Raw genomic sequence first — 71,655 nt, 5'->3', positions numbered from 1 at the left:
ATATATATTATAATGTAGGATCTGTAGGTGTTCTCTTTGATGTGGCATGTTCTGTTTATCCTGGTGTAGCATTCCTTTTCTTCCTCCCTCTCTCTCTCTCTATATATATATTCAGGGTGCTATAACAGGATGAAATTGTAATTATCTTTTACCTGTTTCTATTATATATACAGGGGTGAAAACTCCATACTATTAGAAACACTTCCATTCAGCACACCATCCACTGTGGCTGCCCCTTCCTATCCCCACATGACAAAAGACTGAGTTATTCTTGCTGAGTAATCTGACCAGCTGCCCTTTCAGTTCCCATCTTTCACTCTGCCAAATGTTGAGTCCCTGGGACTCCAAAGGGAAAGGATCTGAAAACAGAGAAGACACCATTTGGCAGCGACGGCACATGCCTTCTTGCAGGGTGCCAATGGAGATGCTGGGCTGCGTGGGTTTCAGATACTCCAAAAACCACACCTGCACTATCCATTGAGCACAGAACCATGCCAGTTTAACAGCCACGGCTTCCTTGCAAAGAATCCTGGGAGCTGTAGTTTGTTGAGAGTGGTTAGGAGACCCCTGTTCTGCTCAAAGAGCTGCAATTCCCAGAGTTTTCTGGGAAGAGGGATTGGTTGTTAAACACTCGGGGTTAGCTTTATCCTCCATGAATTTGTCTAAATCCTCATTTTGAAACCATCCAAGTTGGTGCCCATCACTGCCTCTTGTGAGAGAAAATCCCAGTGTTTAACTAATGCACTGCCCTTTCTTTTATCTGTCTTGATTCTTCCAACATTCAGCTTCATTTAGCCTAATGGTTGCCATCAATTTGATTTGAATTAATTTTATAGTGAAATGGTTTTAGAATGTTGTACTATTTTATTGTTGTTAGCTGCCCTGAGCCCGGCTTCAGCTGGGAGGGTGGGATATAAAAAATTATTATTAATTATTATTATTATTATTATTATTATTATTATTATTATTTATTATTATTATTCATTGGATGGTCCCGATGCAAGGGCAGGGGCTGGGAATGTTTATCCACTTTTTCCACACCATGCATTATTTTATAAACCTCTGTCATGTTATTCACTTTTCCTCTAACCAAAAAGGGACCGAATGTTGCCAGCTTTCCTCTTTAGGAGTCGCTCCATCCCCTTGATCACTTTGGTTGCCCTTTCAGAACATGTACTTGGCTAATCCCCAGCCAACCATTCGTCCTCAGCACCTGACCAATAGAGCAGAAACACATTTTCTTTAGCACTCAGCCTCCTCTTCATGCAGGAAAGGAGTAAGAAGTTTGCAACACCTTGGGATCTCAACCTCTGTGGGGCCTAAACATGACCCCATGAAGCATAGGACAGTGCCACCTACTGGTCCGGCACAGCACGAGCATGCTTTCCTTGCGCAGGAAAACTCATTCCCGCTGAGAGGGTCTAGCCTTTTCAGATCCAATTAGGAGAGAAAACAAATGAAGGGCCATAAGATGGTGGCGATGATAGGTGTGTTGTTTCTCCACCACTTTATTTCACTGCTAAGTTAATAATGGGAACTCATTGTTCAGATAACAGAGCAGGCCACAGAAGCTGTAAGATGGAGGTGGATAATAAGCATTAGCACCAGAACTGTGCAGTAAAATTATTTATGATGACACTGATTTGTCACAAAAAGTGCAGTGCTCTGGCTTTAGGTTTTAACTGGGAAAGGCTTCAGGTTCTTAAAGCATAGAATGACCTTTTCTTTCTTTCTTTGCCCAGGGTGCAAAGGCTCTGGGTGCCCATGCCATATAAGGATTTGGGCCAATTGGGTTGTACCTGCAGAGATCTGGAAAGATACAGTCCCAGAAAATGAGCCTTCAGCTTACTTTAGGGTTAAACTCTGTCAAGACTTTATTCAAGCCATTGCTAAGGAGAGGAACAGACAGGTCAGAGGAGGTTCTACTGGTCTGAAAGTCCTCTGATCACGAGCAGTTTCTTACAGGTTTATATAGTACTCTGTAGTATATAAGCATATCATCAGATAAGAAATGAGTTTGTGCCATTTTGCTATGGTTCTAGTCAATAATTGAGAGCCAGTCTGGACACATTCGAAACATACATTTAAAGCACTATGGCACCACTTTTAACAGTTGTGGTTTCCACCCAAATAATTATGGGAGCCATAATTTTCAAGGGTGCTTTTAGGAGACTCATATTCCCTTCCCAAAGCTACAATTTTCATATCAATATCAATCAAAGCCTCTTCATAGTGAACTCTGGGAACTGTAGCTCTGTGAGGGGAATAGGGTTCTCCTAAACAACTCTCAGCACCCTTAACAAGCTTTGTCTCCCAGAGTTCTTTGAGGGAAGCCATGACAGTATCATGGTGCCTTAAATGTATGGTGTGAATGTGGCCTCTGACACAGTGAGCAAAGCACTGAGCATTGAATGGGGAGGTGGAATTTTGGGCTTGGCTGGGGCTGGTCAAACTGTTTACATTCAGTTTACATTTCAAAGGCCAATCGTGTGAATTTCAGGAGTGGGGAGCACCAATGAGTTTTGTGTCCACTGTCTCATCCTTGAAATTATGGGTCTCTCCATCCCCAGCCATAACAAAATAGCCCCATTTCCCCCCCCCTCCACTTCCATGACCATTCTTGCTCAGTACCAATGCAAACCAACCTTTGCTCCTTGGAAGACATGTTAGATGCAAATGCAAACGCAAAATAAGAGAAAAAGATGGATGCTTCCACATGGGTGTTTATTGTGGGATGGGTGCTCTTGGAGCGTGCAAGTTGTTTTGTAGCATCCACATGACGGTGTTGGCATCAAAACGCCAGCCTGCATCTCTTCCCTTTAACCCAGATTTACCTTTTCCATGGAAAATCCAGTAAGTTTGTATTTTTAAAAATGTTGCCAATGCCCTACTATTATTAAGTCCCGCTCTGGAAAGCCACTGTAACTTTAGTGAATAAATTTAAATTGTGAGGTGTATTTAGGTTGCAAAATAGGCTTTTTAAAGCAGAGGTATGAACAGCCTTGCTCAGGGAAACCCCATTTCCAACCTCACCCCCTGCCCTCCAAAATACCAGTGGGCTATCCTTGGACATACTGCTGACTGCCAAACATGGCCCTGTCATGGTCTATGGATTTACTAAGCTAGACCCTCCGGAAAGTTGTGTATTCTGCATCCATCCATCCATCTTCAAGTCTTTTGTGAGCCCTCTTCCCCCAAGACCTGCTGGTAGACTACTGCTGTTGTTGTTTTTTTAATGCCCCTCACAAATGTGCGTTGCAGATGTTGGAATATGTTGGAAAAGGAACTCCCTTTCCGCAACTCTCCAAGCTCCACATCGATCTCTTTCGCCTTCCTCTGCAGCCCGATTATTTTCTCCAGGCTGCTGTCCGTTACCCCTTTTCTCACTCATCGCCCTGCGTGCTAAGGGTTCACTATCTGCAGAAGGGCATGTTGATTAGAGATAATTAGAAAAGGTTCAGAAGCCTGAAAACTTTCAGAGCTCAGCTCCTCTACCACCACCTGCCCACCCCCTGTGAGAATGTAACATGTCAGGGCCCTGATAGGAAAATTACAGCAATTGTCAAAGCCACACAGAAACCCCTGCCAATTAATCCCAACACCTAGCCACCTGGAATAATAAGGAGCCAGCAGGACTTGCCAAGCTCAAATTGACGGAGATACGAACCAGATTGGAAAACGGGGCTTCCTTTCTCACCAGGAGTTGAAGGGTTTTGTCAGTTCCCTGATATGCACCTCATTTATTTACTCCTTGAGGCTCCTAGTCATCACTGGATTATAAAACACTGAGAACTGATCCTGGACTATATTTTTGGCACGCCATATGTCTCTCTGCCTCACTTACTTCTTTGCTGCATTTTTATGCCATAGCAACACACTCAAGTCAGTTTATGATTTAAAATCCATGGCATGTGATCCAATGTGCATGGCACATAAGGAAAAGGAGATGAGGCTGGAAGAGGAAAATAAACTGATTTGGGTTCTGTTTCTTATAGAAGGTTATGCAATTGTTATAGTGCTGGATTTACTGCAGCTGATGGAGACCCTTCTGGGAGGAAAGGAGCCAAATGGCTGAGCTGATGGAGGGGGCCTCACTGTCTCATCTCTTCCTTAGATGCAGTCAAGATGACACTCTGTGCTGTATGCATGAACTCATAATGCAATGAACAGTGTCTTTTAAAAGTCTTATTTATCCCAGTATTATAAGTCTCCCCACCACCACCATTCCCCACACCTAGATCCATGAACATCTACAGGGAGGGTTCCTTCATAAGCACAACTGTAATTACAAATGATCTCTCTAAAGATCTTAATGCACAGCAGAAGGAGGAACTACAGTACTCAGTTTGCATAACGTTAAGTGTGATGTTGGCTGGCTCATGGCAATGTAGACAGCTAATATTCTCTACGCATGCCTTGAAGATTTGTGCTTACTTTCATAAATCTCTGCCATTTATCATTTTTATTTGTATCTCCCCTTAACTAAAAGTTCCCCAATGCTTTCACTTTTCCTGCTAGGGAAGGTGAGCCAACATTTGAATCATTTCTGGTGGCTCTTTTCTGCCCTTAGGAATCCTACAAGACTGCCCAACGAGGTGGTTTGTGTTTTTTTAAAGTCCATCCAAATGGTTCCAGGGCTTGTAACCAAGATGTAAACTGAATTTCCCCGACACTTCAGAAGTTTAATGTGTTTCTTCAGCTGTGCTTACCACACAGGGGCAAAAGCACTTTTCTTTGCAATCGCGTGCAACAAAGATGCGTTTTATGGAAGCTGCAACTTCAGGCCGTTGCGGGCACATCTTGAAAAAATCTCCTAGTTGCCTTTGAGCCCGTTCCACCTATTGCCAAAAGTTGGCGTTCAACAGGCCCCTCCGAGGAGTGGAGTGGGACTCTCCCCCCAAGATTCACTGCAGCAGATAAAGGAGCAAATGCACAGCAAGTAGGGCAGCTCTGAGGCAAAGCAGAGAGGCTACAATTTGGCCGCAGAGCTCTGGACAGTTGGCACATAAATTTCTCACAACGGGCAAATGTCAGGAGCATTAACACCTAGCGTGGAGTGTAATCATTTCAATCTGTTAGCCGAAGGGGGGCGGGTGGGCAGTTTAAGTTACATTAACACACACACACACACTGAAGGCAGCAAGGCATCAAAGCTTGGGAGGTCCATCTTGCAAACTGTTTCAGGAGGTTGTAAATGTTATGTAGAAAGGAAGAAGAATCCAGGATTACCAAAGTAGTGCGATATGCTTTATAGGTTCAGAACAATTGATTTAGAGATAAATATAAGCCTGCCTCTCAGGAGCAGCAAATGAGGTGGCTCAGTCTGTGCTGGGCTGAATGTCAGGTGGGGTATTGAAATGGCTGTGCATTTCTCCATAGCAAAATCATTCACTGGGCATTACAAACAAATGAGCAGATGGTAGGGAAAGTCTGGGTAGAGCATCCCAAAGGAGCATTCAACCCTTCAGTTGCAAAGCCCAGGACCAGGTTGAGCGCATCAGCTGCTTTCTAAGAACTAGACCCTAGAAAGGTTAGAAAAAGAAAAAAAAGCCGATCAACTTAATTAACTAACATAATTCTGCTGTTTTTCATGAAAAGAAATAATCCCAAGGTGGTTTGCCACAATAAAATCATAGCAATAACAATATACAAGAATAAAACAGCAAGACGTCACGATTGCAGTACTAGAGTTGTTAAAAGTTGGCATCTAAAGTCAGGAAACATTTGTGCATCTAAGGTATGCTATTGATAAATGTCAGAAGCAAGCCAGCTGTTGGCACCTTCTATGGTGCAGAGTAGAGGTTGGTGTGGAGCAAATGTACCAGCAGGAGTGCTGGATTGACTCCTAGTGGGATAACAAGGTCATTTATCTATTGAAACCCTCTAGAGTGAGCAGTGCTAAGCTAGTGAATCTGGCTAGAAAGTAGACTTCATCTGTTGCGATCACACACAGAGAAGTGCTTGTAGGTAAGAAAATAATACAGTGGCTTGTTGCAGGAAATGCATACCTTGGATAGGAAAGTTTCTCATTCTAGTCCAAGTAGTGTAGAGAAAAACAAGGCAGATATACTTGCTCCTTTCCTGAAACAAACACCAGCGGAAACCAGTTCACTCCTTGCTTCTGTGATGACACTTGTCCTCTGGCACTTTTCCTTCCCAGATCTGGGTTACAGTTTCACCAGAGAGGATAGTTAAAGATGGCATATGGAGGTCCGAGAGAGAAGTGTGAGGAGGAGGGAGTTGTAAACAGGATGCAACCTTAGACTTATCAGCCTAAACAATAAGGAGATAGAGAAGGAAGCTGAAAATTCAGCTCATGCTGCTTTTGCAGACCTGGAACCCCATCATGATGGGGGAAAGCTCTGTTGGTTTGATTTCTGCAGATGCCAACTGCATAAAACAACTTGCTGTGCATGAGCCCTTGACTATTACTTAAAAAATAATAATAATCTACAGGGACCCTGTACATGGCATGCCCAGCACACCTCTGGCTTGTGTCCTAAGTCTTTTGCTTTACTGCTCAAGGCTTGAACATTGCAGACATATGATGTCACTCTTTCTCAGCAACACGGGCTCTGCAGAAGCAGAAATGGAGCTGTTGCTAATGGTTGAGGGGGGGGAATGTCCTCAATGTGCCAGGCCACCAAGATGTCCTGCTTTGCCTCCTATCACCTGGGAGCTGATCCAGATTACCCAGGGTGATTCCAGCAGAGACAAAAATCATCAGTCTGTTGGAGGTTAAGGGCGGGTGAGAAATCCGATTCAGTCTCCATTTATAGTCACATCTATAAAATTTGTGTTTTCTGAAACTGCGCAAACCGAAACAAAGCCATCCTTTGGGATTCTTTTGAGTTACTTGAATTTTGCAATAAGTTCTCCCTCCTGAAATGGGAGGAGCTGCTTCCCCCTCCTACTAGATCACTGCAATGCACTCTATGTGCAGCTGCCCTTGAAGATGACTTGGCAACTTCTACCAGTCCAAAATGCAGTGGTCAGATAACTGGTTGGGGTCCTGTTTAGATCTCACAAAATCTCTGCTTGAAAACAGCTGCCCCCGTTGCTTGGTTCATTTCAAGGCCCCAAATACCTGAAACACTGCCTCCTTCCCTACAAGCCCACTTGGATGTAAAGATTAGTAGAGGGGGCCCGCTTACTAGTTCCACTGCCCCCGGAGATTTGGGGTGTGGCAGCCCAGAAAACCCCTTCATGGATCACTGCCTTGCCGTGGCGAAGGGGCTTGAATAACTCAGAGAAGCATGAGCTATGCCGTGCAGGGCCACCCAAGATGGACAGGTCATAGTGGAGAGTTTTGACCAAACATGACCCACCTGGAGCAGGAACCGGCAAGCCACTCCAGTATCCCTGCCATGAAAACTCCATGGACAAAGACAACAGGCATATGAGTGCCTGGCATGCTCTGGTCCATGGGGTCACAAAGAGTCGGACACGACTAAACAACAACAACAAGCCCAGAAAAGGGCATTCTCTGTGGCAGCTCCTAGGCTGTGGAATTCTCTCCCCACTACAGGGATAATCACCCATCTAATGTGAAATGTTTTAACCGAATTAATATTGTGGACAGATCCCCACTATACATCAAGAGCATATTCAGCACACGTTTCAAGCACATGACTTTACCCAAAGTACCCTGGGACCCATGGTTTCCCCTTCACAGAGATACCATTCCCAGCACCAGGATCCTTTAGGGAAACCATGTGCTTGAGGTTACTACCAGTGTTACAAAGCCAGATCAGAGTGAGGGCGATGCTTCTTGTTCTCGCCCTGAATAGGCAAACATTTCCCCTCCATTTCTCTGCCCTCTCCCAGACTGAAATGACTGTGTGTGTGTTTGGCAGGGGTCACATTTCTCATACAACCAGCCCTTCTGTTTCAGCTTAGCCCTGAAGTTTGTGAGATGGTAAATAATAATCCCCACTTGCCCCTGATTAAAGACATTACTCCCTCACTTGCCCTGCACAAGAGAAACTGTGTTGCTGGGTTCCTTTTATGTGAAACATAAAAACGCAAAGAAGATGACATCACCACAGGCCAATTGCTCTTTATCGTACAACAGATGCATAATGACTTTTTAAGGCTCCCTCCAGACCTCAGCCGGGCTCTGTTGTACATGTTGACAAGTTTCATATAAAGCTGGAACTCGTCAGTCCCGGCCTCAAATTCCCACCATGGCCATTGAAATCCGTGATTAATAACACTGCCTATCTTATCTGCTTCAAAAAATGAAAATAAAAGGAGGGCGGGTTGTTTCCCTTTGATTACGGCCTATGGTTTAACAACAGGAAAATCACCCACTGAGTTCACGATTGCTTTTACAGCGTTTAAAAAAGCAAGGGGAGGGGATAGCAACTTTTATATATGTATATATATCACATTTCTCATCATCAGGCAAATAAGATAGCTGGTCAACTGCAGTGAAAAATTGCAGTTTCAGCAGCAAAACAACAGCTATGCTTTTTGCAAAACAAGAAATATGGAAATAGCTATAAGTGGAGAAGATGGTGAATATGAGAACAAAATACTAATGGACCGATAAATCCTCCTTCCTAAAAAAAATTAAAGTCTGAGACTATTTCCTGGGTGGTTTTTCACAGCCTACTGAGAGAAACAGAATATTGAGAGTAAGGGAATGACAGTTATCCGATGCCAGAAAAGCCATATTTGGAGCTGATTGACTGTGGCCACAATCCAAAATTCTAGGCGGCGGGGGGGGGGGGGAGGCAGAGGGAAGCCTCAACAATAGCTGACTTTGTTTGAAAGCCTTTAAATATTTTCCAAATCAGGATCCTTCCCTAGGTCTTCCGATGTATATCTACTGCCTCTGAATTCAAAGACGTTTACTCTTCCAAGTAAAATGGACTAGGACTAAATTGGAATACATGGGGGCAAAAAAGAAAAAAAAATCTCTCTGTAAGGCCTTTGATACTCTCCGCAAGCCACCCTCCTCACTGGCTCTGTGTCACCCCTGAAGTGTTTTTGCCTGGCTGGAATGTTCCCTTCAACTCTGATGGTGCCTCTTGCTTGGCTGGGTGGAGGATGGTTGTGTGGATGTGCATAGAAACCAGCTTTATATACAAAGATAAAATCTGCATTCGTTGCGCTCCTCTCTTTCACCTCTAGCCCTGCCCACCACTGGCATGCAGCCCCTGGGAGGCTGCCCAGAGCAGAAGGTGGCCCTTAGGCTGAATAAGGTGGTCCTTGCCCAAGGGGTTGGGGATATAGGCAGGATGGCTTGGCCAACTCTGGACTACCGAAGCCTGTACAGTATTCAATTTCCTGGTGAGTTTCACATGCAAAAAAATGCAACAAACATACACTTTCTTTCTCTCCCAGCCTAACCTGCTTCACAAGATTGATGGAGAAAATGGGATTTAAAAAGCCAAGCACACCACCAGCCTGAGTTCCTCAGAAGGCTAACGGAGAAACACATAGGACAAAATGAATATCAGGCTGGCAACCCTGTGCCCATTTGCCTCTGAGGAAGCCTCAGTGAATGCAGCAAGACTGATTTCTGAGCAAACAGGCATAGGATTGTGCTGAGCATCTCAGAGCTGAACTCCAGGCAACAGTCAAGAATCAGAACCAAGGAATCATATAAGGTCTCATTGTAGAGAGATAGGGTGGGATCCAATGCTGGTTCTACTCAAGAGTAGGCCCATTCAAGTTGATGGATAAATTTGGTCCATTAATTTAAATGAGTCTACTGTGTGTGGTTTATGGACCACAGTAAAGTCCTGAATTAGGCAGAATTGCATACAAAGGAAGTTCGTATTAGGAGAAATGTGCATTCCAGTGCTGATAAATTTTCATGAGGACTTCTCTTTTTTTAAGTCAAACTGATTTGAAAATAAAGAGAACTAAATTTAAGACTGGAAAAGTGAGAAACTGAGAGAAACCAGAATCAACAGATTTGTCTATCCCTTATTCTATTGCAGTCAATAGGTACTGCTCAACTGTGGATTTTGGGGTTTTCCATGGGGCTGTGCACATCTGGATGCATGATGGGGAGAATGGGGAAAGATGGCTGCCTCCTTGGTCCAGTTATGAGCATCACAGAAGCAACTTGGAAGGGCCGCTGCCAGAAACAGAATGATGGACTAGATGGGCTTTTGATCTGACCTAGAGGGATTTGTGCTCTTCCGTTCTTACAGTGCCCACCATAACAGAATGTTTGAAGGCTCAAGCAGACAACTTGGAAGGCTGCTCCTCTGCCTTGTCAATGTCGCTGATCCAATGAAAACACCATCCGGACCATCTTGGAACTGAAATGCATTTGCAAAGAAACATTTCCATGAAAATAACAAGAGATGGTTCTACTCTGGCCATAACTTGGCTCCTTTGGCTCTACCTGTGGATCCATGTTCATGAATTCCTCGCCTGGAGGAACTAAACAAAACACAAGAGTGATTGGGTTCCCCCTCCCCTTTCCTTTTTATTTTTACAGCTTCGAAGCACAGAAGGGATCATGGTTAGGAGAGCATATACCCGAGTCTCAAGTTTATCGCAATTATCCAAACAAACGCAGTTTCTTTAAAGCCCAGGACCAGAAATTCCAATTCAAAATGTTACCCCACCCCAAATTCAAATAAATATATGATTTATGTTCTCATCTCCTCACAGCAAGGGACAGCCTTTGAGCTGAGCCCAAAACTCAGCAAACTCCAACATTATCTCTTCAAGAAAGGGAAAGACAATTTCAAAGGCAAAAGTCCATTGAAAACATGTTACCGGCGGCCCCTGGATATACAGCTAGGCCGCTCCTGCAATCATATATGATTCTCAGCAGAATATGGGATGAGGCGGTGGATGAGATGGCAAAGATGAAAGCCCAAGCCCTTGAATGGAGCCCAAAGCCAACAAAGGAGCAGTGGGGAATGGTCCCTCTGAGATGGACACACATCTCCTGGCTTCAGCTTTGCATTATTCCTTTCATTATAGCCCAGCAGGGGTGACTGGCCAATCTGCCTGACTTGCACTGAGGCACCATATCCAGCAAGATATTCAGACGGCTCCCCCACTGGCTGGCACGAGGCTAGCAAATTGCAGGGCTGATAACAAGGCCTGAAAGAAAGAATTGAGCGCTGGGCTTTGTGTAGGTTTAAGTTGAAAGTTGGGTGCATCCCTATCAGAATGGCACAGATCAAGGAAAATGGATTTCCTAAGAAATGTGCGTAGCAATCTTTTTCCTTAATGGTGTCTAAGGCAAGGGTGAATCAGCAACACCTTGGAATGTTTAAGGCATTAGGTATCATGTCCCACCATGGGACTTTGAACTTTACAGGGAAGGGCCATAGCCGGGTATCTCCAGGGAAGCTGTGGCAAAACTGCGGGAGAGCTGCTGCCTGTCAGTGTAGACAATGCTGAGCTAGATGAACCAATCGTCTGAGTCGTACAAGGCAGTTTCCTATGTTCCTCCTGGGCTAGGTTCTTCTCCCAGCTCTATGAAACAGCACCATCTTTTGGCAGGATGAGAAACTGTCATGTTAGACTTGCTGAAGAGCAAATCAGAGGGATATCAAAATACTTGGCCGTTCCCCTTAGTACCCCCATCGTTAGTCAGCCTTAGAATAGCCAGGGGTTGAACCTGGGACATTCTGCATGCAACGCAGATGCTCTACAACAGGCCTTTGCTAAGTCCTCACCCCATCCATCAGGGGACCCTCTTGCCACGGTTGCAACTCAGGGCAGATGGCATCCACTGAAATTGCCAAAATAATTCCATGTTCCATTATTCTGGCAGAACTGTCTTTGAAAGGCCTTAGCTAACTACCAAGAAAATTTAACCTCTCCCTTAAGCATAGGGAAAAGAGCATTTGTCAACAAAGTGTACTTTTAAAAAAAGAATAAAAATGAAAGAAAAATCCCCTTGTAAACTGAGCAAAGCACTTTCCTTGTCCTGCCATCATTTACAACTGGATTTTAAACGTTTGTTACATAAATGGCTCCCTTGGGGAAACAGCTCCGGTAAGGGAGCCTGACAGTTTCAGAGCTTTGCTGCCGGTTTAGCTCTTCCTGCTCCTCATGATTTAATGTACATCGTGAAACTTTACGGCTGTATTAGAATGAACTTCAGTTGCACTGGATTTGTGCAGGCTGCTTTCCCCCTTGAAAATATGTTGGAAATGACACTGTAAATAAAAAAAATAAATGGAGGGAACCAAAAAGAATTTATTTCCTAAATTTGGAGCATCAAAACACCTCTTTTTAGTGTTAACAGCTGGTGGCAAAGCACTCCCTATCCTTTGCAATGGTTACATCCTACCCATTTAAAAGAAAACAAAATAAACCAAGTGGAAGGGATGGGTAGCATGTTGGTTGGAGAAAAATGAAGTAAAAGAACTCATTACTGCCACAACTTTTTTGATACATCTATCATAAGTTAGAAAATGATCTAGGGGTCTTAGTAGACCGCCAGCTTAACAGGAATCAACAGTGTGGTGCAACAGCAAAGAAAGCTAATGCAATTCTAGGCTGCATCAACAGAAGTATAGTGTCCAGATCAAGGGAAGTAATAGTACTCTGTCTTGGGCAGATGCCATCTGAAGTACTGTGTCCAGTTCAGGGCACTATCATTCAGTATGAGCTGAAGTGTGTACAGAGGAGGGTTACCAAAATGATTAAGGGTCTGGAAAGCAAGACTTATGAGGAACAGTTGAGGGAACTGAGTATGTTTAGCCTGGAAAAGACAAGACTGAGAAGTGATATGATATCCATCTTCAAATACAGTGGTACCTCGGGTTACAAACACCTCAGGTTACAAACACTTCGGGTTACAGACTCCACTAACCCGGAAGTAGTACCTAGGGTTAAGAACTATACCTCAGGATGTGAACAGAAATCACATGGCGGTGGCACGGCGGCAGCTTTCCCCAATCTGCCGACCTTGAGATTTTGGCGCTGTGCAACTCTCATCAATCCCAACTAGCAATGTCAATGGTCAGTAATGATGGGAGTTTTAGTCCAAAGGCACCAGGGTTGGTGGAAAGGGTGCACTAGATTTCATCCGGAAGAGTGGGGGAAAGAAATATGGAGCTGCATCAACTCTTTCAGGGCATCAAGACATCCCGTTCTTAGTTCTGGTCGTTTGTACACCTTCAATTTTGTTTTTTGAGGGGAATAACATTTATGTTGCTTTCAGCCACTAGAGGTCACTCTGAATCTTCCTAAAAGGATAACCTATTATTTAAGAATGAGCTTCCTTCAAATAAGTACTGTATGTTTTCAAATTAGGTGGGGGCCGCGTGCTGAGATTGCAGGGAGTTGAACTTCACTAGATGATCCTCAGGACCCCTCCCAAACTCTGCAATGCTATGCTTCTATAATTCTATAAATGAAAATGGAACCCACAAATGATTGTGTCTGAAAGCTAATAGGCTTTGTACAAATTACTGTATTTTTCGCTCTATAAGACGCACCAGACCACAAGACGCACCTAGTTTTTGGAGGAGGAAAACAAGGGAAAAAATATATTCTGAATCTCAGAAGCCAGAACAGCAAGAGGGATCGCTACGCAGTGAAAGCAGCAATCTCTCTTGCTGTTCTGGCTTCTGGGATAGCCGCGCAGCCTGCATTCGCTCCATAAGACGCACACACATTTCCCCTTACTTTTTAGGAGGGAAAAAGTGAGTCTTACAGAGCAAAAAATACGGTATTCAGATTACAAAACTGGCTTTTCCCAGAATAGAATCTTGATTATTAAAAGGCAGCCAGTTTGATTCTCAGCCACTCAAAGGCTGCATGAGGTTCCCAAAGCAGCTCTATTCTAAACCAGCCTTCTTCCACCTTGGATGCCCAGGAGCTGTTGGACTAACAACTTCCATCATCGCTGACCATTGGCTAAGCTGGATAATGGGATAATTGGATAACTGGGTGTCCATCACCTGGACACCCAAATTTGAATAACTTTGTCGTAACTCCATAAATTAGGGTGGCCTCTAAGACTTTGTTTAGACTCCAACTCTCATCAGCCCCAACAAGTGTGCCTAATGGTCAGGGATGATAGGAGTTGGAGTCTAGCGACATCTGGAGGACCACATGTTCCCCATTGCTAGTGTAAACCATGCTTAGCTATTGAGCAAGAGAGACTGTGAATGTTGAAATTGTTCTGCAGTGGATTTCATACCCTTAGGCATCTACCAGCCTCCAGTTCTCTACATTGCTGCCCTCCAGTCTCTTCTGTACCTTCCCTAAATAAATGACCCCATGGCTAAGAGTTTGTGCTGCATGCCCAGCTCTTTAAATCTTATAATCTGCTCTCCCTAACTCGCTTGACAATCAAGATACTCCTTCATCACTACACTACTGGCAAAAACTAAGGAGATGGTAGCAAGGCCCTGGGTTCTGGAGCCACCTGCCTCATGTGTCAAGCATGTGGAAGACCACTTGGCTACTGGCCAAAGGGAGATGCCCTTCTACCCACCAAGCACTGTGAATAATAGCTGCAGCAACGGAGAGCAATTATTGGGTAGCCATCTGCAATGTAGAGGGCAAGGCCAGAAATGGAAATATCCTGTTTCAAATATTTTTGTGGCCTCAGTAAAGACACACACTGTCTCTCTCACTCTCAGTCCATCATTGGCAACATGGGTCAGTACTTGCTACCAGGGCTGTTGTGAGTCTTGTTGGAAAAATACAATGAAAACATTTTGAATGCTTGAAAGGTTATAGATGGTTGAGTCTACCTGGGCTCCACCATAACCTGCAAATGGTCTGACTCAGTCTAAAGCAGCTTCCTATGTAAGTAAGGTTGCAATAATCTTTGGAATTTGTCCCAAAGTTGCCGCCACAGTGTAGTCACGTAAGCATACAAGGGAATGCTGCTGGGCTGGAAGTCTGTTTTCAAAGCATTCTGTGCCACTGCAAGCACAACCTGGGCTTTTCTACAGTTTCAATGCATTTTCTTGCTCTAAAAATGGCCAACAAGCCCATATGTGCTGCAGGATCAGAAGAACCATATTTATATAAAAAACCAAAAAAAAAAACCAACCCACCCACTTCCCAATAGTGTGGAAAGTCACTTGCAAATCTACTCACAGCTTACAACAAAAGAGCAATTATTGAGTAGCTCCAGGAGACACCCATCTGGAAGGAGTCAGAGATTTCTTTATTTTTGTGCTCTTTAATTTCCTCAATGATTCCTGCCCATATATTTATATTTTAAAATCACCACTTTGGGAGGGAATGGGTGAAAGAGTGTGAGAGTGAGAAGCAGGATGAGAAGATTGTTTTCATTTATATTCTCTTGCCAGGCAAAGGAAGGCCAATCTGAAAGCAGCAGATGTAAAGATATTCAGGAACATCTGGATCCCAGCTGAGCCATGCAGCTGTGCTCCATCAGACACAAATGACCAAGTTTTACAAATGTTGTTAGAAGGAAAGCAATGAATAAGTTATCCATCCTGGAAATATGACTGTCCGAATACCATCCCACAATAATTCCTCTTTACGCTGCCACTGAGGAGCTACTGCCTAGTGGCTGCATCCACCTTCCATTTTAAGCCCTGTTCCAACAGAGAGTCAGTGCAGCATGGTGGTTATAGTGTCAGACTAGGACCTGGGAGACAAGGGTTCAAATCCTCAGTCTGTCATGAAACTCACTAGGTGACCTTGGACCAGTCTGAATCAGCTCCCAGAGGGCTGAAATAACACACTGGAATATCTGAAATAACACTTTTCCAGCACCAGCCTTTGAATTAAATGCACCACCTGGTGGCCAAATAGAGATCAATGGATTATGGGGAAAATAGAACCAGGAAATTATTTCAGCCTGCAGTCCTATGGTTATTTACCTGGAAATAAAGCCCTTTGAATACAGTGGGACTTATTGTCAAGTAAACCTGCATGGGGATGAGATACTGCAGTGAGGAGCTTGGAAAATGGACATCAGGCTTCTGTCTTTTTTTGCACTGAAATGAAATGCCAAGGCCCTTTCTTGATATGTGTTATAGAAAGGTTTTCTCATTCCTTGGCTATTCTTTATTTTTTGACAGCCAGCTGAGTAGAGAGCCAGTGTGGGTGTTATGGTTGTTAAGCTATCAGAACAGCTGCATGGAAACCCAGGTTTAAATCTCCTCTCAGCCATGATGTTCACAGGCTGACCTTGAGGCAGGTATTTACCACAGCTTATCCTACCTCACAAGGCTGTTGTGTGTACATTGCTTTGGGCTCCCACTAAATTCAGATGAGGCTATCTTGGGACTTTTACAGGTTTGCCCTATATATGCTCAGATCCAACCCTACGTCCAATTTGGCTCTTTTAATCTCAGCTTTTTGAGCCACTTGGAGATCAAGGTATTTGCAAGAAAATTATTGTAGGACGCTCTGGGAATAGATTGTGTCATTTCATTCCGTTTTATCTAATATTGCTTAATTGGTTTAGTACTTGTTTTGATTTTGCAGCTCTTTTTAGATTCATTTTCAGAAAAAAATGGCAACAAAAGCAGGGAATTTATTCCAGTCTGTATCTATATTACATATGAACCTCTAAAAATACAAATGAAAGTGTTTTTAAATGGTTTTAATGTTTCTGATTGCTTTTATCTATGAAGCTGTGCAATTTTTATTAATGTTTTAATGTGAAATCACTTCGAGATTATTTTATGGGAAAGGAGTCATAAATAGCACGTGTGTGTGTGTGTGTGTGTGTGTGTGTGAATGAATGAATGCACATCAAACTGTATTAAAGAAATTATTTAATTTAATTGTAATTAAATAAAGTTGCAATCCTATCCTTCCTGAATTTGGGGAGGATTTCTCCAGGGATGAAGCCTGGCCTAGAGAAGCAGGCTTTGGAAGTGAAGCTGAGCCCCCGGATTCTAATGAATCCCGGTCGCAGCAATTAATTACAATCACGGCAAAGGTCACAGGTCAAAAACTTCCCAGGAGAAAACATTAAAAAACAGGAGCAGAGGAGGCACGTTTTATGCACTGCGCAAGCGCAACGAGAAATCCGGGACTTTCCAGGAGCCCTGACCATCACCCCTCACTTCGAGTTTCCATTCGACAGCTGCCATTTGCGGGGCAGCGACGTAATCCCGATTGAGAGCAAAACAAAATGAGATGTCCTGTACAGTGTGCTCCGCAGCTCCCGCGCTGTTACTTCTGCTTCCTTCCCCGGCATTTTCGATTAATGGGAGAACAGGAAAAGAGGCTTGCTTACATGACTTCCAGAGTCGCTGCATTGCCCAATTTTTTTCTGCTTCTTTCTCTTGTGCCCTTTGGAACCCATCGCTCTACGCATGCGCAAAGCCATCTTTCCTCCCCACCCCTCAGGGGCTGGGCCTAAGCCGCGCGACGAGGCGCCTGCGCAGTGGGCCGGGCTGGCTTTCCAAGCTCGCGCTCGCCCTGCTCCCCTCACAGCAGCGGCAGCGGCCGTTACACACACGGCCTGCCAACCTCCCTTCGGCTGGCCGCGAGCGGAGGGGCTCCTCTCTCCCTGGGATGGGCCAGGCCTTGGAATGCGAGGCTGCCGCTGCCGCTGCCGCCGCCGCCGCCCTCATCTTCCTGGGTTGTCGTCGGCAAAGCCCTGAAGGGACCGAAGCGACGGTGAGTCTGTGAGGGAGGGGCAGGGAGAAAGAGAGATAAGCAAGCCACGCCCTTGTTCTAAGCCACGCCTATTCGGGTGTCGCCACGCCTCGGTTATCCCAAGCCACGCCCTTTTCGACCCCTCCTTCCTCTTTAGACCACGCCTACCAAGCATGTCACCAGTTCTCTCCCCCCCACCCATGTTCCTCTGCCCCACAAACTGTACCTCCCCCCCAACCGGGCTTCTCATGGCTGTGTGATGTAGATTTGGTTTATTTATTTGGAATATTTATTTATTTGGCCTGTGCTGCCATCGCTAAAGCGACCCTATGGAGGGGAATGCAAGCAAAACTAAAACTATATTGAACAAATAGCAATTTAAACTTGCAGCCAGCGTGGGCAGAGGAACACCACAACACCCAGCGTCAGTGCTTATTCCCAACAAATGCCAGGGCAGGCAAGGTAAGGCCTTTGGTTGGTGCCAAAAAAACCAATCAATAGTTCACACTACCAGTATTTCAGAAAAGAAGTTTATTAAGGTGGTGCTGCCACTGGGAAGGCCTACACCTGTGCTGCCATATAGCACATTTAAGCTGGAGCAGCGTTCCCCAAGGTGGCATCCTCCAGATGTTGGGCTTTTAACTCCCATCCCTGACCATTGACCACACTGATTGGAACTGACAGTGTTGGAGTTCAGCAACATCTAGTAGTCACCATCTTGGGGAAAGTGGTGAGAGGTGGTTTGTGCCACCTGATGAGCTCCTGTGAGAAACAGTGGGGTCAGTGTTCTGTAGTGGTCAGTGTTAGACTAGGATCTAGGAAATCAGCCATGAAGCTCATTGGGTGACCTTGGGCCACCTCACAGAGTTGTAGGGATTAAATGAGGAGGTGGAGAACCATATAAGCCACCTTTAGATCATTGGAGAAAAGATGTGATAGAAATGCAATAAATATAATAAAATAGATGTTTAAAATATATACTAAAATAAGTACAGTGGTACCTCCGGTTATGAACTTAATTCGTTCCGGTGGTCCGTTCTTAACCCAAAACCGTTCTTAGCCTGAGGCGCGCTTTCAATAACGAGACCTCCCACTGCCGGCGTGCAACTTCCACTTGCATCCCAGGGCAAAGTTCACTACCAGGAGCACCTACTTCCGGGTTAACGGAGCTCGTTACCTGAAGTGTTCATAAGGAGGACGGTACGTAACCCGAGGTTCCACTGTACTTAATTAGTTTGCTTGACTATTTATGCTTATTTACCTAAATCACATCTTTCTGCCATTCTCTTTACCATTCTTATCCTCACTAACCCTTGAGGTAGATTAGGCTGAGGTCATGGCTGGCACTTGTTGAGTTGTACGTCTGAATGGGAATTTGAACCTGGGTCTCTCCAGTCCTAAACCAACAGCGCTGACATTTTTCTCTCTCTTCCAGCTGGTTAATTGTAAACCCCTCCCAGTCTTATTTGTGCATTTGAAAACGACCTCTACTTGACCACACTTTTCATCGCCATCTGATAACTGATAGCCTGTATTTCACCCCCACCCCTACAAACTATCATGGATAAAATCAGCGGTTATTGCCTTCTACTCTTCAATACTTTGTTACTTTGTGTTTATCCCAGTTAATGTGTACGAGATTGCAGCCCTTGGATAACTGTTCCATCCTACAGCAAAAGCTGTACCATGCTTCATCTAGGGCTCACTGAGCATATGCTTGCCTGAACTGCGTTGCCTCAGGGGGGATGCACTTGATTGAATGTTCCTCTCTCGCTCTCTCTCTCTCGCTCTCCATATATATATATATGTTTTCTATGTGGATATATATATATATATCTCCATCCACATAGAAAACCAGGAAATCAGGAACCCTGCTGTCTCCCTGACATAGTTGCTTTTTTTTTTAAGCTCATGATTTGATGGTTTGCTTTCAAGTCACCACTTACAAGCTGATGTAGTGTAGTCTAGACACTGGCTTGCCATCTCTATGAGAAATTGGTCCTGGTTTCCCTGTTGATCAGGATTTTCCCATCATGCTGTTATCTTTGTTCTTGTCTCAGCACAGTTTAATTCAGAGGCTTACATTTTTCCTCCTGGCATAAAGGTGAAATCCTCAACCATTAGCATTCATTTTCCAGGACTGCCAGTGACCTAGTCCTGTAAATGAGAATAAGTTTTCTCCTTTTTTCCCAGCCATGGCTTTGTGTTCCTCCATGATTGTAGGACCAAGTTTGAGGGGAAATGTTTTTAATCAGCCCAGTGTTTGGGATAATTGGCTTTCTGTTCTGATATGTCTGCTAAAAAAAATTCATTCACCTTGTACAGAAAAACTCACATTGAGAGCCAGATGCTGATGCTTTTGTTGGCTGCTGTCTTTGCAGCAAAGAAATCAAGGAACATTGTCGTTGATTTAATTCATTATCCTTGGCTTTAAGAGACACTGCTCATTAGGTTTCTTTATATTGAGTCAGACCGATGGTCCATCTACACCAGCATTCTCTACTGTGGCTAGCATTGGCTTTCAAGAGTCTCTGGTAGAGAGATGATATTTCCATCTCAGCAGTCTTTGGTTCTCCTCACTCCTTTTTTTCCTTTTCTGTGACAAGGGATTGAACTAGGTAGGACATACTGCCAGGAAACTGCATGTACTCCACCTAACTCCTCAGTTGGCTCCCCACAACCATCATTGCTCAATACAACCTCTCTGTTTAAGGTCCTCACATTTCAGATGATTTAAGCAAATTGTAAAACAAGTAAGAACCTAAAACTGTGATAATCATTTTGAAGTAGGCACACACAACTTGTGTTGTTGTTATTTTGATTTCTTACCTGGCCTTCACCATGCGATCCCAGGGCAAGTTATAGCATTATAAAAATACAATATTAAAATAGTTTAAAGCCAATCACAATCACCAAAGTAGAGAGAGGGTCCCTATTGTACTACAAGAATTTGTAGTCCCTACTGTATCTCTGTGCAGCTTTTAGGATCATAAGAAGCTGTCTTACACTGTGTCATACCATTGGTCCACCTAGCAGGAGGTTCTGTGTTAAAGTGGGTCCACTCCTACCTGCAGAGTTGCTACAAGGAAGTAGTACTAGCAGATTGTCTCTTGGCTCTGTGGTTTTTGGACTATGGGTCCCACAAGGGCCCTTTTCGTCCCGTTGCTATTTTAACATTTGTATAAAACTGTTGGGAGCTGTCATCTGGGGATTTGGAATACTCTTTACGAAAATTATGGACGCGTTTGCCACCCTAGGCTCCTTTGGGAGGAAGGACGGGATATAAATTCAATAAGTAAATAATAGCTCAATATTGTATACAGTGACAGGCAGAAACACACCAGGGTTCCAGCCAGGGGTCTCTCCAGTTCTACCAGGAGATGCCAGGAATTGAACCTGGGACCTTCTGCATGCAAAGCAGGTGCTGCACCACTGAGCAGTGGTATTGTGATATTGTTACCTATTATTCAAATATGATTCTAGTCCTTTTGGTTGTTAGGAGTCTGAAAACATGATGGCAGTGAAACAAAATCATGGTAGTTTCCCCATGCATATTTGTTGTTACCGTGCAGTGCAGTAGGACACTTTGTTGAAATGATTTGCCGAAAACCAAATGGTGTAAAGCAGTCGCCCTCTACCTGGTACAATAAGGTTCTTTACATGTATAATTTATTAGAAGAGAACAGCCTTTGGCTTCTTATTTTGCTTACCGAAAACTGACTTGGGTGACATAATTTGTTCTTGAATTTTTAACGTGATGAATGTGAGCATGATGAATTTTTGTGGGGAAGGGAACCTTCGTCAGTAAAGTTCGTTAACCAAAAATAGGAGTCGGTAGTTTAGTAAGTAGTTGTGATAAGTGCTGTTTCTTGGACTTTGATGTCAAATACTTTAGCTGTGTACCTGCGTACTTCCAAGCTCTCTAGTGTTTTAATAAAGGCGTCGGTAGCGGTACTCGAGACAAATCATGTGAAGCAGCTCTATGTGGAACTGAGTTAGACTATTGGTTCATCTAGCTGAATTGTTTCTCTTCTGATTGGACTGACCCTTCAAGGTCTCGGGCAGAGGTTATTTCAAGCACTTGGACCTGAAGTCCTTTTAACTGGAGAAGGCAGTGACTGTACCTGCATGCAAAGTGGGCACTTCATTACTGAAAGCTATGGTCCTTCTCTACTGGATTAAGCAATCCAGTAACTGGCATGCAAAAGAATAGGTAGATTTTTGTATGTACAGTCATACCTCAGGTTGAATATGCTTCATGTTGAGCGTGTTTGAGTTGCTCTCCGCAGCAACCCGGAAGTAACGGACCGTGTTACTTCTGGGTTTCACCGCTCAAAATGACGCTCAAAATGACATCACGCGGATATGCAGAAGCAGCGAAAAGCGACAGCGCGTGCGCAGACATGCCGTCACTAGTTACATTTGCTTCTGGATGCGAATGGGGCTCCGGAATGGATCCCGTTCGTATCCAGAGGTACCACTGTACTTGGAAAGCTCTTCAAATGAAAGTGGTTGGATGTGTATACAGTTCAATGGAACATACATCGCACTGCTTTGTATTAACCTCATAAGCATTGAGAAAGCTCCAGAAGACTGCCTTTCAAAACCTGGATTGGGTTTTGTGTGTGTGTGTAACTGTAATGGGGGGTAGTGTCTGTGGGCTTGCTTATATAATCCTAACCAAACCCAGGGTTCAGTAAATCTCAACTATGTAGGAAGAAGGACTAGTTTCAGATTTGTGTGTATGTTCCTATCTTGCCATTTTAAACTTCAGGCCCTTCTAGGTGTGTCTGTGTCCAACTCTCAAATTGGACTCCTCTCAACCAGCCTGTTGCTGAATAAGTGAGTCTGCCCTCCTTCCCTGCCCTCCTCACAAGCAGAGTGGAGATGGCTGGGCTCTGTGACATCACGGTTTCACACAGTATGGCTGAGACTTGCTGCTGATGGGGGCTATGGACTTGTGACTGGCCCTCAAGGTTGAACAGGGTCTGCCCGCTTTCCATGATGGGATGACATCATGCAGCACCGTGTGGGTCGGGCAGCGCCTGCGAGGCCTGCAGAATTCCCAAGCCCCTTCACCCTTTCAGCTAGAACAGTTCACCTTACTTACTTAGTAAGTAAAGTCATCTTAAAGGACTGATTATGGATTACTCAGTGGGTGGAAGGAGAGGGTGCAAGACACAAGCATATACAAACTGTGAAGGTCAGAGACTTGGGAGATACAAAAAGTGAAAGGTAGCCTAGCATAATTGAAAATAATTCCCTGACTTTCCTAACATACAGCTGGTCGTGTACAAAGACAGCTTCCAGGGAAAATATCTTACTTCAAGATCATTTTGCGTATCCAATTGCAGAAAATCTACCATTAGCTGGAGTAGAGCAACTGTGACCTTGAGCATGGAATACTTGGACAAAATAATCAAGAGGGGGTTAATTGGGCACTTATAGGTAGATTGAGTCTCCTGCAGCTGCTGCTTTCCTGCAGAAGGGCTTCCCCTGGGCTACAGACCTGTATAATGAAAGAGTGGCCAGCCTGCCTTCTGAGAGAGGAGATGCTGACTCTGTAGTTAGCAGAGCCAGTTTGCTGTGAGATTTTCATTTTTCGTTTTTGAAACCATGCCTTAACTGTGTGTGACAGCTTTGCTTACATTGTCAATGCGGATATTCTCGCTAATATTGTCACTGGTGCCCACGTTTAGGGCCCTGTAGATTTTTCTTTTCTGCCAACAGAAATCTTTTTGGGGGAAGGGGGAGCTAATCTGACTGCAGAGCTAATTTTTCCCAGTTGAATTCATGATCATGGAACCTCAAGCACTGTGTCTGGGGATATGTTCATACGTGAGATAATAGGTGAAGGTGCCTCTATATATGATGCTTCAATGTCCATACAGTGGTACCTTGGTTCTCAAACTTTATCCGTTTCGGAAGTCTGTTCCAAAACCAAGGCATTGCAAAACCAAGGCGCGCTTTCCCATAGAAAGTAAAGAAAAATTTATTAATCCGTTCCAGACTTTTAGAAACAGCCCCTAAAATAGCAATTTAACATGAATTTTACTATCTAACGAGACAATTGATCCATAAAATGAAAGCAGTAAACATTGTACTGCAGTCACACAATCAATCAATCAATCAGTAGCTGAACTAGGTTCCACACAGTCATAAAAACAAAACAAAAAAGCCGCAAAAACAGAAATGTAAAATAAATAGCAAAAACAGACAGACCTCAGCGTAACACTCAAAATGGAAGTGTGGCACTCAAATCGGAAGCGTAACACTCAAAACAGAACATGTTCGTCTTCTGAAAAAAGTTCACAAACCAGAACACTTACTTCCGGGTTTGCAGTGTTTGGGTTCCAAGTTGTTCGAGTACCAAGGTACCACTGTACACTGGTTTACTGTCCCAGGTAGTCTACAATATTCCATTCTATTCCCCACCTACCTGCTTTTCTGTTTACTCCCTCCCCAAATCATTAGTCAGCATTCTGTGACCACTAAGTGTGGCCAGTGCTCAGTGGTTTGTTTTGGGATCCCGCCTTTTTTATTATTGTTTTTAACTTCAGCAAATTCTGGTGGTTCCGCAAACTTGCTGATACTTCTCTTGTGAGTGTGCGCTGTTTTGGCTATGCAAGTTCTGTCACCTACCTCTGAACTTCATAAATAGAGGGAATGATATCCCACCTTTCAGTTTGCTAAAATTTCCAAGGCAAGTTCCCAGTTAAGGTTAATATAAAAATAAACATAATTAAGACCTTCCCCAAGGCATTGCCTGTATAAATAGCAAAGGGGCGGCATAAATAGACAGCAAACAGACAAACAAAAATCCACTCAGAAGTAGTAAAATTAAATCATAATTCAGTAAAAGAAAAAAAAAAACAAATGGCAGATAACATCATTATTAACTGGCACCTAAAGCTTCATGATGTTGGTGTCAGGTAAGCATCCCTAGGGGGGGAGTTCAGCCATGGAGGAAGAGACAATGCCCAGATATTTGGAAAAGGACTTCCGATGAAGTTAATCATGGCTGGACTGGTTCATGTAAGAGCAGATGGCTTCTTAGGTATTTACTGACCTTAAAAGTCTACACTAGCATTTTAAAATTGTGCCCAGAAAGAAACCACATGATACAATCCAAGTCAGTAATTTAGCAACTGTGTTGTGCACCAGGTAGAAGTTCTCAGATAGATAGTCTTCTACAGCACATATTGGTGTTTCCCAGTTGTGAAATCTCTTTCTGGAAGAACATGGAGGTGAAAGGATCAGACAGCTGGACAGCAACGTGGAGCAGCTGGGCAGGGCAAATGGTTTGAGTCTGAGATTTCCTGAACAGCTGATGGTAGATAATGCCTATCATTAACATTATCCTCTCTTCAGAAAAATGAAAAGCCCCTCCCCCCACTTTTTTTCCTAGAGATTCAGTGTTTATCCAAGGACAGAGGAGAAAAGCAGCCTTTTTAACTTGATAAGTGAATCAGAGGTCAGAATGGAAGTTTTCCTCCACGTTAGTGCAGGTTTTTTGCTTCTACAGATGTGTTGTAATTCCATCACAGAAGACACCTCATGCTTTGTTATAACCTTGCTGCTGTGCTTGTAACTAATGAGTGGCTTTATTATGTCTGTGCAGGTTACATCAACTATGACTACATGCATCTTAGAAGCCCAAAGGAACAGCAAGATGTCAGACTAACACTCACACTCCTAGTCAGGTATGTGTTCATTCTGGATTTATTGCCCAGCCTGTCCCCAGAGGCTCAAGGTGGGTTGCAAATAGAAATACAAATGGTTAGATGCCGTTAAGTCCTTAATTGTGAGCCTGTAGCCCAGAATAAGCTTTCTTCAGATTTGTAAAAATAGAGCAATAGACATAAGTATGATGCCTTGGAACAAGCTACAACAGCTCACCTTAAAAATGCCAAAGCAGGGAGGCTCCTCCACTCTTCAAGCAACTTTTGTGCAGCAGCTCAGCAAGCAGAAGTGGCATTTGTCTGTGCTATTTCAAATGCTGTATATGCCAGACCAAAAAAAAAAAGGCGAGGGGAGGGCCATAGCTGAGTGGTAAATCACCAGCTTTGCATGCAGAATGTCCCAGGTTCCGTCTCCAGGTGGGGCTGCGAAAAACTCCCTGTCAGCGTAGACAAGACTGAGCAAGGTGGACCAATGGTCTGACTCAGTATTATGTTCCTTTGAACTGGCGGCACCCCTGGATTGGCATAGCAACCTGCCACACATAAATGGCAGATCATTTGTATGTGTTCATTAGGTCTTTGTCTTCAAGATAAACTTTCAGCATGCTTCCATTCAAAGTTCATGCTGTTCCTGGGACGTTACCTTAATAGGCCTTTTTGTACTTGCATCCTGATCATAGTAAGTTGAGCAATTTATGCAGCTACCCTCCCCCTCCGCAGTTCAACTTGCTTATTTGCTCAACAGGCTTTAGTGACTTAAAGCAGCATGTTGCATAGAGGTGATGTGCTGTAATGCGACTGAGGCTGAAGTCTCTACTTCAAATCTTGCTTCCCCTCCAAGTGTTCCTGGACTACAACTCCCATTGTTTATGAATACCCTTTGACAAGGGGTGGGGTGGGGTCTGCCTTATATGGTTCAGAAACACCAAAAGTTCTTACTATGATCAAACTGGATGGTGCAAGTTTCATGTTTCGGAGAGAATCAGTAATGACACAAATTGATAAGCATGTGCTTTAAACTACATTGAAGCTGGCTTGCTATAGGGAAGGGGACCTAGCATAAGCTGGAAAGCGGTGAGGCATCTGCTCAGATATCACAAATCAATGCAGTGCTTTCAGGTTGCTCTCCAACATGGTCCTTAATAGCAGTGAATCAATAGGGATTTCAGTGATGAAAGTGCTTCTAGGGTTTCTTGCTATTTCTGGCACTTTTGGGGTTATGCTGCAATCTGGTCATAATACTTTGATTTTCTATATAGATAGTTGGAGGCTCTCTGGGGCCTCCTTTCTGTTCCTGGTGCGATGAGGCAATGTGCAAATAAATGAAGCTCATTATAGTTCCACTCCAGACACCAAGTGCAGTTCAGTGAACACCTAGTCCCACCAGCAAAACAAAAACCCTCCATCTGCTGGGAGAGAGCATTATTGCAAAATGAAACCAATAGGGTAGCTAAAAAGTCGGAATGTTATTTAGTATTTAAAGATGCTGAGTTGTATCCAAGTAAAGTAGTATTAATGGGTCTAACATTGGATATAACCCTCAATTTTATTTTTTAAGTAAATAATACTGTTTCTCTTTCAAAAATATGCCAAATTTAAAAGGAACAATGTTAATGCATGCACTTGACATTATTGTGAGCATCTATCAAAATTACTCTTATTTACAACACGCCATTCATCGTTATGGTGCTTTACTAAGTACAGTACAAAGACACGGCACTCACTCTCATTTCACTGAAATCACTTAGAAGATAGCAGCACATTTTGCCCCATTTCTTTCTAGAAGGGCTAGAGACTATCTATCTATTTATTTATGGCTGCATTTATATCACACCTTTATATATAGAAGGGATTTGGTCTCCCAGGTGCTCACTCGACACTGGGATACCTGCCCAGGGTCACTAATTAAAGCTTTTGTTCATGCCATGGTACCCACAAGCACTGGGCTGGCAGTTTCTGACAAGGAAGATAGCAGAAGAAGAGGAAAGGAGGAATTGAAAGCATGTGTATACAGTGGAATAATATTTCAGCAGCACAATGTTAGATTTGGTAATGTTATGAGAACTATAGGGATGCACCAAAGAACATGTGGCTTTTCAAGGAAGGATTTGAAGAAAGTAAGACAAATGAGCTCAAAGTTGTATTCTTGGAGGAAGTTTCAGTCATTAGACTGGGAGCCAGGAGATGGCATCCTTTATCTTACTAGTTCATATGTGTGATTTTATACCTTTTATTTTATGTCCTACAACAATCTGAGCTCTGCAAAGTGTTCTGTTTCCAAATTATGAATAGTTATAATTCCCAATAACCAAACAGCATAGGCATTTTCCATCTCATATTTTTCCCACTTAAGACCAACCTTTATTTCTGTAATGTTTTGAACATCAGATCATATACAAGTTTATTGTATTTGTATTGTATTGTATTTCAACTTGGTTCAGTAGGCGTTACTTTCACATAAATGTGCATATTCTACAGGAAGGCAGTCTCACTTAATATCCATGCATATGTGTGCAGAAGGCCAAAGATAAATTTATCTCTTGTCTGTATTGTAGACTGCAGCTCCCTTGAGCACAACAAGCCAGGCCTGATGATGTTTTGCTCTGTGGAAGTTGGGAGTCCAAAACATCTGGAGGATTCCACCTCAGCTACCTTCATGTAAACAGTACTGTGCTAAATGGACCACTGGCTTGAATCTGTAGGACTATAGTCTGTATAAGGCAGCTTCCTACATTTGTTGGTTGTAGAACAACTCAGCTTAGTTGCAACCAATTTGCTTCACAACAGGAATCAGTGAATATAACACTTGTTCACAAAATATATCAATTTTAAAATGGGGAAACTTGATTTAAAGACAGCGATTTAAATAACTTTACTATTTTTAACTGATTTTAAATTGACTTGATTTAGATTGTTCTATCCTGGGAATGAGTATATAAGCCAGTGTGTAAAAATAAGGTGTTCTCACGGAAAGCAGTCTTATTTCATAAGGGTGGAACCTATTTCACCACTTAACCACTTTTGAATGAACAGAATGTGTGGGCAGCAGAAAGAGCATCTGTTCCCAAGATTAAATTGCTAGCTGAAAGTGCAAAGCACAACCCCTTCCAGAGATCTTGCTGCTGCAGTGCGTTGAGTAGCCTCTGCCCTGTTTCTTTTCTTTTCTTTTTTCGCTGAGTCATTGTATAAATTGAGACATACATCTTTTTTGCTGTGTGTGTGCTTTAGCTATTGTCTCTGCTTTAGCAATTGTCTCTGCTTGCCAGCACCATATGGGATCAATTGTTTGATCTCCCTGCTATTCCATCTACACAGAAGTGTATATTTTTAGTTTGTGATGTGAACATAATCATGTACGTGATTTCCAAATGTCCAGGACCCCTGGTCATTAGGCATGCTGGATGAGGCTGATGGGAATTAGTAGTGCAGCAGCATATAGAGAGCTGCAAAGTTTCCATCCCTGCTTCACAACAACCCTGAAAGGTACCCAAGTCTGATAAGCCTCAAATTGCAGAGATTAAGAGCAAGAGTGGCTTGCCTTAGGCCATCTAATCTATGGTAGAATGAAAATCATATCGGGTTTCCTGCCTCATTTAATCTCTTTGCCACCTTGCTGTACCAATTGTAGTGTGCTCTCATCATATGCTAATGGTTCTGCCTAAATTACTTATAACTTGTGGTGGCGGTGGGGGGGGGGCAGAATCCTTTTTTTTTTGGCCCCTGGGATCAAAAAAATGATGCTAGTTCCCAGGGAAATGTTAATATGAGCCTCAGTTGAATTCAGTAGATCCTGCTTCAGAGTAAACATTAATTAGCTAGAGCAGTTAAGGCCATTTCTTCATACTTTCAAATGAGACTTAGAATTAACTGTTGTAAGTGAGGAATCTGTCCTGGATGTAATATAAACTATTTTTAACTCTGTAGAAACGTATAAATGTTCTCCCTCATTGAATTAAAAACCTATCTTGCATAGGCTTCATTTTCTTGTCTTATGTGAATGTTGTAAAGAGCATTCATGTAATGTTAGGCACATGAGCCAGTTGTACTCCTCCTTTCCTGTTTGGGGAATTCCAAATGCCCACATCTTACAGTCATCTCCCACCTCTTTGAAAATGACTAAGCCTGCTTCTCCTTCCTGTTAAAGGCAGAGATGAGGGAGGGAGAATGTCTACAGCACAATATCTTCATTGCTCCTCTCCCTGTATGCTGAGGCAGCCAGTGGAGCTGGCACCAGTATTTTTAGCTATTTTGCTGCATGCTCCATTTGAATGTAGTAACATAATCATAAACTTGCTTACTCTAAAGGAAATTCCATGTTATCCATTGGGGCTTACTCCCTAGTAAGTGAGCTGGTGATTGCAATTGAAGACTCCTTAGTGGGGTTAATGGTTGGGGTAGCAAACATTTGGTTTGCTGTTGCCACCAATTTCAGGCAGTGGTTGTAGAAGTAAGGTGATTGTGAGGAAGGGAGTGCACAACAGCAACAAAATGAGCAAAAATTAGAGCCTGGAAGGGGTGGGGATAATAATGAGGGACAATGATGCACAGAGAAAAAAGGGGTGACATGGAGTGCAAAGTGATTTGGAGGGTGAGGAAGAGAAAAAATAAGTACCTATGAAGTGAGGGTGCTGAGAAATCTGCAGATAGAGATGCAAAAAGGCAGCAATTTCCATTCATCACAGTCGGCACTGTTTCCATTCCGCTGCAGTTTAGTTTCCACCATACAAGGTGTCATTTGTGTTCTGTCTGCTGTTTAACATAAGTTAAATAACTATTTACTTAAGGTATGTAACTTACATTCATTTCAGTCTAAAGCAAATGTCAAAACAATGGTTTTAAAAAGTCATCTGCAGACTCAAAGAAAACAACAGTGATGTTTTTGCTTGATTAATTTATGCTCCTGACCACAGATGCACCTTTAACTGCAGCAATCTCTGCTTCCACTTGCTTTTCTGTTTTTGGCTTAATTCCCTCACACTACTCATGAGTGATGGAAAAGAGGGATAATGGATGGAGTGCAGAAAGAGAAAAAATGGTGTGCTGTGAAATGCAGAAAATACCACAGGTTTGGGATTAGAATAGATGATAATACATACAGAGAGCTCTGAAGGAGGGACAAAAAAACTTCAGTTAATTTTTAAAACAAAATTCTTTCCTGCAGTTGACATAAGAATTCAGACTTTGTAAAAAAATATAAATGGCTCTTGAAGTGGTGTGAGATGTATCTTACTGAGTTGTGCATGTTCTTACAACCACAACAAATCTGTCTGCTAGAGAGAAGTGGGAGATGCAAAATATTCAGGTAACTTGGCAGAAGACTTGCACTTTCTCTCGCTAAAGTACTGTTCCTTGAACAAAATTGTTATGGCGAGGTAACCTCTACCATCAGACCTGCTACTGCCCCATGGTAATAGAACCTGACATCTGCTGTCAAAACGCCTTGGTTCATGGCTGCCCTCTTGTTATTTTTCTGCAGGGCCAGTCCAGAAAATCATGCAGTCATCTGGGCACAGGTTCCGCGACGTCGAGCATCACCCGCTGCTTGCCGAAAATGACAGCTATGATTCATCATCGTCGGAGTCTGACATGGCCGACCGGGTCTGGTTCATCCGTGACGGCTGTGGGATGGTCTGTGCAGTGATGACTTGGCTTCTCGTTATCTATGCGGATTTTGTAGTGACATTTGTCATGCTGCTGCCTTCCAAAGACTTTTGGTACTCCCTCATCAATGGGGTCCTCTTCAACTGCTTGGCGGTGCTCGCCTTGTCCTCGCACCTGAGAACAATGCTGACTGATCCCGTGAGTAGACATGTTCCTCACAGTTGGGTTTAACCATTTTGTGTGCATGGAACAGTGATACACAGGGAATCTTTTCTGGGCAGAACTTTTGGCACTTGCATAGCACCACAAACGTGTTCGGGAAGAAACAGAACCTACAGTCAAATTAAAATGCCCCAAACAGGAAACACAACTAGCATTATACACATCATGCTTGAACAGTCAACACTTCTTACTGTGTGTGAAGCCTTTCCTAGTAATTTATTCTATTGGCATGCACTTGTGCATTGCCTACCACAGGGTTGGGAAATCTTTTTATGCTAAAGACTGTGCTCCTTTAGGGATAATCTCTTGAGGACCACATACTGCTAAAGCCAAAATCAGGCAGGGCCATACCAATTGTCGTACTCAGGTTTAGGAGCAAGAGTATACTTTAATTCAAATCATCAGTCCCTTTTGGTGAATGTTCTCTCAAGCCCCTGGACTCCTATTTGCCTTATCAGGTTTCCAGATCTGGAATTCCAGTACCTCAAGCAATCCTCTAACCACTGGTATTCTGCTCCTGCCATCTAGACAATAATATCTCTGACCGACTTTGTCACAGCCTTGATGGCTTGGCCAAATATGAGGTGTTTGAATGAACAAATATTTATTATATTAAAAGCAGTCATTAACAGGTACGATTTGCTTTCAACAATAGCATTAGAAACTTCATAGCATGTGCTTATAACTCTTTTCCTAATACAAATACAAATCCTATCCTGCCCACTCTGCCCCCTGCTCCTCAGCACCCACACCAATCACCCTTCTCCAGAACGCAGCTGTATTTTTCTGTATACACACACACACTGTCATACTCCACCCTCAGCCAATCAGGACATGACACACCACACCATTCTGTCCCATTCTCACTCGCACCCCCTTGCACTCATCTTACCTTACAACTTACAAATATCTCCCTAAATAACATTTTACTATATATCTCTTTAATATCAAACCTGTACAAGTCAGTTACAGTGACAAACACCACAGCCAACTCATCTTTACAATACATGATTTCCCCTCTTTTTTTATTTATCACACACACACACACACACACACACACACACACCCTCTTCTTCTTTGCACTTCTTTCCACGCTGAAAATCAGCCCTACACAATAACTAGAAAGAAAAGCTTCCATTGACACCAGTGGAAGCTTTTGGTTCTAAACTCAGTTGCTACACAGGAGGGCTTTTTGGGGGGTGGGGTCATGTCAGGGAGGGTTTAACCTTAACTCTTCGGCTGCCACCTCTTAAGAATTTCCAAGTACAGTAATTGGGATTAGAGAAAAAACTCCCATTAGCACCAATGGAAGCTTTCCCAACTAAATCTAATTTATTTATCAGAGGGTGAGATCTTGGACAGGAGACTATGGGCTGGTTCCAAAGAAACTAGCAGTTCCCCATTCTAGGCTCAGTGTTGAGAATGGTAGGAGTATCCATAACTCAGAAGTTAAAAACACACTGCGCATGCAGAAGGTCCCAGACTTATTTCCCATACCTCCAGTTAAATGAAACATGGGTAGCAGGACTGGGGGAAACCTTGAAGAGTCACCACCGGTCAGAGTGGCCAGTATGGTATTTTTGTACATCACTTAAGAGATTTCATAGTACGTCATTTAGAAAGGCTTTTAAATACAGAGCCAGATACATTGAGTTAAACCACAGTCAGTGAACTGCAGGTTCACTGACCGAAGGGCAGTTAGGAGGCTCACCTTAAATGACGCGAGGGGAAATTGAAGGGCAAGAATAGGTCAGCTGCCCCCATTAGCCTCCTCTTTGACACATATCATGCTCAACCTTGCCTCTAGACTGCTGCATCTGCTTTGTTATCATGTAAGAATTCCCCATCCCTATAGCCTCACCCTCTGCAGTTCTCCCTAGCTACCACACTGAAACTTGGGGCAGTACTCCCTCCAGGCCCTAGTGCCTGCTTGTTTCTTTTAATTGTCCATTACTGTTAAGACCTTTGCTTCAGTAACTGCTATCAGTTTTGTGTTGCTGCCTTTCTCTCTCTTTCATGGAAAGCGGCCTTTAGAATTGAGAGAGGTGATTTGCACATGCACGCGCACCCCACAGAACTTTGTGCTGGAAAATAAGAAAACAGTCCAGTTGCCCATAGAATACATATGCACTCCTCTGGCTTGGATCACAGTGAACATTCAGTTGCCAAAGCTTAAACCATCATGAATAGTCAAATGGGAAATTGTAGCCAGAAATCAAAGAAATTGCTCCAGTGTCTGCCGCATTATGGTCTTGCTACTACAAAACCCTTAATACATCTTCCTTCCTACAGACCTTCCTCATAGACATAGTGTGTTTTTCCTTGGTGTATTCCCAAGATTAAATCTTACATGTCTATAATATCACTTGCTAAAGAAATGGAGGAATAGGATCCTTTTTTATCTACCTAAACTAGGATTGTAAATTAAAATACAAGCAATTTTTGTCTGAACATGATACTGCTCAGTTTGGTTGCTTATTGAGAAGGCCCAGTGTCTGAGGAAATACGGCAGTTTCCCTCTAACTTTCTAAAATGTTATTTCTATGTATATAGGCTCCGTATTGAGGGCAGTTAGTCCTTACCACCAAAGATCTCCCAGATCCTTGTCCCATCTTGTTACTCTGCCCTCCTGTCCTGCTACACCTCTGCTTGCAACCTTCATAGTTCTGCCACCCTCATCTGCCCAAATGTTTCCAGGTCCTCTAAATTACTCTGCCTTTTCTTCCTTTTTGCTGAGAACTCCCTCAAAAACGTGGCGGTGCTCTGTTTCTTTCTATCCAAATCCCTGCTTGGAGCATACCTTTTGCATGAAACTTGTGGACCTCAGCCCCTATAGAAGTAACATTAAAGTTGTGTGCAGCTGCATTCGTATCCATTCCTATTCTCAGCTGTGCCTTCAGGTTGCCTTTTAGATCACTCTCAAAAACGCCACTGGCACTCTTCAGATATATACTAGTAACAGGGCCTTGTGTTCCTTTCCATCTGTAATGCCTTAGGGGGCTGTTCCGAAAGGAAATGCCACGAAAGAGTACATGGAGAGTTTGCAGTTGAAACCAGGCGAAGTAATCTACAAGTGTCCAAAGTGCTGCAGCATTAAACCGGAACGTGCCCACCATTGCAGGTATGTCCCATTGCTGCTTCTGTACTGTTCTCAGCCTGGAATCCAAGGCCCAAACTATAAGTGATGTTAAAAACGTCTTTGCATATTGCAATTATGCAGGTGGAAGGAAGTTGACCCCTGTCCTCCTTTCCACAGCCCCAATGAAAATCATCCTCCACCACCACTTTCCCTCCTGGGGAAAAGAGTAAGGCCATTTTACCTGTGACTTCACTTGGGGAAATGAGTTAGCCTCACGGTCTCTGCAGAATACTTCCAATAAGGATTGAAGCTGTGGTTTGTTTGTTTTTTTAAAAAATCACATAAACAATGGCAGTCTCAGTGTAATGTATAGTTTGACTCTTGCGTGGTTTCTCAGACCTCAGAGATGCCTTTTTCAGCACATTTCCCTAAAAGTATTCTTTGCTTTCATGTGTGTTCTATTTGCAGCTTTCTCGGAACAGAGCATTGCTGTGTGACTTTTAAGTTGCCTGCAATTCACTATAGCTTGTGCAAAAGTGACAGACAAGGTCAATTCTTTCAAGATTCCTTTCAGATTCCCTTTTGTCTGAACAAGCTAAGCAGGAACATGGAGGGTTGTTGTTCTCCACAAGTTGCCTGCAGCTGCTTCCCCACTTTGTCCAACCATCTCTTTGTGCCTCGCTCTTCTAAGCATTAAGTTGAATGCTTAAAAGCTTGCTGTGGCTTTGTGATAGCAAAGCACTTGAATTTGGCCATTCCTGGAAGATCTGGCAGAGCTCATCTGCGCTAAAAATTGCTAGCTTTAGATGTATTTCCTGAAAAATGTGGTGCTTGAGAGCCTTCATTTCAAGGTAAGGGAAGGTCCCAGCACTCCATGTAGAATGAAATGTGGAACTGTGCAGTGTTGTTATGTATTGAAGATTATTATAATTAGTAGCATTAGTATTGTTGGTGGGGCAAGGAACAACATGTATATACTCACATTCAAACCTGAGTGCTGCTCAGAGAGCCACCCATCCAGTTGTACCCTCCTCCATTATCCCACCCCAATTTTCCTTTTTTCTTTTCCAGCTAATACTCAATATTCCAAGACTTCTAAGTATATTCAGTTTTCATTGAACTGTTTTTATTGGGGCGGGAGCAAGGTGTGCCCCCTGAGGTGTGTTTGTGTGTATTTTAATCACGTTTATTCACTTTGACATGCAGAAAACAAACAATATTAAGTCGCACAATGTTTGAATGTCCTACAGCATCTGTTAATGTAGAGCGGCTGCATTGAACGAGCTGCAGTTTGAAATCATCCTCCATTTGGCCTCCTGTACCATGCATGCCAGCATCTTAGATTTCCAGAGAGATGGCCTCTTTGCAGTCACCAAGGGCAAAATATCCGTAACACATACCACAGCATAACTTTCAGTGTTTTTCCCCCCTCCTTCCACTAGCATTTGCAAGCGATGCATTCGGAAGATGGATCATCACTGCCCCTGGGTCAATAACTGTGTGGGGGAAAGAAACCAGAGGTTTTTTGTGCTGTTTACTGTGAGTATGGTTATTTGTTTGTTTGTTTAGTTGTTTACCATTTGTTTGTTTGTGTTGGTTTGTTGGTTGGTTTGTTGCCAATATAAAACTCCCTGCCCTGGCTATCCTAATTTGGGGGTTGAATCTTCAAGTTGGAACCTCTACACTCAGAGGCACAACGTGCTTCTGAATATCAGTTGGTGGGGCAGATGCCAAAACCACAGGAGAGAGCTGTTGACTTCATGGCTTTCTTGTGAGTTTCCTGGATCCGTCTGACTAGTTGTTGTTGGAAAACATTGATGGGCTAGATCACAGATAGTCAGCGTGTTGATCCCCAGCCTTCAGTGCCCAGCCTTCATGGCCGTTGGTTTGAGATGGGGGGGGGCAACTCCCATCTTTTGCAGGGGCACAATTAATGCTAGCACCATCCGTTAAGAGTTTGGGTGTAATCTTCGACACCTCCCTTTCCATGGATGCGCAGATTGCAGCTATAACAAAGACTGCATTTTTTCATCTCCACCAAGCTAAGCAGTTGTCTCCTTACCTCTCTCGCTCTGACCTAGCCACTGTGATCCACGTGACAGTCACCTCCAGACTTGATTATTGTAACTCACTCTATGTGGGGCTGCCCTTGAGACTAACCCAGAAACTCCAGCGGGTGCAGAATGCCACGGCGAGACTCCTTATGGTGTCCTCGCCACGGGGTCACATTCACCCGGTGCTATACCAGCTGCACTGGCTCCCGGTGGAGTACAGGATCAGGTTTAAGTTACTGGTTTTAACCTTTAAAGCCCTATACGGCCTAGGACCCTTGTACCTACGGGACTGCTTCTCCTGGTATGTTCCACGGAGGACCTTACGGTCTTCAAACAAAAACATATTGGAGGTCCTAGGCCACAGGGAGGTTAGGCTGGCCTCAACCAGAGCCAGGGCTTTTTCGGCTGTGGCCCCGATCTGGTGGAACACTCTGTCACAAGAGACTAGGGCCCTGCGGGACTTGACATCTTTCTGCAGGGCCTGCAAGACAGAGCTGTTCCACCAGGCCTTTGGCCAAAGCACAGTCTGACCCCCTCCTTTGGTAATCCTCACAGAACTCCAGCCCAATGGTTGCCAGTAATTTGATTTTGAATTAATTTTGAATTGATTTTAGAATGCTGTATTACTTTTATTGTTATTAGCTGCTCTGAGCCCTGCTTCGGCTGGGGCAGGTGGGATATAAATTATCATCATCATCATTATCATCATGGGGGTTGCAGTCCAGCAACATCTGGGTGGAGGCATGGTGGGAAAGGTTTGCTATCCCTGCGCTAGATGAAACCTTGAGCTAATGCAGCAAATTCCCTTCCCAGCCTCAAAAAAAAAGAGAGAATTTTGAAAGCACTGCACAGTGTAGCATGGTCCTCTTACAAGTTGTAAAAGAATTTAAATATTGACTGCCTGCCTAATGGTTGCATGGTTTTCAGAGCTGATTTGCAAATCTTTTTCTCACTTCCAGATGTACATAGCTCTAATTTCAGCTCATGCTCTCATCCTGTGTGGGTTTCAGTTCTTCTCCTGCGTCAGAGGACAGTGGATTGGTAAGCACACACTTCAGTTGCTTTTGTAATATGGCGTTTTACTTATTTATTTTTGGTATATCTAAGTCACTTTTCTACCAGAAGTGTCATAAAAGAAACTACCATGTAAAAATCAAACAATTGAAAAGTTAACAGCATTATCTAAAAAAAAATCAGCGACAGTTTTTTTTTTTAAGCAGATAAACCTCAAGAACCACTAAAACAGTAAAAACAGCAGAACAGTCATTCAAACACCTTGGTTAATAAAGAAAAGCTTTCACTCACCACATAAGTATTATTTTAAAAAATGCTTCCCAGATTTGTTTGGGGATTGTACAGTGTTACCTCAGAAGTCAAATGGAATCCGTTCTGGAAGTCTGTTAGACTTCCAAAACGTTCAGAAACCAAGGCACGGTTTCCAATTGGATGCAGGAAGCTCCTGCAGCCAATCAGAAACCACGTCGGACAGTCAGGTTCTAAAGAACATTCGCAAACCGGAACATTCGTTCCCAGGTATGCAGCGTTCAGGAGCCAGAACGTTCAAGTTGCAAGGTATTTGTCAACCAAGGTACAACGGTATAGAGGCCACCACTGAAAAGTTCTTCGCTGGCAACCATCCTCCTTACCTCTGAAGATGGGGGTACCTTGAAGGGGTCAGACAGATCCATAGGGGAGAAGGCAGTCCTCTGGCAGCTCAGGATGTATAGGGCTTTCAAGATTAAAAACAGCCCTTTGAAATTTTGGCCTAAAAACTGGTCATCCATGTAAATCTACGATTGAGAAGCCCTGCAGTATTTGCTAAGGTGGTTTTTGCCATTTCCATCACAAAGATGAACAGGCATCATCCTTCCTTATTAAGGAAGTCCTTGGAGCTTGACAATGGTGGGACACATTCCAATAGACCATGCCTTTACCTTTGCTTTTAAAATAATTGCCTTTTTAAATTGTGCATGTGGGCGCAGGTCATGCACACCTACCTAGCATGGTGAATCAGTGATGAGGGTGGCCTGCGTATATCATGTTTTATAATTTGCCATATAAATACAACTGGGTATTTAGATCTATACAAATTCTGGTGGCATCTGAGCCTGAAGCACCTGGAATGCACTTTCCATTTGAGCACACAGTGTCCCACTACCATTTGTGTACAGTGGCAGCTCCATGCAGGAACAAACTCCCATTCTAAGTGTCACTGGGCCCTTGCAGGCCAACAGTCTGGCTACTGATGTGTATGCATGTGATCCCTCAGCCTGGGCTTTGTGTTGTAGATTGCACCTAACTTCCTGTTACATTCTCAGATTTGCTAATCCTTTTGAAGTTAACTCTTGTTGGCGTGCTTGTTGCAGTTTGTTTTTTCATTGAAGTTCATCCGCTCTCTTTCAGAATGCAGCGACTTTTCACCACCTGTGACTGTGATCCTGTTGATCTTCTTGTGCCTTGAGGGTTTTCTGTTTCTGACGTTTACCGCAGTAATGTTCGGCACCCAGATCCACTCGATATGCAACGATGAAACGGTGAGAATTGAGGGTTTTTCTTGGGGTCTGGTTTCAGGACTGGATAGGGATTTGAACCTGCTTCTCCTATGCCCTTGTTCTGCCCCTTTCCATATCCTCTGTTGAGACAGATGTTCAGTCTTGGCTAGAGTTTGGCATGCTTTCCAAGTTTATTAACATCAATTTTTAACATATTTACTTGCAGGAGATTGAAAGACTGAAGAGTGAGAAGCCTACATGGGAACGGAGGTTGCGCTGGGAAGGAATGAAATCTGTCTTTGGGGGCCAGCCTTCTCTGCTATGGATAAATCCGTTTGCTGGATTTCGAATCAGACGGCTTATGCTAAGAGCCAAGAAAGGAGGTCCTGAGTTTTCTGTTTGAGTCTGTCTAATCATGCTGGAACTCACAAAAAGTAGTATATTGTATTTATTGGGCACCAGGAAAAAAGAAAAAAGCTGCCCACAAGTAACCTGTGACCAATGAAGATTTGACACACATGAAACATTTTGCTTGTAGCAAGCAGAATTTTATACATTTATAGTCACAGACATCTCATTAACTCTCAGAAGTGTAAACTGGATACTACCACACATGGCTTTCAAGCAAGATGACAAAACAATCAGAATCAACCAAGAAAGGTGGACAGTCACACTATGAAGCCAAAATATTGTCTTTACTACTGTAACTTATTATTTTAGAGGACTAATTATGCATTTATTTTTGTCAAACCCCTTTTATTTGATATGTGTCTTTTTTTTTTTTTTAAGGAGTTGACCTCTGCTGTTTTTATATGACTTTGTGGCAAGGCACAGTTGTCAATCATGTTATTATACAAGTACAAATGCTGGAAATCACGAGCCAAAAGAAACCATTTTTGACCTGATAGTTTTTAGGCAATGCTCAGCTCCATTACGTAACTTTTCTGTTTGTCCCCAAAGACCCCCTCAGCTGTATTTCTGCATGTGGGTATCTGAACAGATCTGTAATCCATTACCTTGTAGCCAAAACATACAAGGCCAGTCAGTGTCCAAAATTTCCATAGGCTCAGAAAAGTATTCCTTTTTTGGGATTCAGTTTTAAGTGGTAAGTGTGCAGAAATCATATTGCAGGGTTTTGTTCTACCCTGAGGTATTTACACCAATTTCCTGTTCATTATAATTTCTAAGGGAACTCATCATTAGGTGTATTGAAGGATTACTTTTTGTCCTTCCAAAAGGGGGGGCGGGAGTGGAACCATAAACTTCTGGTGGCATGAAACAATGCATATTGGAAGTCTCTTAACTGAACCAACAGCTTCAATTGCTTCTTGCATTTCATTATATAAATTTGTCAGAATGCAAGCCAGGCCTCTCAAAAGCTATGGGTAAGAACTAGTGAACTTGCACATAGGGGGTGGGAAGATGTAAGCTGCAATAGATCTGAAGAGCAGGCATGTCTTTAAACATGCTGGCCTGCAGCCAGATTCTAAACATGCTCTGTGGAAGTCAGACTTGCTGGTTCCAGATGGCCTTAATTGCTGAGTTCACTAATGCACCATTGTGCATGCACCACTGCCACATAACACCAGTTTTCATGTTCATTGCAGTGGGAGAGGCGCCTCCTGATTCCGCAAAGGGATTATTGTAGTAGCATTGTCCTGTTAAAGCTATTGGCACTACTGTTGTGAGAGCGCTGAGTACTCGTCAGCACTCCTACACAAATACGGGGCTCTCATGATGAATCTTGAATGCGTTTGGGAATGTTGCCAATTGTTCAGATAGTCTCCTTGCAGCCATGCCAACCGTGTGACTCATAGCTACACTAGCTTACCATTGTCGGCAAAGGAGATGGGCAGATTTCTTCAGAAACAAGTGCAGTACTTGACTGTGACGATTCCATGTAATGATTTTATTTTTTTAAAAAATCCTTGGCAGCAAAAGGAAATACAGCATGCAACCATATTCCAAACAAAACCACTTCTGAACTGGAGAAATCAGTGGTATCCAACTAGCTTTTACCATCCCTTGTAGAGTGAAACCACTACATGGTCTGAATGTGCTGTTACATCTGCAAGTAATGAAACATTGTCTGAAGGGAGTGATATGTGTGCTCAGCAACAGAAGCTGATCCTTTCCCCCCCCCTTTCTTTTAATGCCATTTAAACAGGAGACTTCACATCTTGAGCATGCATGTATAGAAAGGAGAAATGTTTTTTGAGGGGGCGGGGGAAGCCTTTCTAAATTGAAACCTGCCTTTAAACATATCGAGGCTGAGCTTTCGCTTAGCCATTGGTATCGCAGTACCAGCATGCTCAAGAATCTGGAGGCTGGCACACCCCACAGATGACAGAGTATGCATGTGCCTGGGAAGCTGGGACTTGGCTGATATTACCCCAGCACTTCCCACTGCTGAAGAGAAGTGGCTTAGAGTGTGGATTGCGACTTCTGTTATTACAAAAGCAAGCAAACAGCAAGCATACTTCTGTCTCATGCAGAATTCCCTCTTCTGAATGACTTGTAGGCTATAAGTTTAGTGTGAGTTTTCCAGTAGGATCTTTAATTCCTGGAGGTTCACTCGCCTATTTCTCTATGTCTCTGCAGCGTCTTAACTATAATGACCTGAATTGTGTTTTATAGCAGGGTGGCAATGATGCTCAAGCGTGTGTCCCCATGAAGGGGGCTTCCTGCATGACCATTTTGGTCTTTGGCATTAAATGAAAACTGTGTGATCTGGAGGAATGGAAGTACGGAAGGAGAAACAAGAGATACAATGGAAGGGTCTGTTTCATACCAGTTCACTGACCCTCCTAATGTAGGTGATGAATTTGTTACAGGCTCCCCCTCTTCACACACACATAGTGTAAGCTGTGGGGCAAGCACACTGTACATACACCCATGTAAACAATCCTCCCTTGGAGGAGGGGAATTGGGCCTCCATCAGGAGAGGCTTCTTACAAAATCACAGTATTTATATGGTGATGAAGGGGTCCTCTTTGCTCTCCCACCATGCAGGGCATAAACTGGAACCATGGTGATGTGTGCACTACCTGCCATACAGAAAAATGGGCTCACAGCAAGCAGGTGGTGACTTGTAGCGAAGCCAGGCACACACAGCTGGTGAACTAAGCAACCTGTAAGAATCAAAAAAATGCTCAGACAATGCCTCAAGGGATCTTTGCAGTCCATTCTCGGCCCATGAACAAAAGCCTGCAGTTTGTTCTTATGTACATATTCACAGTTCCGTCAAGTCTGTGCACGTATTACTAGGGAAGCAGAACTTGCAAGCAGATAAATAACATTAGATACGGATCACCAAAGCAAGGGGTTAAAAATGCAGCAAGCCCAGGAAGATCTTGCCCATTTCCATTTTGTACCTTCACCTCGTTTGGGAATTGGTTATATCTGCTTTAACACAAGACTTCATACATACACTTTGATGGACTGTATACTGCTGGAACTCAGCAAATCCCTTTTAAAGCAGCTGAACCTGTGTGTGACTTAGCAAGTGTGTGTGTGTGCGTGTGTGTATGAAAATGGAGTTTCTTGGCTTTTCGAATCCTTGTTCTGTTGTAATTTTTTTAATGTAAAATAAAGTAACTAATTGAGGGCTTTGTGTTGGATATTTAATTTCGTTTTTATATATTGACAGCAGAGCTCATGTTTTGCGTACATAGAAGTCCGGGCATCCTTTTTGAATTTGGGAAGAATACCTAAAGAATTTCAGGAACTCTGAAACCAAACAGAGGAGGCAATAGAGGGACAGTTGACCTAATGTCTTTTCCCCCCTATGCATTTGTCTTTTAAGAACTTCCTTACCTTCAAGGACTATGTCCTCCTGACATTTTTTTCAGCTGTTCAAAGAGAGGAAAGAACTGTTAACATATGCTTTGGTTAAGCCTGGTATCTGGTCGTATTAGGACTATAGGAAGGTACCTTACACTGAGCCAGAGCATTGGTCCATCTAGCTCACAGACTGGCTGGGAAAAACTCTTTCCAGTTTTTCAGTTGTGAGTCTCTCCCAGCCCTACATGGAGATGCCAGAGATTGAACATGGGACCTTCTGGGTGCAAAGTAAATACTCTACCACAGAGCTCCGACCAATCTCCTGTTTGTAGAAATACATTACATCTCTACATAGTGAGGAAAGCTAGGTTTCCTGTGTACTCACTCAATTTCCTGCCTTAATTTCTTCACTCTTAAGTGTTGGCTATTTGTAGACTAGACTTGGACCAGATAGCTCTGCAACAGAGGACTCCTTCAAACAGATGGATGTGCTTTGTAAAAGATGGCATGTGGCCACCCTGGAAGATTCACCTTGGTTCAACAGAGGTGTAGTTACATATGCCTCTGTTATACTTGATATCAAACACAGGAGTTTTACCAGGAAGGAGCAATCAACAGGATCTGCATGTATTCATAGCAACCATTCCTACCCATGACATTGTTGCACTGTCCTAGCATAAGTCATAGTATGGTATCATTTTGAATGAAACGTTTGTTACAGCCCTGTGTGCTGCCCAGTGGCTTTCTCATAGCATGTAAACTAGTAAACTAGCTTCCCCTGCTAGGGCTAGAATATAATATATCATGTTTTTCTGTGCATAAGACGATGCTTTTGGCTATTAAAAAAAAAGGCAAACATTGGGTGTTGTCTTACACACGGATAGTGAATGCAGAGGGGGGACGTGTGATTAATGGCAGCAGGAGATAGGCAGCGGCGATTGGGTGGGTGATTGGTGGCCGCAGCAAGGTCTGCTGGCGATTGGCTGTGGCTGTGGCAATTGGGCAGGTGATTGGCAGCTGTGGGCAGACAATTGGCGGCTGCAGCGAGTGGGCAGGTAGGCTGTTGGTAGTGGTGAGCGGGCAGACAATTGGCAGCTGTGACAAGGTGTGCGATCGGCAGTGGCGGGCAGACAGGTGAGCAACTGGCGGAAGTGACCTCCCCCACCCCAAAAGCTAAACAACTGAATTTCTTAATTTTGGGTTTTAAAAAATAAGGGTCATCTTATACATGGGGTGTTTTATACACTGAAAAATATGGTATGGTGTTGGTGGTTAATGTATTTGTTGATACCCCACATACTCCATGTAGTAAAGGATATCTCTCAACTCAAAATCCTCAGAAGGTGGCTTTAAATCAGAGGTAGTGCCCACATGTTTCAGTGTGTCTGCAAGTACTTCCCCTGTTGTTTACAAAAGGTCTCAATTGAAAAGGTCTCCCCTCAAAAATCCACAAGCCATGAGTGCTCTTTCCACTCAGTACCCACTTGCACTGGCTCAGCGTCTGTTACATTGAACATGTCCTCCTAAGCATGTCCACAGTTCATTGTGTACCAGGACAGGACACCCTTCTGAACATAGGAGTGGTGCCAAGAGCTTCTCTCTCCATGAGCAAGTTTGGCAGTGCCTAATGTAGGTGCCTTTGTTTACCATTGATGGAGAGGCATGACGGTACCATTTTGTGTTCTGCCACATACCTCACAGCAGCCATTTTGTGTTATGCTCTGTCATGTCTCCATGGCAGCCATTTTGTGACTTGTGCCTCAGCACTTTCTCAGAAACCCAAATGTAATCACTGGGTCCAAAGCATTGGTGACCCTGGCTTTCAATAATTGCTATGAGTCGTGGTTCCCGCTTCATGAGGGGAGCAGTGGCAATGCATCCATCCAAGTCAATACAGTGGTTTGTGGCTTTCCCATGATACATATTCTTAGGAGCACCTCATAGCTTGACACGTATGAAGAGGCTTCTGTCTCCAAGAAGCAATGAAAAGACTGAAGCATTAATTACATACTTCATGACTTTTTATTTAAGCACAGCATGTTCCTATTTTCAAATGTTGACGGCTTTTAGAAATGGCATAACAAATCTCAGAAACGTTAGTAAGTTCTAATAGTATGCTGATCAGACATTAATAAACAGAAACCTATGGGACCAAAAGAAATAGCAATGGGAATGTAGGAATCAATTTTGGCAGTGGCTGTGATATGAGCAGAACCAATCTTCTCCACTTTGGATTGTGTATCCTGTATTCTGTTCCAAAAGAACCACACAACAGCTGGGAGTGTTAACAGAAAATAAACTGCCAATTTTTGATGAGCAGCACACTCTTCAGTGAAGACTGATGCCCGTTGGAACTGGTAAGGTAGAAGCCAGGGAGACCCATATAGACAGAAACAGAGCCAAGGTGGAGCCAACTAATTTTAGTTTTGTCCCCATCCTCCTCCACACTGAGTTCTACAGGGCCAACACTGGGACTTAAGAAGTTGGAAGGTGACAGCCAGTGTCGCCTGTAGCAAGTGTCCTGTAGCAAGAAAGCAGGCAGCTGGGGACTGGCAGACGGCAGCTAGAGGGTGGTGGGGCAGTGCCCAATTTGCCCAAATGAACCAGCCTCCATTGAGATACCAACTGAGGAGAGTGCAAACAGCACTTTACACCCATTAATTACACAAATAATAATATCAGTGGGCCTCTCTTTAGTGCGTGCTGCAAGACTGAGATACTGGATGTTCTGCAGTGAAACGGAGCCAGCTGGGATCCCATGCCCTCCAAGTGTCCCTATTTTCCAGGGATAGTCCCAGATTTACAGAACTGTCCCAGTTCCTGATCTGATCCTGAAATGTCCTGCTTTTCCTTAGGACATTCCTATTTTCATCACAGAAATGTTGGAGAGTATGGAGTTATCCGACCCTGAGGCACGTGAAGGCAGCCCTGTATAATGAAGCTTCTTTGTTGTTAGTTGGAAGCCACCAAGAGTGGCTAGGGTAACCCAGTCAAGATGTGTAGGGTATAAATAGTAAAATTAGTATTATGGAATAGGATGTCCCTATTTTCATTGGAGAAATGTGGGAGGGTACGGGACTTTGGAAACAAGGTCTGATGATGCATTTATGCTTGCTTGCCCTCTTTAGTATGCAGCACATTATTAAGGCCTCATAAGATGTAATATTACCAAGCCCCATGAAGGAGTATCTCTGTGCTGGAGCACTGTGGAGCTTCCCAGAGGAGAAGAGAGCAGCAGACAGGTCTAGGATTCACAATGTGCTTCCTGCTCTTTGCTTCTAATTTTTCAATGTGTCTCTCTGAGTCTGTCTGCTGCTTGAGCCTTCCAGGCATTGTTGGTATGTAGGCCGAGCTTGGAAAGCATGAACACGCACAAGCATGAAGACCCGTCGCCAAGAGAACTTAGAACACATGCATCTATCTTCTACTTAATCTCCATTAACAAAGAACCCCTGCTGCTTCATTAGGAAGCACCTGCCCCAAACACCTTACAATTCTAACTGAGGAAACGACATGAACCCATAGGAAGGGGACACTGCCGACAGGTGGGCTCTCTCCTGTCTTTGCTGAAAGGTGCCGTTTTGTTTCAGTGTCTGAAAAGGGCCCTGCGAGGTTGGCAGTGCTAGCTGCTACTGGACTTAAGACTTGAAAGGTTAAATTATTGATTTCTTCAGCATGGTACTTTATAGAATCTCCTGTTTGGGTATCACCGCCTGAGGCAAAACAGTTGCAGGTACTACTTCAGGCCTGGGGGCAGGACCTAGCTTGTAATCTTCACTTCCTGTACTGGTTGAAGGAGAAGGAAGGGATGTTTCAGGAGATGCTGTGGAAGGGAAAAAACACAAAAAGGTGTTATTTGCAATAGCCTAGCATTAGTCTTCAACCAGTGGGTCAGGACTATAGATGTTGGGGAATTCCATCTGAAATGGGAGCAGGAGTGGACATTGCTGCAATTTGCATGTTCATTGGAGATCAGGAACTGGAATCATACAAGTGAATATGAGTAGCATTCACTACCTTTTTTTTTTTTTTTAAGTCTGCAAATATTATGTATGTAATCATCCCCTGAACCTTTCCCTCCAAAGAGGTCTCTGGGTTGGACAGGATCCTGGCAGGATCAAACCAGAGTACTTTTGGATGCAAAGCATCTTTGCTATCATTGAATTACATTACTGCTGTGCACAATTTCTCCCATTGCTGTGAAGAAATGTGCACTTAAAGTATGCAATTTCCTTTTCAGGAAATTGCATATTGCATCTTAAATTTTAGCAGTAGAATTGAAGCATCGCTCCCAGATTTTCCTCTTCTTATCCTCACTCCTTGGAAGAAAGTGCATGCCTTTCTGAAATGTTCCAATATGTGCACATTCAGAATTTAATATTTCAGAGGAAAGATCTGCATAGCCTTAATAAGCAAAGGTTTTAACTAAGTGAAACAGATAGGAAATTGGACACCTACAGGCTGAAATGGTGTGAATTACTGATCCGATGCTGCTGGGGAGCACAATGTGTCCTGGAAGAGGCTCCATGTTAAGGCTGGAAGGTCCTGACTGGTACTGTGGTGCATCCATAGTTGTCCCTGCATGAACAGAGAGAAAAGCTGTCTCATTCTGCCAGTCATTATTGACCAAATACCAAACACAGGCGTCATTTTTCTTTGTTTTGAAGTTCATTCTGCCTTTGATGGGAAAGCCTAATGCAATCCTTTTGCTTTTATTGATGTGACCCACTCTGAGCCTTGAGAAAGCATTTTCTAATTATGCCATTCTCTTTGTACGCAAACACCCAAATGGACGGATGAATTTGTCTCCTGGCTTTTGCCCAAAGTGTGTCATTCCCCCTAGTTTTGTTTAAAGGTACAGGCGGGGTAACATTTCCAATCCAAGGGCTGCCTTTCCTTCTGGGCAACTCTGCAAGGGCCACATACCAGCAGTGGGCAGGGTGAAAGGCAAAAGTGGGTGCAGCAAGTTTACCTTTGTCTAGTAGGCTAGTGTCTACACACACCTGTACGTTCTCTATCCATGGAAGCAAGGGGCATTACCAGAGTTCAATGACACATCCGAACAAGGCAAAAACATTTCCGGCATGACACAAAGCCAGTGAAGAGTGTGGCCTAGGGAGAGTTCTGAGGACCATATAGAAAGGTCTGGAGGGTCACAATCTGGCCTCTAGGCCCGAGGGTCCTCTCCTCTGTTTTAAGACACACAGGTGAGAAAGACACAGCACCATTCCAAATGTTGTTACCTCCCAGAAGCATTTCCTGCAGCAAGCTGTCAATCCTTGCCACTCCAAAGAGCTTGACGAACTGGACCTGCTCAATCATCTGCCAAGTGATGCTTTGGAGAGGAGGCAGCAGGAGGAGAATGTCACTGAATCGGCCTCGCGAGTCATACTGCCGGTCATTGATGTAATCCTCCAAGTTCACCTGTACCTGAAAACGCATGTTTTTCACCTTCCCGGGCTCACTCAGGCCTTTGCAATCTGGGAGGGAGAGAGAAACTAACTAAGGTTAGTTTGGGTTGCATGCAGCAATTTGACTCAGGGGAATTTGTGGTATTCCATATGTTGGACTCCAACCCCAATCAGCCCTGACCATTGGCCATGCTGGCTGGGACTGATGGGGGTTGGAGCCCGACATCTGGAGAGCAGCAGTTTCCCTGTCCCTGCCTGAAAGGGTTTGCAACTAGGATATGCACAGTACCCTCTGAGATCAGCTGAGGAGATTTCTCTGTGTGCCCTGCGCCACCATCTGAGACATAGTTCGCAACAGTGCATGAAAGAACATTCTCCCTAGTGAAGCCCAGTTTGTGGAATTCCCTGCCCCAGGAAATGGACATGTGGTGAAGACAACTGAAGAGGGTGAAGGAGAGACAAGAGGAGCAAGGGATGGATAAGGGCAAATACCATTGGATGGACTTGGGCTTGGTTATGGGATAAAGATGCCCCATGCTAATTTCACATGTGCTCATAGCTTGTTCCAACCCATTTCCACATTAACCTGTACCACTCCTGCTAAATTTCAGACACCTGGTTGAAACTGTTTTATGCCAGGACCACTCTGCTGCACTGATGTTTAAATCTCTGGCATTTAATTTATGTTTCAAATGTTGTATATCATATGTTTCTATTTTGTAAGACTGTTGGGGACTGAGATGGTGAAAATAAAATAAATTTTTAAAATAAATAAATTATCCTCTTATTGCATATTTTGTTGCTGTTTTCTAAGAAATCTGCATGAAGATTTGTATTTAAATACATTATTGAAAAATAGCTGTTTTATAAATAATTTTGTTTCAACCTATGCATTTCTAGTGGGACATGGGTGGCGCTGTGGGTTAAGCCACAGAGCCTAGGACTTGCTGATCAGAAGGTCAGTGGTTCAAATCCCCGCGACAGGGTGAGCTCCCGTTGCTTGGTCCCAGCTCCTGCCAACCTAGCAGTTCGAAAGCACGTCAAAGTACAAGTAGATAAATAGGTACTGCTCCGGCGGGAAGGTAAACAGCATTTCCGTGCGCTGCTCTGGTTCACCAGAAGCGGCTTAGTCATGCTGGCCACATGACCCGGAAGCTGCACGCCAGCTCCCTTGGCCAATAAAGCGAGATGAGCGCTGCAACCCCAGAGTCGGCCACGACTGGACCTAATGGTCAGGGTCCCTTTACCTTATGCATTTCTAAACACTCTTTTCTCCTACAATACAAATTCTAAATCGCATGAGTCAAGAACCATGTTGTAATATTCAGAGACGTGCAAAAAAAATATAAATCATTCCGGTCCACACATTAATCCTGAAGGTGTAGATCAGGTAGTTCATTTTTCAGATTCACCAAAACTGAATTCCTCCAGTATACCTAGAGGATTAAGGAGTTCAGCAAAAGGCCTTAAAGAAAACTGATGTTTGTGGGAGGCTTCTGAAGAAAGGGTGAAGGGGGTACCATATCAATGAATGGTCCAGGAAGGAACCTGAAGAATAGTGGATGGATAAGCAGTGGAGCCTTGCTGCTGAAATCTGCATCATCCTCTGATGATTAATGAATTTTGTGACGTTCAGTAGCACATGAGAGGACCTCACCTGGGTCAAAGAACACAATGGCTTTCAGGCAAGCGTATTCATTCTCATCAATCTGAATTTCTCGCAAGGGCTTCACCAGCTCATCCAGAATTCTGGTAGCTACACGGGCAATTTCAAGCTCTGGACAGTGCATTGGGATGATGAAGTCATTTCCTGAAAAGGGAGGGGGGAGAAAAAGCATGTTACCTTGCTGCAAAGAGGAACATAGGATGCTGCTATACACCAGATCCTTGGCCATCTTGCTCAGTATTGTCTCAGTATTGCTCAGTATTGTCTCCCAGCCCAATCTGGAGATGCCAGGGATTGAACCTGGAGCCTTCTACATGGAAAGCAGATGTCCTGCCACTGAGCTCTCTAGACCTTCTCCAATGTTTATTGCAAATATTGATCTGCTGTTTCAAAATTATTATTTTTAACAAATTGGCCCCGCAAGTAAGAATGAACAAGCTTCTGGATTTAAAATGGGACTCTTCACCAAACAAAGTTGAGGCACAGTTCTCTGGTTGCCTTGTCTGAAAACCTGATGGTAAAGAATGAAAAGGGTGGACCCCCTTCTCTGTTGGAGAAAGGATGTAAGAGTGATGTGGAAGCTGTAGACCTTCATATGTCCTTAGGCTCCAGCTCCCATCAGCCTCAACCAACATGACCAATGGGGGGAGTTGGAGTTCAGCATCATCTAGAGGGTCCCATCTCCATCTCCAAGCTAGAGTGTTCGGGGCTTTTCAAGTTGCAACCCTATGTACACTTACCTGGCAGTATGCCTCATTGAACTCAGGGGGGTTTACTTTTGAGTAGACAATGGATGCATAGGATACACTTTAAGGCAATAACCCTATGCCCATTTTCCTGGCAGTAGGTCCCATGGAACTCCCTGGGGCTTGCTTCTGAGTAAGACATGTATAGATTTGCATTGTAAAAGGGATATTATATGGTGGCTGTTTGTAAAGCTGTCTGTCTAATGTGCTAGCTTTAGTGTGGAGAGAGGGAACCAGAGAGATATTTCCCCCCTCTCTCATAATAAAGGCTCAGTGAAATTGAGACAGAAGAAAGTACTTCTTCACATACTGCATAAATTCAATCAATTATGTGAATTTCTTGCCCTGCTTCATGTGAGCTTTAAAGAAACACCTGGCTTATCTTCTGTGGGAAACAGGATCCAGCAGGGATCTTCTTGTGTTAGGGTGATACATTTTAGGGTGGGGTGTTTATAGATTATTGTTAACTTACTAGAGGGATGCAGGTGGCCCTGTGGTCTAAACCACTGAGCCTCTTGGGCTTTGCCGATCAGAAGGTTGGCGATTCGAATCCCCACGATGGGGTGAGCTCCCATTGCTCTGTCCCAGCTTCTTCCAACATAGCAGTTTGAAAGCATGTCAGTGCAAGTAGATAAATCAGGACCGCTGTGGTGGGAAGGTAAACAGTGTTCCTGTGCGCTTTGGTTTCCATCATGGTGTTCCGTTGCGCCAGAAGCGGTTTAGTCGTGTTGGCCACATGACCCAGAAAGCTGTCTGTGGACAAATGCTGGCTCCCTCAGCTTGAAAGCGAGATGAGCACCACAAACCCATAGTCACCTTTGACTGGACTTAACCATCCAGGGGTCCTTTACCTTTACCTTTCACCTTACTAGAGGGAGTTGGACAATATGGTCTTTGGGGGGTAATCTTTCCAGTTGCCTTATTCTATAACACCAAAAATATAATAATGAACCACTCTGGTTTTTAAAACATGGAAAGAGTACAGAGATCTGGTTATTCTGTGGAAACCAGACAATGAGGTGTGTTATAGTGCATGGGTATTTTACCTAGTAATAGAAAATCCGTGTATGGTATAGAACGCTTTGCAGCTCCCAGCAGTAAGTGCTCACCAGCATGGGCTCTTAGCAAGGCAACCTGTGAATCCAGAGAGAGAGAGAGAGAGAGAGAGAGAGAGAGAGAGAGAGAGAGAGGAAAGAACAAGTTCATACTGACTAATACTGTAGTCTGCTTTACTGATGCATGTCAACAATGGATCTTGATCAGATCCTAGTTATGGTGAAGTGATCAAAACATGAAATAAATCAGCCAACATCCTTATGTCTGGTGCTGCCATAAATTTCCTTCCTTCCTACCTACAGCCTCTATACTTTCTTCCCCTTACTGGTACTAGGGAGGCTAGGGAATCCTAAAACCAAATACAAACCATAGATTAAAGATCATTGTTAATTAAATGTACATAAAACCAGAGAGTTACCCATTGGGATATATGGGAGAACTCTTGTTTGAAATTAACTACGACTGAAGCCACAAAGCCACAAAAAGGAGAGGAGTGTAAAGGTTTGGCTAGGGTGGCCGTGTGTCCAACTCTACAGAGGTCAGTCCCCTGTTTGAAGGTGGCCTCTGTTTGAAGGGCTGTCTGGCTTAAGCCTGGTTTTAAAATAAAGGACCCTAAGAAAGGAGTGCAGGTGAGACTTGACAGTGAGCACTAGGCAAATGGGTCATCTGGTCAGTCTTCTCCACACTGGTCACAGTAACGTCTGTGTGAATTATAGCCATTATCTTTCGACGCGCCTCTATAGATAGGAAATGAGCATTTGCAAAGCGTATGCAAACCTGTCCTCTCCTTTTGTCGCCTTTACAAATGGTGCATTTCCTGTGTGTGTGTATTTCATAAAAATTTATACACAAATGTAAAAATAAAAAAAGCCCTCAAAGCAATTTACAAAAAAAGAAAACAATAAAACTGAGAAAAAATCTCTACCATATTTTAAAACATACCAAAGCTAAAATATATGTTTTGGTAATGTAGAAGTGACCATCCAAACCTGATGCTTTTCCCCCAGCCTGCTAAACTGGAGTAGCAGCTAGGATTGTTACATCCAAGCTGGCCTCAATATGTGAAATCCGTTCCCTGGTAACCTCCCTACAGCTTCTTCAACCTCATTGCCTCCCTAGGGTTCCTACAATGCTGCCTACCTATAACCACAGTGCCATTGGCCTGATCCAGCAGGCTCTTCTTATGTTCTTCCCCACCTCCTTAAGTGCTGTGAGGTCTCTTCAGAGCCTCCTGTTGCCCCAGTTTGTCACCTCATCTGTCCAATTACCCAAGTTCCCTTCTCTTCCATCTACACCTTCCCTTCAGGTACCTTTTTCTCAGTCCATTCTACCCTGTTTTTGGTTACCCTGCTTATGGGGCTTACTTCTCTCTTGGACTGAGACTTCTTCCTAGACCAACCCCCAAAAGCCACTCCTGTCTCTAGGGTCTGTGTGAAGCTTTCATCTCAGCCAAACAGACAACTTCCACTCCCCTCTCAGAAGCAGAAACATCTGTTCTTTGAGCAAGTGCAATGTTCGCTAACATTCCATGACACCCTACCCATCCGGCTCATTGATATCTGAGGCTCTGTGCCAAAATTGCCATACAGTGCATGCGTTAGCTTGAAAAATGCTAATCTTTTACACCCAGGTTTTCTATTCTCTCTCTCCCAAATCACTAATCAATCCATAACTGTTGTGAAACGAACAACTGTACATATTTTTGAGTTAGGAAGTTTCTCCTTTGCACATCGCAGGTCTGCAGAAGGAAAGCATAACGTTCAAAGAATCCAGGTTGCAGAAGCTACATATGCCTCCTTCCTCCCCAAAGTTGCTTTTTTTCACCTGGTCATCCAGGGGAAGCTCACAGAATGCTGGGATGTATTTTGCCCACTCAACGAGGACCAGGAGCTGCTGCTTCATCGACTCACACACATCGTTGATGGTTGCAATCTTCTTCATGGCAATATCGGCGCTGTGCACAGGACGGAGAGCCGAATACTATAAGAGAAAAGATCAGGCACCCTTTAACTAGGCAATCCTACATCTTCTTCTTCCCCATTTCCCCACTCCTTCACCCCTCCATATAACACACCATCATATACATGAGTCTATCGTGCCCAAATGGAAAGTTACCCTTTTGTCCAGAAGGTGGCAATAGATCACAACTATTCTATCAACAACGTATGTTGACATTATGAATTTGCCTTTTGCCCAAACTCACCCTCCAAGTTCTGGAAATCTGTAGTCCTTCGGTGCAAGAGGCTTGCATTTTATTTATTGATTCCTGTTTGGGGCACTTTAGAATTTCTTCATAAAGAGAGAGAAACTAACTCCATAGAACACAGTTAGCTAATACCTTTATTTTAGGAGCAAAGAAAAAGTAGCCGAAATGTGGCAAGTTTATGAGTTCTCCAGAGTTTATTGTTGGATAAGATCCTCCATGTGGTAGAGAGTGGTTGGACAATGAAAAAGAATAAAGAAAAGGATGGGGGGAAATGGTCTGGATGTTGCAGCCAAAAAATGATAAACAAATTCCAAACATACAGTCAGAAGCTTCCCCACCTCCTGGGGCTAATGGGAAAGCCCAGATGAGGATGTTGGGGATTTCAGGAAATGTGGGCGTTCAGGGAGGCTGAAGAGTTCATAGCCATGTACAGTATCTGTCCTGCTTTGGCCTCCTAAACTAGCCAGTTGTTTGGGGGTGGATGAATTTGTCCATTTTGGTTTCTCATTTTGGCTGCCTTAAGGTCAGTCATCCACATTTCCCCAACAACTAGTTCTCACGAAAATTCAGTTTAGAGCATATATGCAATTCTCCTTAACACAACGCACTTTCGCTCCTTTTGTTGTTGTTGTTTGCTTATATACACATTTTATTGCACATTTCACCCTAGTATTTTTGAACCCATTACTTGGCTTGACAATTGCACTGCAAAATATGGCGATACACAAATTTCAAAAGATGGCTGTGTTTCAATATTGTTTTGGAAAGTACGAACTAGGTAGGTTCACCTTTAGATGTGACACAAACCAAGGTGCAGCAGAAGATTATACCCTATTGCCAGGTTTCCATGTGGTTAAGGACCTCAGGATAAGAAGACTCCCAATGACCACAAGATGTAAGAAGAAATGTGGGGGGGGAGGTTCCCCTCCTACCTGATGCGCCATTGCCTCTGCTTGGGTCAGAATGGTGATTGACAGGGCTCCGTTGTCTTCGTAACTGCTCCGGCGGATGCTGATCCTGTCACGCTCATTCTGTACAGCTTTGCAAGAGAGACAAAGCAACCATGTCAGGCAGGCATCACCTCCAGTGACCACACAACCAATTCTCAATAAGCAAGAGGGCTGACTCGCGCTGTAATTTCCGAAGTTTACATTTCTTACTGGACTTGCACCAAATGCAGATGCTAAGAATCTTGGGAACTGGTCAGGTCAGGTAGGGAGAACCCATAGGCAAGTGTTCTGGTGGGGACGTGGTTAGAATCATTTGCAAATGTTCACACCCTTTGAATTCATATCCCTTTCTGAAGGACCGCCTCTCCCTACGTGAGCCTGCCTGGGCTTTGAGATATTCTGGGGAGGTGTTTCTCTGCCTCCATGACAGGCATATCTGGTAAGCGCACAAGACAGGGCCTTCTTGCTGGCTGCTCCCAGATTGTAGACCTCCCTCCCATGGGAAGCTAGAATGGTGCCCCCCTCTGCTTTCCTTTTGCCAGCAGGCAAAGATGTATTTTTTGTTCCAACAGTCCTTGGCCACCAACTAGCTGTTGTGGCAGTGTCTTCTGAGAGTGGGTGTTGTATTTTTGTCTCTCTGTGTGGTTTGTTTTCAGTGCCGCTGTTGATATTCATTGTGTGGTTTAAGTTGCATCTGTTTTGATTTACGCTAAGCCCAGGATATAAATTAAGTGTCAACAATACTGAGCTGGATGGGCCAATGGTCTGACTCAGTGTTCTCCCACAGTACCCTAAAGGCTAACAAGCACATTTTTGTGTTGAAAGCTTTTGTGGGTCCCACTTAGGTATATGGATGCATAAGCTAGGCATATATACCCTGAGAACAGAAAGAAGAATTATTTTATGACAAAGTGAGGCCAAAAGGTCATCCATGCAAGAGATAAAAACCAGGTGTGTCACATACTGTTTAAAGCACAAATGAAGACAGGATCCAATTGAAGTGAGTTGCATTAATGCTCCTATCATAATCACACCCTTTGGAGAGCAAAGTGGTTCCTTGTTTATCTTTTGTGTGGTTTATGGTGTATATTTTTCTGTTTTCCCTTCAAGGCAGATAACAACCCCCCCCCCAGCCTAAAGCATGACGTTCTCAAGATGATTTTGGCATTATCGCAGGAGGTTCCTTGGAAGAAACTTATCCAGTTAATATTTTACCTACTGTAAAAGTAAGTCATTATTAGGTGGTGAGTGCATTGCAATGGATTTCTGATGAATGGAAACGTTAAGACTGAGACCTGTGAGTTTCCCAGAATTAGGTTGAGTTCTCCACATTTTCCTTGTGAAAATTCAGCAGCATTTTAGTGTGAATTCCTCCTAAAGTGCACACCTTTGTATGCAGCTTTCCCTAATTTACACATATTTGCAAAGCGATTTCCCCTTATATAATGCATTTTTATATGCAGTTTTCATTTATATATGCATTTCTGTGAACACTTTGCCTCTATATGTGCATTTTCCTATTTGTTACTTGACTAGAGAAGTAGATTGCAAAGTTCAAAGATGTGTGAATTTTGAAGGATGGCTCCATTTCAGATAGTGTATTATTACTGAAAGTGTGAATTAGGAAGGTTTGCCCATAAATGCAAACTGAATTGAGTTTCTCCTCAATCTCTAAGCTGAGGCCAGTAGCCTATCTGAAAGGCTGGGCAGACACAAAGGCTTACTGAAACTGCATCACTGGAAATGCAGCATGATCACAGAGCAAGTTTTGACTCTGCCTTTGCCAACTCAATGCCTTCTTGGTGTTTTGGACCAGAATTTAGGATGTAGAAAATCACTGGGCATTTCCTATCAGGAGCCTTGCTATATCTGAATTTTGCTGAGCATTCTGCAATCGAATGATGGAAAACTTCAATGTCCCTTCCAGGTCCAAAATCTTGAACAAACAGGACTGTGTTTGCTGTTTGACGTCCTAGTGCAACACCAACCAACCAATTTACTTCATTTCCCCTGAAACATGGACCGGGTTGCTACAGAGGGGGTGGATCAGGGTGGAGCAAGGGGCGGAAATAAAAAAAAACATAGGAAATCGATACCTGTCCCAGTAGAGGTCACTTTTCTGGCAAAGGAAGCAAATCAGTAACTTCCCAAAACTTTCACTAGATATGCGTATATTATGTAAATGATGAGGGTCTGATTGCAACATCTGGTGCTCTGCTGATATACTAATTACTTATTTTATTTTAAAAAATAGTCCCCTTTTCCTCCATAAAGCTCTCAAAGCAGCTTAGGAAATTTAAAACAAGATGAGGTTTCTATCCTTGTTTTTCATCTTGTTTCACCTGGCACCTTCACTATACTGTCTTTATCAAATACTGAAGATGCACCTCTGGCCTTTGACACTAGAGAGGTATATTTTCAGGGGCCATTGTATTCTTGTGATTGCAATTTGTCTTTAACTGGTTTTAATGTATTTTTGAATGGCTGAAACCTGCCCTGAGACTGCATAGTGAACGGTAGACAATAAATCAAACTACTAATACAAATTTGAACTCTGCTTCAGGAAGCAAAATGTATTGGGATGGCACTGTCTGGGCAACGTCCTGAAATTTTTCCAACCCTCCCCCTCCAAACCACATGATCCAGCTCTGCCTATTTGTGATTCAGAATTCATCCGCTGTGATTCAGCACCCTCATTAACGGTGCTGCAAAGGAATTTGCTGATGTGGAACTTGGCACAACTCATCAGCTCCCCCAACGCTAGCAGCAGGCTACTGAATGCAAGGCTAGCATCACAGCAGTGCACATGGGACTCTGGATCAGGGGATAGTTTTAGACCATTTACCTTCCTTCTTCATTCCTGCCCGGAAACATTTCTTCAGACGGCAGTATCGGCACTGGTTCCTCTTGTCCTTGTCTATTATGCACTGCCTGCTAAATCTGGAAAGGGAAAGAGGCAAGCTCTGAAAAAATCATTGGTGATATGAAGGGCCAGTCCTATCATTTGGCAGAGTGAGCCAGCTGCCTTCGATGGCAGGTGCCAGAGGTAAAGGTGGCAATGAGCAATGCTAAAGGCTGGACACTCCCCTGCTAAGCATAGGAACAGGGGAAGCTTATACCAAGTCAGACATTTGGCCCATCTAGCTCAGTATTGTCTATGCTGAGTGGCAGCAGCTCTCTGGGGTTTCAGACGGGAGTGGATATTCCCAGCCCTGCCTGGAGATGCTGGGAATTAAACCTGGGAGTTTCTGGATGCAAAGCAGATACAATGAGCTACCAGCCCTTCCAAATCCTGCTGCCTTGTAGGCTGTCCTTTTGCTGGGGTTGAAGCAAGGGTCAACTGTGGTTGGGTTGAGAGCTATCTTGTTATTTGCCTCAGGCAATGAAATGTCTTAGACTCTTATTTTATTTTACATTTTACATCCCACTATTTGTCCGTTATGGAACCCAAGCTGGAGTACAAGTGGGCTCTGGGTGGCCACCCAGCCAGCCAGTGGCCAGACTTGCTTAGCTTCAGCTAAGTGTTAGGGCAGCTTCATGGACAACCAACAGAGATAGGCAATTCTGTCTGTTTCTCCATTTCTCATTTCCACCCGCTTAAATTCATTTTTTCAAGCTCCTGTAGCAATTTATGAATTTTAGGTAAAACAGTCCTCATGAGAATTATTAGAAATTTGGTGCAAACTTCTCCTGACCATAGAATCAGAGTTGGAAGGGACCTCAAGGATCATCTCATCCAACCCTCTGCAATGCAGGAATATACACCTGTCCCTTATGGGGATCAAACCTGCAACCTTGCTGTTACCAGCACCATACTCTAAACAACTGAGCTACCCAGTTTTGATTAAATGTGCTTGTTTCTGCACACAATTTCCCCATATATAATGCATTGTTGTGTGTTGCTTTCATGAAAACATGCCCTTATATGCAAACTTTACCCTAGTATTTACATTTTTGTACAAATTACTTGGATGGAGAACTCCACTGCAAAATTAGGATATGTGTGAATTTCAAAGGATGGTTCACATATTGTTTCAGGCAGTGCAAACTAGAGAAAATTCCAAGTTGTCATTCGTCTTCATCTTCAAGCCAGTGACAATGTTCAAAGCTTATGGAAAAGCCAGTCAATGTCCAAGGATGACCTACAAAACTATAGAGCTACCTGCACGAGTAGACGTGATTCTTACGGACACTCCTTCTGAAGAACCCTTTGCAGCCATCACAGCTGGAAGCTCCATAATGCTTCCCAGTAGCACGGTCTCCACAGATGGCACACATTGAGCTGATCCCATTCGCCAGCAGGCCGCCACTCCCTGACTCTGAAACAATGGCATCTGCAAAAAAAGGAGTTCACCAGTGGTCAATAAAGTGGGTGTCCTGGGGATGGAAAGGAACAGATCTAGTCCTACTGTGAGGCAGAGGGAGGCGGCTGCCACAGGTGACCATAGGTAAGAGGTATGGAGTGGATACAGCTGGGTCTGCCTAGCAACTTATAAACTAATCTACTGCCCTCTAGTGGAGTGGAGGATGGTGTCTCACCACCTATGTCTAAGTTAGGTGTAACCACCAATCTGGTTGGCTTTTATATATGGCATGGGTGGGGAGGTAAGCTCTATCTTTCCTCTTGGATCAGCTCTGGAAAGGAACAAAACCAACCCAATCCATAGAGTATTGGGTCTTGCCTTATTTTTAAAATCAAAATTCACACTGCTCACTGCTATGTGATAAATGAGTCAACATTCACAGCATACATTTAAAGCACTATGATTCCACTTTAACCAGTCATGGTTTCTCCCAAAGAATTCTGGGAGCTGTAGAATTTGTTAAGGGTGCTGAGAATTATTAGGAGACTCACATTTTACCCACCCTGAGCTACAATTCAAAAATTGGTATAACCATCTATCACTCTTCAGAAGGAACTATGGGCATCATTGGTTTGTAAGGGGAACAGAGGAGTCTCCTAACATTGCTCAGCACACTTCACAAACTACAGTTCCCAGAATTCTTGGGGGAAGCCATGGCTATTTAAAGTGTTATCACAGTGCTTTAAGTCTATGATATGAATGTGGTCTAAATTAGCAAAGCCACCAGCTGACACTAGGTGGTCCACCAGAAGTTGGCCATGGAAGCAAGATCTGCCCACCCCTAAGCTAGTCCAATCAGGATCCTGAAAATCAGTCTATGCCAGGCATAGGCAAACTCGGCCCTCCATATGTTTTGGGACTACAACTCCCACCATCCCTAGCTAGCAGGACCAGTGGTCAGGAATGGTGGGCGTTGTCCCAAAACATCTGGAGGGCTGAGTTTGCCTGTGCCTGGTCTATGCAGTCCTGGGATGTGATGCTACAAGCCAAGACTAAGCCAAGAGATGGTGCCTTATAGGTCTTGAAATGGAAAACAAAACAAAACAGATCATTAAAAAGCTATTGATTCAGGTGGTTCAAGCTACACCACACAAGAGAGCAGAGAAATAAAGCAGCCGACCCAGGATCAGTTGACAATCTTTTGGGGAGAGGGGAAGAATTATTTATTTAGAATTGGATCCAAAGATGCAATAGAGGACAAATTTCTGGCAGCGGTGCTGTTCAATTTAACTGTTGTGCAAGAGCCACCAGAAAAACATTGTGTGGTGATGTGCAATGCATCTTCTGTGAGCAAGTATCCTGAAATGTTGTGCAAGGCCATGTGCAAAAGATGGTGCAACAAGACTGTGCACACATGGAAGTATCCCAACGGACTTCTACTTTCTTGTCTGGCACAGCGATCTTCCAGCAACTGCCCTCCCAGACCACCTTATTTTACCAATGCTGCTTTCTCAATCCAGGCAGCTACCATTTCACATTAAAAAACATGCAACCAACTTGGCATCAGGCAGGAATGAGAGGCAGACAGTGGATAGGAAACCTCCACTAAGAGGGCAAGGCCTATCTGACCACCAGCTGCATCTTCCCAAGAGAAGATAGGAGCCCAGTGCCGCCTGATTCTCCTTCCTGCCTGATGAGCCATCTCTGAAGCAGCACCTCACATGATTGGTGTCTCTGTGCAACAGCAGATGCAGGGTGTTCCTTCCCTAGTGGTTTGCCTGCAGGAAAACGTCTTGTGGAACAGCGCCCCCTCCAGGTTCAACCCTCCTATTCTCATTGAGTGGGGAGTTGCAACATCCCCCACCTGTATGTTTAATTAGGTTTTAAAGGGGGGAAATAAACATTAGTCCCACCACTAAACTAATTTGGGGCTGGATCTGGGGTAGGTGGCTGGGGTGGGGTGGAGGATGTAACCTGATTGCCCACCCCAATTGAGACCACAGGCTGGATGGAGGGGAGATGAGCTGTGCAGAGCCATAAGTTATACCTGACCTTCTCATATTTACAATCGCCAAGTTGGCTTGTGGTCATAAAACCAAGAGAATTAAAACACAACATAGCATTATAAGAGACCACAGCATCAGTAAAGCAGCCAAGCCATCCAGCAGTGAACAGGCTGGTCATCTACTGACTCCTCTGCTCTCTGAATCAGATGCCTAAACTCAACTGTGATGGAGTTGGGTGGGTATCTCTGCAAGCTAATCCCACAATTCAGGTCTGAGAACTGAAAAGTCCCTCCCTTGTTTAGCCATTCAGGTGTTTGGGAAGATAGCATAAGAAGAGTCCTGCTGGACCAGGCCAATGATAAAGAGAAGAAGAGTTTGGATTTGATATCCCGCTTTATCACTACCCTAAGGAGTCTCAAAGCGGCTCACAACCTCCTTTCCCTTCCTCCCCACAACAAACACTCTGTGAGGTGAGTGAGGCTGAGAGACTTCGGAGAAGTGTGACTAGCCCAAAGTCACCCAGCAGCTGATGTGGAGGAGTGGGGAATCGAACCCGGTTCACCAGATTATGAATCCACTGCTCTTAACCACAACACCACACTGGCAATGATGCATTTAGTCCAGCATCCTGTTCTCACAGTGGCCAACCAGATGCCCCTGGGAAAGCTGCAAGCAAGGCCTGAACACAACAGCACTCTCCTCTCCTGTGAGTTCGCCCAGGCTCAGGAAAACCCCTCACTACCAGAGTGCTTGCTGGATCTTGGCGCCATCCCACAAAGGTGCCCGGCCAAGGTAAGCATCATTGGCATTAATATTTTGTGTCACAGGGCCATATCTCCAGTTCTGCCTTCTGAAATCTTTAAAAAAATGGAATCCTTTGTTGATGCTTGCCACCTGTCATTTAGTTTAACTCAGCTAAGTAAATGTTAGCTTGGGATATATGATGATGACATTTTATTTGGCCATAAATACTCCTCAATGTCTTTGCTTGGAAAGAAAAGGCTGGCTGATTCTTTTAGTGAGTGAAATAATATTAGTGATGCTATGATGATGTCAAAAGGAGGGGGGATGAAGTGCTTTTCAAACGCAGGTGGTGGGTGGGAAGAAAGCAGGCAATATACGGCCACATTCATACCATACATTTAAAGCACTATCATACCACTTTAAACAGTCGTGGCTTCCCCCAAAGAATTGTGGGAGCTGTCGTTTGTTAAAGGTGCTGAGAATTGTTAGGAGACCCCTTATTTCGCCTTACAGAGCTACAGTTTCCAGAGTGGTTTAACAATCAATCACTCTTCACAGAGAACTCTAGAAATTGCAGCCAGGACTTTTGAAGTGGTATCATAGTGCTTTAAATGTATGGTGTGGATGTGACCCAGGTATTGTCCATCTTCCATGCGACAGTCCTCAGAGATGTGAAGATCACTATGATGTCTCTCCATAATCTTCTCCAGGCTAAAAAATAATTCTTTAAATTGTTCTTAATGGAACTTGGGTTCTAGATCTCCTCTAAACATACCCTAATTTAAATACAATAAATGGCCTTGTTCTGGGGCAGGAAAATAATTCCTGGGAGTGGCTCTGAGATATATTTGTGGTGAGAATTCTCTGGCAGAAAAATAATCTACTCCGTCCAAGTTCCACAAACATTCTGGCTGTGATGGATGCACTGTGTGCAGTTTGGGAATTTATGGCAATGTCTCGGGGTAGAAAATGTATCCTCACAACCACATCATGTGTGGAGGAAGTGTGTAGCACATTGTTGATCTTCAATATATACAGTGCATGCAGAACAAAAGGCTGACATTTAAATCTGAAAACGTGCAGTTTATGGTTAGCACTCAACAAGATAGACTTAATTATTTCTTTGTTACTCCTTCTTACTTATAAATCCCTAAACAACTCTGGGCTATGTTCTTATTTATAAAGCCCTAAAAAAACCCTCTACTTTATTTCACTCAATTGGCCAGTAAGGGCATTACGGTCAATAAATGGAACCTGGTTAATGTCACCATGGTCTGATGGCTATCAGCTTGTGATAACACGAAGGCAGGCTTTTTCGCTGGTGAAACCAGTGTAGTAGAATGATCTCACTGCTGAAATCTGAGATGCCCCATCAGTACTGGCATTCCTCCGGCTCTCGAAGACAAACTTGTTTAGACAAGCATTCCCCTAATTGGCTAAGTTGAAATTCCTGCTCTAATTGGGGGGGGGGGCGACTATTAAAATTGTTGTGTTGTTTCAATGGGCTTGTTTTATTGTACACTTTAATTTATTTTAATGTTCTGGTGAAATTATTTTATTGTGTATTTTCATTATGTGTGTGCGTAGAGAGATGTGCCTGGCGCCATCATTCTCAACTTCTAAGTGCAAGCAAAGATGTTACTTTTCAGTCAACTAGTTGCCTGTTAATTGGGGTCACTTGGGAATGCCAATACCTTAGGCTGTATTGGTGTTCTTCTTTTAGTAGTGTGGGGCAAGATTTTGCCCTTTGTGTTTTTGCAGGATTTAGTCAATGGGTGCCATTTCATCCATCTGATGTCTTTTAAATTTTGTATCATGTATGCTTTTATAATTGTAAGTCACTCAGAGCAGCCTGGAGCGTCTCTATATAACAAAGGATCAGTCCTAGTTTTCATCTTGGAATCTCAATTATTATATTAATTCCACAGAGCTAGCAGTGGAATTGCAGCTTGTGTGTCAAATTTCTCCCTGCTTTCTTCTTCTGTACTTCTTATGGAACAAAATGTATATCCTGCTAACTGGACAGAAAACCTTCAAGGGGTTTACAAAGAACAAGAACAAGTATTCATTTAAAATATTGATGAAAGCAAGCATTAAAATCAAGCTGACACGCACTAAGTCCCAAAATGCAAATAAAATCAGCCATACTACCTGCTAAAAATTACATGTTAAAATGGCATGCCTTTGCAAGCTTGGTGAAACAAAAAAAGTTTCAAACAATACAGTGAAGGCAACCTGCCTAATATCAATGGGCAGGGCATTCCAAAGAGTAGGTGCTGTTGCCCATTGCTGGCAATCACAGGTGGAGAGAGTGCCGGTGCACTCAAGTTCAGCTCACAGGCTTCCCAAAAGGGCATCTGGTTGGCCATTGTGAGAACAGATGGCTGGACTAGATGGAGTTTTGATCTGATCCAGAAGGCTCTTCTAACGTTCTTATGATTCCTTACAAGTGCAGAACGAACGTTATGTGGCACTTGATAATGTGATATCAACTTACTCAATGCCACAATGTATTTTATTATGGGTATTTCCTTGCCAACGAGTGGGGTGAGGCTTATTGAAACGGCATTGAGACGTTATCTGGCCTGTTCTGCCACACCTCAAGAGCGGAGCCATTTTTACTCCCAATGCCCTGTGCACTTCGAAATGAATCCAGATATATAGTCTATTGCCTTCTTGGTATGTTACACTATAATAAGCTTCCTTTGTTTGACTTGGTCATCCTGGCCACCACCCATGGACCAGATTGCAGCTGTGACATATTTGAAAAGGGTCATGCTGAACTTTTAGGATGGGGGAAAGTATTAGGGCAAACAACGAAACATTTTCATAAGAGAAGTTCCTTTTCCAAGCCAGTTGTCAAAGCAATTCCAATTAATGAGGTACATCAGCCAGATATTGAAACAACAATATGAGGAATTGTTTCATGGAGCAGGTGTTAGTCCAGCATAAACAATGTAAGTTAGGAAGACCAGGACAGCTAAAATGGTACCTAAGAGAAAAATAAACAGATGTAGCCTGATGGGGAATATTTCTTAAGTTTGTAAGAATTGATTTGAAAAGCAAAGAAAAGGGAGGGGGTGAGAAATAGGATCATAAAGTATTCTAGATTACAACCATACATCTTGTTCTGGTTCAATCCACTTCTGGTGAATCTTCAAAATTCTAAAATCTACTGAAAAGAGATGTATCTTTTTTTTTTTACTGCCACAATTTATATCCCACTTTCTCACTAAGTATTCAAGAGATTTTCTTTTTTAAAAAAAATCAAAAATAAATGCATACTAATAAATGAAGCAAGAGCAATTTCAATCATACCAGATAAAACAAGCTAAAATTATTACAAAGACAGTGTCAGCATAAAATTCCCTTCCCAAGGCAGTCTTCAAAAAAATGCCACTGAAATGAAACTGTCTTTGTCGTCCACCTGGAAGTGAGTAGCAATGGAGCCAAGCAACTACATGGGTGTTCTTTGTAAGGCCAATTTATGCCGGCTTCACATGGGAACATAGGACGTTGTCTTATACCAAGGGACTATTGGTCAATCCAGCTCAGTATTGTCTACACCAGAGTTTCCTAAACTTGGGTATCCAGCTGCTTTTGGACTACAACTCCCATCATCCCTAGCTAGCAGGACCAGTGGTCAGGGATGATGGGAATTGTAGTCCAAAACAGCTGGAGGGCCAAGTTTGGGAAACCATGGGCTATACTGACTGATGATGACTTTCCAGGGTTTCAGGCAGGGGCTTTTCCCAGGCCTGCCTGGAGATGCTGGAAGGTTACCTGGGACCATCTGCCTGTAAGGCAGATGCTCTACCATAGAGCTCTTCCCCAATTTCATGTCAGAAGTGAACCATCTTAACAACTGGGAAGGCTACCAAAAGGCCACTGAAATCCAGTGGGGTTCTTGGAGGTTACAGGAAATCACTACAAAATTAAGAAAGTCAGAAGGTTTCATCGCTGGATTTTAATTCAGAAATTCTTTTGACTCTTAAATCTGCATTGGAAAGGGCATTGGCTTCGACAAAATAAGATGATTCAACAGGGCATATCTAAAACCATACCCGATGATTAGCTTTTCAAGAAACAAGTGCACAGATGTTGCTTGTTTATCATGCAAGATGAGATCCGCCAAGTTTTCCTTCTACAAAGTGTTTCTGCTTCAAGGATATGCCATTTCCCTGGTGCTCAAGCTGCAATAAATTGCAAGCAGTGGAGGGGAGGGGAGCTCAGTTTTTCAGCCAGTAAACTTGCAGAGTCCTATTAGGTGTGCTTGCGTCAATGTCATGAACACCTTACTCAAGAGAGTGCTCGTGATATCTCTGGTGATAAGCAGTGCAGCTTACCACCACCACCTCATGTCAACACCATCTTCGGACGCTTTAAAAGACATTTCAATTTAATTTTATTCTTCATCTGTAAAGCCAGCCTCAGCATTTTCCTGGCATACCACCCTTTAGAGAATAAGCAGTGATGCACCACCATTTTGAGAGTCTTAATTTTGTTTCAATGTGAACTTCCTTTCAGGGATCAATATATTTTCCCTTCTCCATTGCAACAGAGAAGTATCACTTTATCAAAGTTCCTTTTTGTTTGGTGGAGGGGGGTGGGCAGGAACACTAGTGAAAGCTCCAAAGCCCAGGATAAGAATGAGACTGAGAACACAATACAAGACAAAGCCTTTCCTTTCTTCTAAACCAGTTGCTAATTCCGTAATTGGAGCAAACACCTCCCCTAATTTCCCCTAAACACCATTACAAAGATGGCTGTTTGTCTATTGTAAGAGCTTTGTGAAAGCTCTTGGATAGACCTCTTACATTTGGATCATTTTACTAATGGGATATGTTGCGGTCTCAAGGTTTTGGCTAGCTTGTAGGGAGGGGGGTGTTTTCTTTTTTAAGCTGTTTGGACAAATTTTTGATGAGGATGCTTACCCAAGACAAACATGCTCATTTCAAAACAGCAAGTTCCTGACTATGTTGGTTTACTTATTAACAAGTAGGCAAATACCACAATGCCAACTTGAAACAGCCTTCACCTTTCAGAAAAGCTAGCATGTTGTTTCTACACTATTCTAGAGATATGAATCCTAACTTTTCTAAATATATAGCAATGTGGAGCTATAGAGATAAAACCAACCAAAGATCCATAACACATCATTAAAAACATTAATAAAACATCAATGAATAACAATAGATATTGATCGGTTAAAAGAAAAATCAGGTTGCAAAGCCCTTTCTAAATTAAACAGTTTTCAAAAGATGTCTGAAGGGAGGGAGGGACAGTTCTTGCTGAACTTCTACTGGCAAGCAGTTCCACAGGGCAGGGCCTACCACACTAAAGGCTCAGTCCATAGCAGAGGCTGGCCGAAATTCGGGGGCATGGGGAACCACAAGAAGTACTCCTAGGAATGATGTCCTGTCCAGCCAGTGACACTTGAGCCACAGGTTGTAAGAAAAAAAAACATATTTGAAGGAAACATCAGCTCAAGCTTTCTGGCTACCTACAAGCCTTCTGTGTCAAAGTCACAGAAAGGTGTCTCCATATTGTTTTAGAAGAACAGGGAGGCAACTGTGTTTCACCTTAAAGACTAAGAGAAATCTTGTAGCACAAGACTCGAGCTCATTTTATCAGATGCTTGAAATGCCATTTCTCCCCTTAAAGACTAACTCATTTATTATGGTGTGAGGTTTTATGGACTGATAGAGTTGGCTGCAGTCCGCAAAAGCTTATCCAGTCATTAATGTGTTCATCTTTAAGGTAGCATAGGGTTCTCTGTTGCGTTCGCTACAACAGACAAACACAGCTCCTCCTCTGGAAAATGAAATGCTGTACTTCATCAGATATGTAAAATGTTATGTTCTCCTCAGCTGGTAGATGGGGGAAACGTGTGTAAAGAGTGAGTCCAAATGGTCATGAAATCAAAGAGTTACAATCAGAACCAAGATGACATGAGATTCTAAATATATGCAAGTTCCGTGAACATTCACAATGAACATGCCCAACAAAACTCTGATGACCTCTCTCCCTGTGCCCCAGAAATCAGCTTTGGACGAGATTGATTTGGAAGGAGGAGGAGGAGGAGAGGTAGAAGAAGGCCAAGCTATTTCATATATATTTTTAAATGTAATCTCTCCCCACCATCTCATTTATCAATGGTACATCTTGCCAAACAAAGTCGACAGTGGTATAAAATGCCATTTATTTGATAAATACATCTTCAGCATAATATTCGGAAAGTAGATTTTTCCAGGCTTAATAAACAATAGTCTTTGCTGTTGGCTAAGTATTTTGCAGCATTGTGATGTCATAGCAAGGTGTGTGAGGTGTGGAATACACCTTTTCCAAGAGATTTCCATTGATTAGAAATCCATTTTCTCAATCACAATACAACAAGCTTTTCAATCTAAGTCCCTCATCGGCAATATAATTCAAGGCCACAGCGTAAGACCCGTCCCAATGCAGAAGTCCAAGAGTTCACCCACACAAATTCGACACCGTCCACCCTTCGACCCCATTCCTTCTTGTCCACTGAAGAGGACAACATTTGAACAAAGGTAGCAGAGGCCGATTGGAGAGGCAACGGAAGGTATCTCCTCACTCACCTGATGAGTTTGTGGGCAGCACCCTCAGGTTTTCGAACTCCAACATGGTGTATGAGGAGTCGAGGGACTCAGCGTAATCTGGCATCTCCATGTCCATTAGGCTTTGACAAATCCGCATTATTACTGTCAACAGAGACAAGTGAGGCCCCCACGACCCTGCTGTCAATCACAGCGAGGATCTCCAGCACGGTAGGGTTGACAACTACGGCAGGCTTGAGGATGACAAATCATTACCTAACTTTCCTGCTGTTCCCTCCCCCACCACTATCAGAAGGTTGGAAGGTAAAAATGACCTGGTCTTTATTGCATGCTCTCTCTCTCTCTCTCTCTCTCTCTCTCTCTCTCTCTCTCTCTCTCTCTCTCTCTCTCTGCCTTGTGCCCTATGAGTCTATGCCCTGAATCATGATTATATGGTGGCAGATAAGACCTGGTCTAAATCAACTTAAATTGCATCCTCCGTTCAATAGTGTGTGGTTTATGGCAATCCTTAAGCAAACATTTTGAAAAGCACAGGCAACGACAGATGATCTAACATACTCTTTCTGCAGGACACAAAGTGTTGGAGGCTATCATGCCCTTTTTCGTTCTAGGTTTTGTTCTAGCGTTTTAAATATCGATATTTGTCAGAAAGGATGCTGGAAGGAAAGTGCCACCATTTTGTGAAAGAAAAGGAAGTTTTCAGCTATGAGGAGGAAACTACATGAAAGCCACACATTCATAGGAAGCATGTGAAGCCACAGAGAAAGTTACCCAGGTTCTATGAAGGCCACTGTTGGCTCTTAGACCAAACAAACAAACAAACAAACACCCCCCATGTATTTCTGCTTGGGAAATATAATGTATATCCAGTGCTCCCCCCCCCCCGAAAAATAGGTGCCTGTAATCATCATGAAGTTGTTACAGTAAGTGCTACTCTTTTTAACCAAGAGAGAGAGACGTGCTGGTACTGCGTACCCATTGTGTATATGCCATTGAAAATGCTGGTGTCTGAACAACTATTGGAAAGTTGAAATGTAAAAGAAGTGGCAGGTGTCAAATATGGGTGACATAGATGGCAATCCTTTGTACATATGTGCATGCAAGCACATTAACTTAGACCACAAGAATGATGGGGACAACAACTCAAAGTCCTCAAATGCCCAGACTTTAATATCAGATGCAATGCATTATTGTATCACCTAGGATTGCCATATTTCAAAAAGTAAAAACCAAGACACCACGGAACTGTTGAGCTTTTTTAAACAAAAACCCCACAGTTTTTCAATTGACTTGCCTAAGATCCAGGACACAGCGCCACCTTTCAAAAATGTATGGCAGCCCTAGTATCACCAACCACAATGGTGCAGAGAAGGATAATTGTTTCAGTTATTCCATTGTTGGCTCCGCTTTGATCCATTACAGTGAGCTAATACAGTATTTGTTTATACTTTGGTATAAACTGGTATCTGGTACTAGTATTCACAGTTAGGACTGCTCATTTGGGGACTTTGAGTCTCTGGATTGCATCCAATGAAGTCATTGCACAAGCAGAAATACTTCTGTTTGTGCAGCGGATCTTCCTCTCCCTCCCCCCCCCATGTGGCCTCCCCAAAATTTGCTCTATGTTATCCCCCAACCCTCTGGAGCAGATCTGGGAGGGGCACAGGGGACAGGGGGTTAGTAGAGGGAAGGAAAGGGAAGTTCCACTGCAAAAGCAGAAGTTGTTCCACCCAAATAATTTCACTTGATTCAAGCTACTGTCCCCATTGTTCATGTGAGCATGCATTTGCACATTTAAAAATGGCTGCCATATTTGGATCACGCTGCTGGCCACCACCATTCCGTTTCACTGGTGCATGTGGAAAAAATGGCCACCAAATTGAAATATGTACATTGGCATACGAACACGCATGCACACAAAATGCATTAAATAGCACCACTAAAACAGAAGCGGGAGCAGCATCAGTTATGGGGGATGAAACCCAGTGGCACACTTTGAAACTGTGTGGGTGGCAGATTTGGAGGTTTGAACAAGAAACTTAAAGTGAGGCCCACAGCCCAAGATAGCGAGAAGAAAGACCTTCATAGAATTTGTGTGTGCCTCACTAAAATTACACCCATGGAAAATTGAATGATTGGATTGTTTTTTCAACTCTAGGCAAACCTACTCTGATATGCAGTCATGTTTCAAGAGAAAGAGATGGGGTGGGGGGTTGCAATTTCCAGAAGGAAGGCTTTGGGCCAAAGGATTGTCAACTGCTTTCTCTGCCAAATTTCCTGAACTCAGATTCAACTCCATTAGTAGGGAGGCCCAGTTTAACCTAATAAATCCTTTAATAAAACAAATAATACAAATAACAGGACGAGCCAAAGCCGGTCTTTGAACAGCTCGACATCTTCTGTCGTTTTCTCTTTTTCATACTTGTGACCTCAATTCAGTCCTCAGACTGGCTAACCTTTTGCTGTAGGTCACTAGGCTCAACCTCTGATCGTTGTCTCTGACTTGCAGACCCCACATTACCACGTCAACATGTGACCTGTGAAAACACAAGATTGGATCTGTCTGGTCTGCCATCAGCCGGTGTGAAAACTGAAACAAAGACCACCCCTAAAATCTATCTTCAAGCAAGAACGTTTGTTATCATGTGCAAGATATAAAATAATTAAGTTGTGCAATCAATTCCCTCTTTGTTTCAAAGAATAAGCACAGCACAGACTCCTTGGAAAGATAAGAGTTTTATGTTTTTTTATCCTTGGACTATGTACCAAGGCTTCCAGAAATGCCAGCATCAGCTCAATTAGGCGTTAATTACAGTTCTGATTTTGCTTGTGACTCTCATAGTGGGTCTTAGAGAGTTATGTCACAGCAAAGCAACCAACCAACCAACCAGGAAATGGGTATTTTTCAGACAACTCACTAATGTAATGACAAGGAAGATGCCTAGATTCCCATTGATACATTACATATTTTTCAGACACATGGACAACTCACTAATGTAATGACAAGGAAGATGCCTAGATTCCCCTTGATACATTACATAGGAAGTTGGATTTGCTAGCACTTCCTGCTTTGCATGTCCAACATGGATTCTGCACAGTATTATGGAAGACCTGCTAACCCATTTTTCTTTATGCCCTTTTAGAGTTGACTATGAGATCAGCTTTCCACACCCTGGGACACTCCATATGTTCTTGTGCTACAATTCCTATAAGTTCATTGGCCATGCTGTCTGGGGCGTATGGAAGTTGTAGTCCAACAACATATGGAGGACACCAAGTTGGTGCCAACTAAGTTAGCGTGTGCAGAACCAAAACATTCCCACTTCCCAGTACCATGAGCAGAAACAGCTTCCTGAAGATGGCTGGTAGTGACATTTGAGTTTTCTTTCAGCCAATGCCAAACACAAACATTGCAAAAGTCAAACATTCCTAGCTCTAAAACATGAAGAACGCTGGAGGCTGGCCTATTAAAGACAGACATTATGTCTCCTTTCTTGGAGTGTCAGCATGCTAAACGGGTACCAAATG

At 43.4% G+C, this 71,655-nt stretch overlaps 2 protein-coding genes and 1 long non-coding RNA gene across 3 annotated transcripts; 2 read left to right on the top strand and 1 right to left on the bottom strand.

The window, feature by feature from the left end:
- Nucleotides 1-17,326: 17,326 nt before the first annotated feature.
- Nucleotides 17,327-42,277, top strand: ZDHHC7 (zDHHC palmitoyltransferase 7). The gene is made up of 8 exons (XM_081921235.1): nucleotides 17,327-17,562; nucleotides 25,163-25,244; nucleotides 30,700-31,022; nucleotides 34,043-34,167; nucleotides 35,568-35,664; nucleotides 37,139-37,220; nucleotides 38,583-38,713; nucleotides 38,898-42,277. Exons 3-8 carry the CDS (start codon nucleotides 30,717-30,719, stop codon nucleotides 39,072-39,074), a joined length of 918 nt encoding a protein of 305 aa, XP_081777361.1. The 5' UTR covers nucleotides 17,327-17,562; nucleotides 25,163-25,244; nucleotides 30,700-30,716; the 3' UTR covers nucleotides 39,075-42,277.
- Nucleotides 42,278-44,457: 2,180 nt separating this feature from the next.
- LOC309377120 (hepatocyte nuclear factor 4-beta-like) lies at nucleotides 44,458-68,283 on the bottom strand. Its single transcript, XM_081924084.1, has 10 exons — nucleotides 68,149-68,283; nucleotides 58,652-58,823; nucleotides 57,335-57,429; nucleotides 54,472-54,578; nucleotides 53,158-53,313; nucleotides 51,324-51,411; nucleotides 49,523-49,675; nucleotides 47,698-47,934; nucleotides 46,913-47,032; nucleotides 44,458-46,277 (listed from the first exon to the last, which is right to left on the bottom strand). Exons 1-10 carry the CDS (start codon nucleotides 68,264-68,266, stop codon nucleotides 46,138-46,140), a joined length of 1,386 nt encoding a protein of 461 aa, XP_081780210.1. The 5' UTR covers nucleotides 68,267-68,283; the 3' UTR covers nucleotides 44,458-46,137.
- Nucleotides 68,284-68,302: 19 nt separating this feature from the next.
- Nucleotides 68,303-70,803, top strand: LOC309377154. Its single transcript, XR_014171439.1, has 2 exons — nucleotides 68,303-68,430; nucleotides 70,637-70,803. It is a non-coding gene; the product is annotated as an uncharacterized lncRNA (long non-coding RNA).
- The last annotated feature ends 852 nt before the right edge of the window (nucleotides 70,804-71,655 follow it).

This window comes from Podarcis melisellensis (assembly GCF_964234715.1).
Source record: "Podarcis melisellensis genome assembly, chromosome: 8".
In the NCBI taxonomy this organism is placed as follows: Eukaryota; Metazoa; Chordata; class Lepidosauria; order Squamata; family Lacertidae; genus Podarcis; species Podarcis melisellensis.
The sequence above is the reverse complement of the archived record's forward strand: the minus strand, read 5'-3'. Positions and strand labels throughout refer to the sequence as shown.

Bases quoted from the DNA above. Each gene is read 5' to 3' on its own strand.
- LOC309377120 (XM_081924084.1), bottom strand. From the start codon at position 68,266: ATGCGGATTTGTCAAAGCCTAATGGACATGGAGATGCCAGATTACGCT. The intron at 54,579-57,334 runs GTAAATGGTCTA...TCTCTTGCAAAG, and splicing joins GGCAGGAATGAAGAAGGAAG to CTGTACAGAATGAGCGTGAC. The intron at 49,676-51,323 runs GTAAAATACCCA...CTCCCTTTTCAG, and splicing joins CACGGATTTTCTATTACTAG to GAAATGACTTCATCATCCCA.
- ZDHHC7 (XM_081921235.1), top strand. From the start codon at position 30,717: ATGCAGTCATCTGGGCACAGGTTCCGCGACGTCGAGCATCACCCGCTG. The intron at 31,023-34,042 runs GTGAGTAGACAT...GTAATGCCTTAG, and splicing joins GAACAATGCTGACTGATCCC to GGGGCTGTTCCGAAAGGAAA. The intron at 35,665-37,138 runs GTGAGTATGGTT...TCTCACTTCCAG, and splicing joins GGTTTTTTGTGCTGTTTACT to ATGTACATAGCTCTAATTTC.